General features: G+C 42.2%; 1 protein-coding gene, 2 long non-coding RNA genes and 1 pseudogene across 3 annotated transcripts; all 4 read left to right on the forward strand.

The window, feature by feature from the left end:
* Positions 1-39,762: 39,762 nt before the first annotated feature.
* LOC120739003 lies at positions 39,763-41,157 on the forward strand (annotated as a pseudogene).
* On the forward strand, positions 41,038-47,774 carry LOC120739004 (stonustoxin subunit beta-like). Its single transcript, XM_040040620.1, has 5 exons — positions 41,038-41,153; positions 41,514-41,687; positions 44,281-44,442; positions 46,497-46,543; positions 46,680-47,774. The coding sequence occupies exons 3-5, from the start codon at positions 44,399-44,401 to the stop codon at positions 47,216-47,218; spliced, it is 630 nt and encodes a 209-aa protein (XP_039896554.1). The 5' UTR covers positions 41,038-41,153; positions 41,514-41,687; positions 44,281-44,398; the 3' UTR covers positions 47,219-47,774.
* Positions 47,775-51,993: 4,219 nt separating this feature from the next.
* On the forward strand, positions 51,994-55,865 carry LOC120739005. The gene is made up of 3 exons (XR_005697090.1): positions 51,994-52,241; positions 52,810-52,853; positions 55,729-55,865. It is a non-coding gene; the product is annotated as an uncharacterized LOC120739005 (long non-coding RNA).
* A 2,291-nt stretch (positions 55,866-58,156) lies between these two features.
* LOC120739001 lies at positions 58,157-60,350 on the forward strand. Its single transcript, XR_005697089.1, has 2 exons — positions 58,157-59,102; positions 59,156-60,350. It is a non-coding gene; the product is annotated as an uncharacterized LOC120739001 (long non-coding RNA).
* The last annotated feature ends 3,803 nt before the right edge of the window (positions 60,351-64,153 follow it).

Genomic DNA, 64,153 nt, shown 5'->3' on the forward strand with positions numbered 1-64,153 from the left:
GACCCAGATAGACTGCAGGTTATAACTTCTTACCTGAAGTTCAGTTCACCTGACACTCTCGGACCGGCGGCTGCTTCGGGTCTCTCCTCTTGCCTCCCTTTTCCTTCATCCACCTGCTGGCCTCCACCACTTGCTAATGTTATTGAATCTGTGGAAGCTCCGCGATAGCCACCACACGAAGTAACGAATAACGAGCCTATCTAAATCCCAGTAGCGAGTAACGCGTTCTTGGTTTTGGCATAATAACTAGTTACCGTGCTCGTTACCACAATAATAACGTAGTTACTGTAACGCGTTACTTAATAACGCGTTAGTCCAAACACTGTTTATTACACAATCAGAGAGAAAGAAACAGAGAGAGAGTGCAGGACAGACAGACAGGTGACAGTCTCGGGTGTATACACTGCTACAAAACAGCGCAAAAGAAGGAGGATTGTGTTATTACGAAACAAGAAGAGTTCCCAGATGGTACAGTGGACACATGTGTGACTCCTGTGATTAAAGCATCTTTCTTTCAGCTTAACGAGTGAACCGTCAGCTCGTTCAAACACACGTTAAAGTCCGTTTGGCTCGAAACCACCGAACAGAGGCAGCAATATAACATAGCTAACATTAACAGTGCAGTGAATCCTGCTTGTGCCGTGATATTCAGGACTGGAAACCGAGCAGCATCACTGACTTTCAGCTTGTTGTGTTTGTGGATATATGACTGACTTTATTTATCCATAAAATCATCACATTCTCTGTAAGATTAAAGTCAACTATTGAACGGCGTATATTTTGAAGTAAAGGCTTTAAAACCAAGTTAGTACAAACATCGCTAATGTCACATAACTTTCCCGACATGTGGCCAACAGTAATGTTTTAATGTTCTTCATTATAAAAACATTTGCGCATAAATAAGTGACATAATATTCAGTACTTACTTCTGAAAGTTTACTCTTCGGCAGCTCCGCTTCCACCGTTTTTTTCGGCAAAATTATCCACACCACCGCCGCGCTATGAAATCTGGGATATGTTGGGCTATGAAGGCTACACCGACCCATCCTTAAAATTCAGGGAAATTAAGGATGCATTTGAGGGCCGCATTTCGAGCAGCCTTTGAATTGGGACAGTCTTCGTCGCGTCGCTGTGACGTAATTGGCCTTAAAATGCGGCCTTTAAGGCTGCAGACCCTGAATTGGGATACAGCCCAAATCCGGTCATTGGTATTTCCTGGCTTGTGTAGTTACTAGGTAACAAAAGCTCGACACTGCACCTAGCGTCCTGGAGCACTTCCGTTGTGTTTTGGAATTTGCATGTGTTTTGGGGTTTGCAAGTGTTTTGGAGTTTGCATGTGTTTTGGAGTTTGTACGTGCTTTGTCTCTAGGGGCCACCGTAGATTGGAGACCAAAACAGCCAATCAAATTTTTTTTGCATCCAAGTCTGTGATTGGCTGGTTTGTTGCACAAATATAACGGTGTACAGAAAGAGTTGAGCATGCACAGGCAGAAATGTTGAGAGCGCAAGCAACACATTGCGAGCAAACGCAAGTGCAAAAACTGAGCGACAGGGGCTGCTATTGTGTGTGTGTGTATGGATAATAGCAAACACTGAAATACATTTTTTGCAGGCAGCAATGAATTTTGTTCACTCAAATTTAGCTTTTCTTCGCTCAAAATAAATTTCTCCTCAAAAACACTTGCACCTGCAATTTTATTTTACGTGGGCTCAAGTTTTTTTTACGTGTGCTCAAGTTTTTTTTACGTGCGCTCAGAATAGTGGCAAAAAATAACGCCATACCCTCCCCCCTCTTCCCAGCGCAAAGCACAAGGCTGGGGTGCAGAGTGAAGCGGAAAAAAAGTGCGAGAGAGAGGGTGAGAGAAAGGAAAAAAAAAACCCACGGCTTGTGTCGTTCACCTCAAAGATCCGGCTCTAAGAGCCGTTTCGTTCCCGACCGACACATCACTAGTAAATATTGTTTGGAGAGAGATAAAACCTGCAGCTTCAGAATCAAGTGCAAAAAGGGCATAAACACAAAGCACGGACCCGCCGAAACATCAGAATCAGTGAGCTGTCGGCTTTCAGCCCCGACCGCGTCAGTGCCGACGGGTGAGATTGAGAAAGGTGACATCTCACTGATTCTGATCCATCGGCGGGTCCGCGCTTTGTGTTTACGTCTTTGTGCAGAATACCTGCTCTCATTTACTGTTTTAGCTGTTTGGTGGTTGGTGAAATTTTGTGAGGTTTAACCTGAAATTCTGGCATTTCGGGCAAAATAAATTTATATTAAAAAATGGATTCAGGCTTTTAATGAATCGATATCACGTTATCCAAGCTGGAATCGATTTTAATCGATAAATCGATAATCAAACCCACCCCTAGAGTCCATGTTTGTACTGGCTATGACTGTTACTTATTCAGTGGGTGGTTATTGCTGTAACTGTCTGACTTTTCAGTCCATCAAGAATGTTCAAGGAACAAACATGATGATTTCATAAATTGGGCCTAAAAGGAGAACAAGCTGTGCAGGTACCTTTTTCCACACACTAGGGGAAAGGATAAAAAAAAAAAAAAATCAAAGTTAGAACCTGGACTTTCCAAAGCAGATTTAAGTCTAGCAATGATGGGAGCACCAGCTGTCAGCTACGTAGAAAGAGGATCCTGGTGTTATTTGTCTCTCAGAAACTGTTCATAATTTATGTTCAACTAATTCATGTCTCCTAAAAGGTAAACCTGTTTCTCCATCACCTGTTCAGCTCTGATGATTCAGGAAGGACATCTCCTGTTTTCATCTTCATGTTTCCCTCTCACCAGATATCCAAACCAATATCATGACCAGCAGCTTTTATGGCTGTGGCTCCAGCAAACATCAGCTGATACTAGAAAGTAATATTAAATAAATTCTAACAACAGCTTATCAAGCTTAAAGGTGCTGCTGTTGTTTAGCGCGACATCTTCTGGTTTCCTCTTTCTGGTGCAAAGTGGGTGATAAATAGACAAGAGAGATGGGACTTGTGGCAGAAAAGCCGATCAGCTGATCATTGATCAGTTTCATGATTGAAGGAGCAACAGGAGAGGGAGGGGGAGAGAAGTAGAGAAGAAGAGGCAGCTGTGCAGCGTAAAGACACAGAATAACTCAAGCTTTGTGTCTTTTTTCATTCTCGCTGAAGTACAGGACAAAAAGACAAAATCAAGGTCCCGGTGAGATGGGCGGAAAAATCCTGGATGTGGGGAATCAGGTAACGGTCGTTCTCCATGATGTTATTTAAACGCCGAAAATCCACACACGGTCGCCACCCGCCCGTCCGACTTGGGCACCATGTAAAGTGGAGAGGCCCAGGCACTGTTCGAGTGCTGCACAATGCCCAGGTGCTCCATGGCCACGAACTCCTCCCAGGCGATGGACAGTTTCGTGGGGTTGGGGCGACACATGGACGCAAACACCGGGGAGCTGACCATGGGGATATAATGCTCAACCCCATGTTTCGCTGCTGCGCTGGAGAAATAAGGAGTTGACAGCGACGGAAACTCTAACAGCAAATGCTGAAACACGTCCCTGGAGGCTACCAAATTGGCCCGGATGAGGGGGTCTGCGGCCTGGGTAAAACAGGGCAGTGAAAAGAATGACAGAGCGTCAATCAAACGTCTGTGAGCAACATTGACTAACAGCCCGTGAGCACAAAGAAAATTGTGGCCTAAAATAGGCACAGAGCTGGCAGCAACAACAAAGTTCCGCTGGAAGACCCAGCCAGGGAAACTAACAGTCACTAACCTTTCCCCTGCTGCTAAACTGTCTGCAGCAGTGGGCGGGACGAGGCTCTTCTGGGAGTCCACCAGAAAACAGCGCCCGGAGCATGAGTCTTCAATGAGGAGCAGTCTTTTCATATCGTCAGTGACCGCGGCCGCTATGGCGTGGTGGCAGCCCCGTTTCCCTGAGCTGGAAAAGAGCAGGTTGGCAGGCAGCGATGCGCTCTGGCGCCAAAACGCTGATGGTAGAAACAAAGTCTTTTCCCACAGTAGCGGTTCCAGTAGCTCCCGGTGCAGTAGAGCCCAAATTTCTTCTTCCACAGCAATATTTACAAAGCGCACACTTGACTCCCTTCACATGCTTTCCCACAGTTTCCTGAACATAAGACCAAAAAGAGCCATTAGTTTCTTACTTGCTGAGACAGAATAACATTGCCCAAGCTGGGGTTCACTGACTGCTGCCACACAATGATCAAGCATTGACTGCAGCTCAGCCACACTGTTAAATAGGACTCAGGTAATGGGCTTATCAGCAGCAGGTGCGAGTTATCATCCGCTGTATGGAGAAGAGCCATAACTATCACTTCATCATAGTTGAATTAATTTTGAACTAAATGGTTTCGATGTATTGCACATTTTGGCATGTTGTACACTATACTTGAATGCCAATTTATTTAACCAATGACTTTATTTAAATAGTAGGCTCCCACAACAGGTAAGGCAGCACAGGTTTGGCTGAAATTTAAAACTTTCAACAGAAAGAGATTGACACCATTACCATGAATGAAAGTTATTTCTTTCTATGCACTTGAGAGTGATGTGTCAGTCTTATTTTGTTTATTGGTATTTCTTGTTGGTGAATTTGGAACCAACCTCATAGAGAGCAGCTGCATGTTGTGGAGAAAGAAACGTGACAGATGTACAACAATGTATAGGATGACAACTGTTAATACCAAATAATAAGTGTCATGGTCCGCGGCCCGGCGTCCGAGGAGCTGATGGAATGCCCACGCCCACGGGCGTGGCTGTTAACTCCACACCTGCATCCTATGCCAGGCGATCATCAGGTGGACTATTTGATCCAGCCCAGCCTGCTGCTCCACGCCAGTCCGTAGTCGTCTCACAGCGGTAACGTACACCTGCGGGAAAGCAATTGTGAAAACTCATTTGTCTGAACGAGCGCTAATTCTGTCCTGTGCACTCAGATAACAGCTCGGCGTGTTTTTGGAGTCACCTGCCTGTCCACCTGCTCGTCTGGAGTTTGGATCACCTTCAGTACTCCTCACCTCGACTTTCCTCCGGCTCCCACGGCCCCGCTCTCACCGTAAGACTCAGACTCTCCCCCACGTATGCTGCTATTTCCCCACGCCCCAATAATTCTTTTCCTTTTTCTGTTGCAGCCTCCCACAGTCCCGTTTTCGGTGTTCCTGCGCGACTCATCTCCCGGTCCCCTTGTTTCTCTAGTGTCACGCGTGTTTTCCTCCTACCCTCCCGGGACACCTTCAGTTAAAATAAAATTTATTTTTCTGGTACTCCTGTGTGTGTGTTGGCTCTGCTTCTGGGTCCAGCTTGTGCACTGAACCTCGGTTCATGACAATAAGTGCAGATTACCTTGTTGAATGCAGAGTTTGCCATTGAATTAAGCACTTTGAAGGTATCTGAAGGAAAATACTAATGAGATTTGTTTTTAACTTTTTGTATTAAATTCAAGGTATTATAATGCTAATAGCATATTAGCAGCTAGCAATGTAAGCAGATGTACCACCTGTAGCTGTGCATATTACTATGTTAATGTGGCAGAGGGGCAGGGAGGAGGTGTTGCCCGTCCGATTGGGGTCTGGGATGCGAGGCTTCCCTGCTGCTGCGGAGCCGTGGGCGGTCTGCTTGTCTCCACCCCAGGAAAAAGAGTATCATCTCCTGGGTCTAAGTGCGATTTCTGCCTCTGGGGGCAGGGGTACCTGGACCTGGGGTATAGAGTATGTTTGGGGAGTGTGATTGTGTGTACAATGTCCATTTGTGTCTGTCTTTACGTTGGGTGAGTGCTGAGTATTTGTATATGTGTGCATGAGGGTGGGAATGCATGTTTGTGTCTGTGTGTGCCTGATTGTCTGTGTCTATATGTCAAGTCGGGTCTTAGACTCGATGTCTCTGGGAACATCTCAGGCCCTCAAATGTATGGAGGCCTATCTCCCCTCACCACACTCCCTGCCGGTGGCTGATGCCCTCAGGCGTCGGTGCGTTTCTGGTTCTTGGTGTCTGGGACTGGGCACTCAGGTATGTACCGGTGGCTGCTTTGCGGGGCCTGGCACCCGTGGCTCGGTCAGGCCTCTTCCGGGGGGTGGGGGGGCCCTGAGCCCTTCGGCCTCTGGGCCTGCGGCTCGGTTCACTCTGGCACAGCTGGCTGCCAGCAGAGCCCATGGGCACGCCACTGCAGCCCCCTCTGGCTTCTGCTCCGTGGCTGCTCGGTGACCCCTCATCTGGGCTCTGGGTTTCATCATTCATATGCTGAGAAAAATTTTAACTTTATTGCTATTTTCCCCAAAAAACATAGTAATAATACGTAATCTGACTGGTATGCAAAGAGTATAATTTCTGAATTTGAATTATATTTTGGTTTTCATGACCAGGACCGGTGCTAATTTAAAAAAAATCAAGTCAATGAAAGTAGAAAAATGTTTTAATATATATAAATTTTATAGCATTTTGTAAACATAAACAGGGGGTGGCCATTTTTGGCGACAAACAAGCTGAGAGGGAGTTTTTTTTGTTTTTCTGTCACTGCACAAAAAATAAAGATGCATATATAATCATTGATACTGTTAATTATTGCTATGCATCTAACCTCCATCATGGTTAAAAAATAAATCAGATGCCATGTATTATTTAGAATAAAAATAGGGATTTTATGCTTTTATCCCTTTATAAATCACAATTATGTGATCTAACTGGTATTTGAAGGGTTAAAATTCTGAATTTGAATGAAATTTTGATTTTCATGAACAGCACTGATGCCAAGTTAAAAAACTCAAGTCAATGAAAGTGGAATTTTTTTTTAATATATATTAATTTTATAGCACTTTGTAAACGTAAGCATGGGGTGGCCATTTTTGGCCCCAAACAAGCTGAGAGGGGTTTTTTATGTTTTTGCTCTCCCTGCACAAAAATAACAATGCATTATAATCAATGTTGATGTGAATCAGTTACATGTACCAGACTCTACTATTAATAATACAAGAAATTCCAGTAGCATTGCAAATATATAAAATGTGAGATTTGAGGTTGTCTTCCACCTAGTGCATCTCCCATCACTTGTGAACAAGACCCCGAGATACTTAAACTTCTTCACTTGGGACAGGAACTCGTCCCTGACCCTGAGTGGGTGCTCCACCCTTTTCCGGCTGAGGACCATGGCCTCAGACTTGGAGGTGCTGATTCTCATTCCCACCGCTTCACACTCGGCTGCGAACCGTTCCAAGGCGAGCTGGAGGCCATCACCTGATGAACCCAACAGGACCACATCATCTGCAAAAAGCAGAGATGAGATCCTGAGACCACCGAAGTGAAAGCCTTCCACATAGAAATTCTGTCCATAAAAATTATGAACAGAATCGGTGAGAAAGGGCAGCCTTGGCGAAGCCCATCACCAGTGTTGGGTAAGTTACTTTAAAAAAGTAATTAATTACTAATTACTTAGTCAATATTGTATTTAAAATACTTATCTAATTACTGTGTCAGAAAAGTAACTTAATTACTACATAAGTATTTAACTAAATACTTCTTAAAATCCATATAAACCTTGAGTGGACAAACAATAGAAATTAAACTCTTTAAATAATAAATACATTTTTTTAAAGACGGACACTCTACAGTACGCAGCGGTAGCATCTGTTCCACAATGTAGCCTGCCAGGGCTGGACTGGGACAAAAAAATCGGCCTGGGCATTTTGACTAGAGACCAGCCCACCAGGTATTATAGGAAAAATCATAAAGCCTTTGAATGAAAACAAACGCTGTTGTGACAGTGATGTACACTGTCTTGCTGGTATATATGTATCAATCTAATAAAGTTAAACCTACACCATCCTCCCTATTCTGGTATTCTAAACTGTACCCGAAAGTAGACTGCTTGGTCGAGTTAACCTCCTGAACTATCTACAACACATGGTGAAAACCTGAAATTAAGACAGAGAAGACTAGAGGTGAGACATGATCATTACTGATTACTGATGACAGATTTAGATATATTTTCATAAACCATTCATTTGCCACATCAATAAACAGCATGGCAGGGCAAAATATTTTTTCTAACATGGCAACCTTTAAAAAGTGAAAGGAGACAGAAAGACAGGTGAGAAAGAAAAACTTAATTGACTTTTTGATGGCATTTCACACACAGTACTGGTACAGTATCTAGAAAATGTGGGAAAATGCTGGCATCATATACAGTACTAAGCTACTTCTGAAGAAATTATGATGGGACCCTAAAAAAATACTATGTAAAATAATGGATTTCTATACATTTTACATTAGATGAAAACGTTTGTTGTAAGATTCAGAGCGATAAACAAACAACAGAGAAAAGCCGATCAGCTGATCCCTGATCAGTTTCATGATTGAAGTAGAAACAGGAGAGGGAGGGGGAGAGAATGAGAGAAGAAGAAACAGCTGTGCAGCGTAAACACAGAATAACTCCAGCTTTGTGTCTTTTTCATTGTAGCTGAAGTCCGGGACAAACTGTGTTCCTTTTCACCTCAATACGAAACGGGCAATATTTTCTCTGTATACGAGACGATTCAGTTTTTTACGGGACGGTTGGAAACTCTAATAACTAACCTTATAAATAAAATAAGATAAAACAAGTTCAACATCAGTAACATCAAAGCACCCGCCCAGCAGTATAGAAACTCCGTCATGCTAGCTAGTACGCAGTACGAGTTATTGTAACTGACTGTAAAAAGTCAGCATAACGAAAATAAACTCCACCTAAACTTGGTTTATATCTGACCCAGATAGACTGCAGGTCATAACTTCTTACCTGAAGTTCAGTTCACTGCCTCGGGTCTCTGCTCCTCCTGCCTTTCCGTCATCCACCTGCCAGTGTGTTGCATCTGCTGGCCTCCACCACTTGCTAATGTTACTGAATCTGTAGAAGCTCCGCAATAACCACCACCAAACAATTGAGTTATTTTTACACATCTCCCTTCATCTGGCCAATCCACCACCTTTCAGTGTTTATACCGTTACGGAAAAAAAATGAAAAAAAAAAAAACCCAATCGGCCCATAAAAACGAAAAATCACTGGCAAATGCTCGGTATGCCCAATGGCCAGTCCAGCTATGTAGCCTGCAGTCATTTTTTAAGCTCACCTTCAGACGCTTTCTGTGCTGCTGAAGTAAAATCACGTTTTGCTGCTTAGCAGGAGTTGCTGCGGTGTTATCCATCGATGATGAACAAGAATCACTCAGAAGTGTTCGTCTATGCTCTGTGTCAGGCGCTTCAGTAGATTACTCGCGCTATTAACAGCAGCCGATAGTTTTTTCTCCCCAGCACATAGCTTATATATTACTGTAATGTTCTTGTCTGCTTGTTTCAGAAAAGTGAAGAGACGGGAATATGTCCATTTCATAAAACAGGCCCTCGCTTCAGCCAAATCCGACATCTTCCGCTGTAGAATATGACTATGCAGCAAACTGGCGCGAAATGACGTGCAGCTGCACTACAGCGATGTTAAAGTGGCAGAGTTTACTTCTACGTTTAGAAGATAAATTAATGAAATTAAATAATGATATTCAGCGAGTTTAATTATTTTACAATGTAACGCAAGTACATTGTAAGTAACTGTAATTAAAATACCTAAAAATGAACAGTAATTAGTTACTCTACTTTTTTCAGTGGAAAAGTAATTTAATTACAACACCCAACACTGCCCATCACCCACCGGGAACAAGTGTGACTTAATGCCCGGCTATGCGAACCAAGCAAAATCTATCCTAGAGTGTCCTGGTGCCACGTGCACTTATGGACACTCTTATGTTCGAACATGGTGTTTGTTATGGCCAAACTGTGGTTTGCACAGAAATCCAATGACAAAGCACCGGTCAGGTTCAGATCCGGGAGGCCGTTCCTCCCAATCATGCCCCTCCAGGTCTAGCTGTCGTGCTCAGATGGGCATTGAAGTCTCCTAGTAGGACAACAGAGTCCCTGGGTGGAGCACCCTTCAGTACCCCACCCTGCAAGAAGGCTGGGACTGTGCACCGCCACTAGGCGCATAAGCGGAGATGACAGTCAGGACCTGTTACCTGACCTGACCATGACCTGATCATTCCGCCAGGACCTCTGCTCCTGGCTGCCACCTAGCTCACAGTGCACCCGACTCCTATGGTGCCTCCTGCGGGTGGTGGGCCTTCAGGAAGATGGGCCTATGTCCCTTTTTCGGACTGTGCCCGGCTGGGCCCCATGGACTAAGGCCTGGCCACCAGACGCTTGCCCTCAGGCACCCTCCCTAGGCCTGGCTTCAGGGCGAGGTCCCGGTAACCCTATCTCGGGCAGGGTACACTGTTCCTTTGATGGTTTTCTCATAAGGGTCTTCTGAAACGCTCTTTGTCTGGGCCCTCACCCAAGACCAATTTGTCATGGAAGATCCTACCAGGGGCCAAAAGCCCCCAGACAACATAGCCCCTGGGATCCCCGGGACACACAAACACAGTAAACAGAAATCTCAAACTGTCTGACAAAAACAAGAAGGTGACATATGTGGAGGAGGTTCAGCCATATCCAGATCATCTCAACAGATTTGATTACTGGCCTCAGCCGCTTTGCAGAGATGGGCCGACGGGTCGCTGTTACTGGGAGTTTGAGTGTTGCGCACTGGCTTACATATCAGTGAGTTACAGAAGAATCGAAAGGAAAGGAGATAGTAGAGACTGTACCTTTGGATTTAATGAAAAGTCCTGGAGTCTGAGCTGTTGTGATGACGGCCCTCCTTCTGTCAGTCACAATGAGAAAGTAACATTTATCATCTCTTCCTCCCCTTCCTCCTCCTCCTCCTCCTCCTCCTCCTCCTCCTCCTCTCTCTAACAGAGTAGCAGTGTATGTGGACTGTCCTGCTGGCACTCTGTCCTTCTACAGAGTCTCCTCTGGCACTCTGATCCACCTCCACACCTTCAACACCACATTCACTGAAACTCTTTATCCTGGGTTTAGAACACGGGTGGGCAACTCCAGGTCTCGCGGGCCGGTGTCCTGCAGGTTTTAGATGTGTCCTTGGTTCAACACAGCTGATTCAAATGGCTAAATTACCTCCTCAACATGTCTTAAAGTTCTCCAGAGATCTGGAAAATGAACTAATCATTTGATTCAGGTGTGTTGACCCAGGGTGATATCTAAAACCTGCAGGACACCGGCCCTCGCGGCCTGGAGTTGCCCACCCCTGGTTTACAGTCTGGCTTTCTGATGCCTCAGTGTGTCTGTGCTCGGTTGAGTGTCCTCCTGTTAGAGAAACACTCTGACTGAACAGATATTTCAGTCTGTACATGTATGTCTCTTTCACTCAGAGACACGTTTCAATTATTTTTGTTCCTGGACCATTTTCTAGTTTTATTGTGAGTTCTTTAGTATCAGAATCTTACCGAATTACATTACACTGAGACTCTCCTGTTTCATCAGAAGAGAAAATTTCTCTTTACTCTGAGTTTAGATTATGATCAACATTCACTGAAGCCCCAATGAAACCAGCATTTTCTTTAACTCTGAAAATTAAAATGATCATTTGATACTCATTGCTGGTAAAAAGATGAATTACATTCTCATTTTTATGCCAGGTTCTCATGAAATATGTAACACATTCCTTGATTTACTTTCTGTGATATAGAACTGGTTACATGTCTAACCCAGATATTACCCTTGGACTTATTTTGAGTAAATATCATCTACATAACTGTAAGTAGGAGAGCTGAACCCATTTTCCATATTTTCATCTTGTTTGTAAGTAAGCGTTTTTTGTGTTAATTAAAAGATATTTATGACAATAATTCAATTAAATTTTAGTTATATATCCCACCTGTTTTAATATTGTGTTTTATATTTGTAGTGATAAATGTTTTCAACCACACAATATAGATTTATATTCTACGGAGCCCCGCAGGGGACATGGGAGAAAAAAAAATTAAGACAGACTTTTGCGAGATCTCGCAAAACAAACTCGGGATCTCGCAAAACTTTTGCGAGCTCTCGCAAAACAAACTCGGGATCTCGCAAAAGTTTTGCGAGCTCTCGCAAAACAAACTCGGGATCTCGCAAAACTTTTGCGAGCTCTCGCAAAACAAACTCGGGATCTCGCAAAACTTTTGCGAGCTCTCACAAAACAAACTCGGGATCTCGCAAAACTTTTGCGAGCTCTCGCAAAACAAACTTGGGATCTCGCAAAAGTCTTGCGAGATCTCGCAAAAGTTTTAGCCGCATTCTTCGGACGCCGGCTCGAAGCCGACCGGGAGGTCGAGACCTACTACAGCCGGGAGGAACACCGCTTTCCCGGCACATCGTGCCTCGACCTCCCGGTGTTCCTCCCGGCTGCAGTAGGTGCTTCCCGTTAGCTCGAAGCTAACGGGAAGAATGCGGCTAAAACTTTTGCGAGATCTCGCAAAAGTTTTGCGAGATCCCGAGTTTGTTTTGCGAGATCCCGCAAAAGTTTTGCGAGTTTGTTTTTGCGAGAGCTCGCAAAACTTTTGCGAGATCCCGAGTTAGTTTTGCGAGATCTCGCAAAAGTCCGTCTTAATTTTTTTTTCTCCCATGTCCCCTCCGGGGCTCCGTAATATTCATACTATTAACACTGGACTACTGGTAATAGTATGAAAGTATCAGAATCAGAGCCCTCTAGTGGTCACTGTCAGTAACTACAACTCTCTGAAGACAATAACATTGACATTAGGGCAAATTTACTCCAGTGCTTAATGACCTCAGATGGACACAGAGAGGAAGTGCAGGTTTAAATGCACTGGAAAGCAAATGCACTGTAAACATGCATATTGAATAGTTTCTCCCCATCAATTTAAATTCAGACTTTATCAGAATCAGCAGAATCAGCATACTTTATTAATCTCAAATGAAAATATGTAAGGAAACAACTCACACAAATAAACGTCAGTATGTAATTTGATTTGCTTTGAGTTTTATTTTAATTGACTAATAAGACAAATTGACCTTTGCATTGGTTCAAAACCAAATTAAAACAAAGTAATGTCAGTCACTGTAAACATCCTACTAACATTATGCTACAGATGCATCAAAGTAATTCACTGGGTGAACCCTTCCTTCACAAAGTTTCATTTGTACTTTCCTGACCTTTGTGTCACAGAAGATCATGTCCATGTTAGACTCTATGAGAAGTTAATGGAAGCAGTCTTGTTTTTCTCTTGTTTCCCTCACTAACCTTACATAAGAGCTAACCTTAACTAACCCTGTTTGTCTTCTTTCAGGAAGACAACAGCAGTGTCACCTTAAGGCTTCCCTTTGCTGTTGTGAGTAGACTCATCCTACGGACCCAAATCCCCAAAGTGTGTTGGTGGTGAGTGAGATACCCTTCCATCCAGATGGTGTCCTGGTGAACTATTATGCAGACGGTGGCACACAAAAGCAAGAAAAAAACAATAAAAAAAACTCCACAAACCACGTGACAATATTCAGTGCACCCATTGGTCAGATGTGTCTGTGACGGGAGCAAGAAAAGTAAATACAGGAAGTAAAGTAAGGGGCAGACACTTTTTTCACACCAGCGTAACAGCATTGATGAGATAACTGACCTCTGTGGGTTTAGAGTGTAGGTAGCTGCACTGTGGAGTATCAGATGTTCTGGGGGGTTTTCATGTTAGGGACAAGGGTAAAAGTCAGGCTTTATGGTCTATGGTTAAGCTCAACTGGAGGATTGCTGCCAACCCCCCTCCTCGGCAAAAAAAACATCATCATAAAGCCAGAGCCAGTGATCTGTCTGACCTTTACATCATTATAATTGCTGACTACCTTACCAGAAGACCCCAGTATGTGAGGCTGCAGGACTGTGCCTGAGGTGCAGTAAATTCAAATAAACTCTTCTGAGTTTCTGTTTTTGCCACAACTTTCACGCCGATCTTTCAAATTTCCTTGTACTGAACAGCACACTGGGTTCATGTGCTAAACAGGAATCATTTCCTTGTTACTAAAACACATACTGAAGTACAACTTCACTAACTCAGAGTTCAGCAACTGTGGCAGTTTGTCTTCAAATAACTGTAATCTCCAGATTTCCGCTTTTGGCTCAAAATACATTTTCGACTTTATCTTAAAATGGTTGATAATTATTCTTTTTCTTAATGTGGCCCTAATACTCCTTAATAGATTTCAGTCATGAAATTCACTTAGAAATTAGCCTTAGAAATTCATCTCATGTAAACAATAACATGGCGCACAGGGTGACGTGAAAAAATGCACATACCTTTGACGTTGCGTGACGAACTCTGTATTCCTCATCCACACGTAAACAGCATTTCGAATCACCGAAAATGGAGATTTTTTTTAAAACTCAGTTTTTGCATTTTATTGAACAAAAATCACAAAGTTCAGATAATTTCATTTTTATTCTACTAATAAGGACATAGACTGGACATCAGTCTTCAGTATCTATCAACATCCTGTGGTGAAAATGCCCTTTCTATTAGTTTTAATTCAAACACAAGTAACAAGTACAACATGTGAACATCAGGAAATAAAGAAGTATATAGAAGTAAATTAAGTCCGGGGTTCAGTCAATGGGGGTTATCCAGCTGTGTGTTGTCGGTGATATACAAGCTTGACAGATAAAATATATTCATGAATACAGCTGCAGGGCCAAGAGTGCCAATATGACTTAATTACATACGTCATTTAATGATTAATTTAATGTGTCATTAATAATTTAAATTAGAAATAAATATAGATCAGGCGGGTCAAACATAAAGCATAAGATTTCATAAAATGTTCAGTTTTTGAAAACAAAATGAGCAGCATCTGACTGCATTTCAATGATACTGCAGACTGCAAAGCTAAATGCAGAATTTAGGAAATGGCTAAATTGATACCTGTTGGTGTTTTCAGCCATTTTTCTACTGACAAAACCTCCCTTATGGACATTCATACTACACAAAGTAATTAGCCAATAAACAATTAAATGGCAGAAACGTTTCTATCTTTTCATTTTTACTAAAGAAATTTTATTTTTTTCACAATTACAGCTAAAAAAAAGTTGAGAGTCTGGGTAATTTTACACATTTCTTACAATTTAAAAATGAGTTGTGCTGACAGATTTCTTTCTCTATCACAGCAGCTTTTTTCCTCATCATGTAGAAAAACAGATAAATATGTGATTTCTTTACACTGACAGAAAGGAGAGTTTCACTGGTCCAGCATGTTTAAGATCAAAGTGGGCTGTCTGCGGCTCTACTGATGTAAAATGAGTTTGAGCTTGTAGTATAATGCTACTCCTGCTGAGCCCCGCCCACCCACTTCAAGTCCTGCTCCTTTCAGGTTAAAGTGAAACTCAAACTGAAAAGCTAAACAGCTCACCTGTCTATCTGTGTTTAGTGTCAGGTGTGGAGTGGAAATTCTTCGTGCTGAACAAACTGTAAGTTCACTTTGTTTCCTCATTTAATCTTTAGTCTTTGGAAACTTTACTGTTTGTTTCTTCTCTGTAATGTCTGTACAAAATGTTCAGCTCTACTTTCAGGATAAGCTGATTTCCAACATTTCTATATTTTTTAATGTATTTACCTATTGTGAATGTAAATAGGCTTCAGTGAACAGGCTGTACAAAGAGGTTTTATGTATAATAAAGAAATGTTCTTTTATTGTACCTAAAGTTGAATCAATCCAGTACCTTACAAAACTGTTGTTATATATGTTGTAAATTCTGCTGCCCTCTTGGTCTGGTCACTCTTTAAAAAATATATTTTTAATGTCACTGAGACTTTTTACCTGGATAAATGTAATATATAGAAAAGTCACATTTCCCAAAACTGATACTGAAACTTCTACCTTGGGTCAGGAATGTTGATTGTTGCTCAGGTATGATATCAGTCATGAGGGATACATTTCACATATTACAGACCAAAAAGCTACTTCTAATAATTTAAATAAAATTACTTTTTGGCACAAAACAAGGAAAAGTTTTTGGAGATAACAACGTAAATTATTATTTAACATAGATTTATCCTCGAAACATATTCATCATGTAGTTTCTGTTTAAAAAAATACTACGACACAAACAGTTGGCTCTCCTCTAACAGAAAGTAATGTTGACTATTTATACACACACAGAGAAGTCACTTAGAGAATAGATTAAATTAAACCCAACAGAATTTATAATAAACTTGTATCTTTCTTTAAATTACACAAACCATTTAAAGATCAAATCAAATCAAATCACTTTTATTGTCACATCACATGTGCAGGTACATTGGTACAGCACATGTGAGTGAAATTCTTGTGTGCGAGCTTCACAAGCAACAGAGTTGTGCAAAATATAATAATGTAAACAAGCAAAATACAAGAATGGCTACATCTGAAACTAATAAATATATGTACAATATATAATAGTATATGCATTTCTGGATGTGTATACTAAATATTTTTCTACGTGTGTGTGTGTGTGTGTGGCAGATAAATCCATATCAGTCACAAATTTTATTTCATCACAGTAGGAGTTTCTTTGACTCTGTCCCTCGTGCTGAGCTTGAAGGAGCTGAGTCTCATTTCCTCATTCATACAGTTGATGATAAAGATTTTATCTCAGTGCTTTAAGCTTACTCGTCCACTGAATTTTGTCTTTGAAATCCAAGCATTGACATCCTAGTTAATTGCCTCCTCAAAGACCATCTTCAAGATGAGCACTGTTACCATCAATCTGTCAAAACAAACAATAAAAATCTGCGTCTGATTCCAGTTTGTCGATCTGGTGAACCACAGGTGCACCAGACTCAAACAAGCTCTCCTCCATACTGCCACTATAAAGCCTAAGGTCCCAGATAGTTCTGTCATTAGTTAGCTAACATAAACTAATGTAAGTCTGTTAAGAGCAATCAAGCAGCTTACTCAGTGATGTCACATTCTGTCCTACCACAAGATAAATTGTAAAGTTGTAAAAACTTTAAATTTAAGGTTGAAGGTTCTTTATTCGCTATGTGTGCATAAACCAGCAGTCAAGGCACGTTGCAATTCTTGTGTAGAGCAGTCAAAGTAAGACAGGAAAATAGACAGAAATAAACAAGACAGTATAACACGAATATGAATTCTAAATCATAAATTCTACCCCCTTTACAAGTGGGGCGGCAGTATATACATAAGAGTCTGTTAAGGAATATATTCTAAAACACTTCTTCAGTAAAGACTCAGAGAAGAGAAACACACAGAACTTCTTGCTAGCAAGGGCAGTCTCCAGACTGAGAGACTCGCGCTGAGAAACTGCCCCGGTCTTTATTTATACTTCAGTGAGCGTTTGTTCTTTACATTGGAATGTGGAGGTGTACGTGTGTGTGTGTGTGTGTGTGTGTGTGTGTGGGGGGGGGGGGGGGGGGTGTCAGAGTGTGGCCCCATAAACGACTTCCCTTAACCTGCTGGTCTGGAAAATCCAACAGTTCATCTATATGTAAAGAAGGCACTTAAACTAAAACAGACATAGCTACGTTAATCCTACCGTAAAACAATAAGACAAGGTACGACCTCTCTCATGCTCCCAGGATGTGGGGGTGAACACCCTAGAATGTTACAGACCTCCTAGGATGAGACATTCTTTCAATATGCCACCAACTATATACTTCTACACACAAGTGAGTACATGAGTACATGCAGAATTCTACCATATGCAAACTTATATCACTGAAAGATTATACTGACTACTAAGTACAATTTTCCATTGACATTCCCTCCTGTTGTCAGAAATTTTTAAGTGAGATATCAGTTTGTAACATCTTGTTGTACATTTTCTGTCACATCGCCATTAATCACACAAAGTCTTCATGTTCCAACAGGTCGGGGTCATCATCATCATCACTTGTCATGGCTATGTATGCAGCAACAGTAGAAAATATTATGCGGTTAATCGTGAGTTTTAGACATGGCAATATACACGTTACAAAGACACAGAATAAAAGTAAAAATATCCCAACTCCGATGAGTAGTCTTTTTAGCACCTGTAACCAGGAGCCAGTATAGAGCCAAGAAAACCAGTCACTTGTATCACTTACATAGTCCTGATTTTGGGCCTGCTGGATCTGTCTCAAAGCATTCAGGGCGTCAGTCATGTTTAATGAGTGTACATCGTCCAGTATGTAAGTGCAGCATGTGTTGTTGAAGAGGACACAAAGTCCCCTTTCTCTGCTAGTATCATAGAGTAAATGGTAAATGGTCTGTATTTGTATAGCGCTTTACTTAGTCCCAAGGACCCCAAAGCGCTTTACACTATACGCAATCATCCACCCATTCACACACACATTCACACACTGTAGTTCTTCCCTGGGAGTTGGTCCAGGAACGCATATAGTGTGGGGTATGTTGCCGTGCTGGGTAGATAAGAACAGACATAGTAGTCTGTATTTGCCGATTCTGCTTTTGTTCTGTCGTGAATATAACGGTACCAGGCATTGTTCATCCATGGATGGAAGTGGTCTTGTATCATGTCTCTTAGGTGAGAGTTGTCGTGTGTCCATCTTTTCTGCCTTTCTCCTGGTTAAGCTGTTGTTTGCGTCAGCTGGGGTCCTGTAAGGGTGAGCGTCTTAGTCAAGGTAACCAAGAGGGTCCTGGTCGCACACCTCGCACTTGGTTGCCCTAGAGTTGATCAGAGGCTGGAGGTTGAAGTGCAAGCTTACCCTACAGGGGCTCAATCAGCACTCCCCCCTCACCACTGAAACAACCAAGTGTGAGATTTCCCTAATGTGCTGTCTTGGGGGTGCTGGGGTTTCCTGGGACCTCAACCCTTTTGCAGTGGCTCTGATATATCCAGGAGGGTCTCTCCGCCATTTTGCAGGCAGTTGAAATGGTCAGAAGCACTTGAATTGGCCTCTATCAACCCCCATCACCTCACTTCAGGCCTTCATCCTGCGGTAGGAATACTTATGACTCTTCTACTGTCCATCCTCTGCAGAAAAACCCCTTTGTGGAAAGGGTGCTGGGTCCAGTTATCTTACTGCTGTTATGATCCCAGCAGTCTTCAGAGTGTCATCGTATGCACAGTATAGTGACACAGCATTAGGTGATGTTCACAGGAAACTGCTGTCATCACCACCATAGCTTCTGGTTCCTGTGCTTTCACAGAATCATGATGTCATCCTTAGATTCCCTCTGCGCTGTCGATGGAGCTTGGCACGCTCCCCTCATCCTTCAGGTGCCCGTCTGTTGTCCACAATCTCCTCTGTTGGCCTCTGGAAAGCCCCCTTGGCACAGCTCTCATTCCAACGCAGTTTCGTGGTCCTTGCTGTGGCTCCAAAGTCTGATCTCATGATGGGCCCCAACCAGCTTGACCTTTGACCTCAACCACTGCCTGGGCTGTCAGCTGTGCCTGGAATGGTTCTCGCTTCTTCACTGGGCCTCTGAAGATTTCTCAGGAGATTACTGCTGCACCTGTATTTCCTTGCTAGGAGGAAAAACTTCTATTTGGAGAGCATGTCAACAGTCATCAAACCACATTCTTTAGTTCAGTGAACTTCACTTATAGGCCATCAAAGCCTCATCTGAACATGGATGCACTGCTTGCATAGGTTTAATACCCGTTGAATGAACTGTTAATCACACAAATCGCTGCAAAAATCATATAAAACAAAATTTAATGTTAATTCCAAAATTTAATGTTAATTCATTGTTTCATATTAATCCTGGATCCCTCCTCTTGACACATGGACACTCCCATGAGTCAACTCATCAAGATCAGATTCCTGTCTTTAAAGAAAAAGATTAGCTAGATCATATCCCAGGTAACATCAGGGCATCTCCTCCCCTGGAGCAGCACCACCCTGGACCTATAGTCCTGCAATAAAAATGTTAGTGTGTTTTGCATATTAAATTTGCTTAAAAACTGACTCCGCCAGGAGCCTGCATACACACCATCATGGCCTGGAAAACAAAATCTGGAAATGAAATCAAACTTCACACTTATAAACAATTATATCATAAGAGTAATAAGCATTCAGCACTAGCAAGACAAGTGTCATGTGCAGGTTTTCTCAAATCAGTAAACTACAATTATTACCATAATTTGCCTCAGACATGGATCATCCCATGTACTCAGTCAACATTAATGTAATCAGTGACTTCCCTTAAGCAAAGTCACTCAACTCATCAATCACTATGAGCTCAATAGCCCATCTTCAACTATTCCATAAACACTGCATCCCTTATTTGTTTTTCTCATGTCACTTGTCCGCTTCTGCTGAATCTTCTACATGCATTCTTAAAGAAAACAAACATTAGCAATACACATTGACTGTGGTCAGACAGTGGTCAGACACAGGTCAAACGCAGGTCGACAGGTTCCAGAGGTGCCATAAAAAGACCATAAAGTTAGCCATCCATAGCTGTGGAAAGAATGTCATTCACATCATCAAAGTAACCTTCACATTTTCCCAACAACACAGTGTAACAGCATCACCAACTCATAACCTGTAAACACAGTTTCCTTCACACATACACCCAGAAATCCTGTAGTAGAAAAACATTAACTAGTCCTCTTATAAATCACATGATCAAATACATGAAAAACTGTAATGCTGTACAAAAGAAAATGCAAATGTTAGCGCTGCGCAGGCGTATGCATACTTTGTCACCGTTACCTCTGTAAGCAACACAAGGTAGTGAATAACATCCCTGGTAGATGCACAGACACAGAAAGTGGCATTTAAAAGGTAAAACCATCATGCTGTCATCTTTCTGCTCCTGTAACAGAAGACACATAAATTCATCCACCCTTTGTCCTGTCAAGGTGGAGGTTAACCTTGAGTCGTGGTCAAGTCTTGTCAGCTTTTACCAGTCAGTCAGTTTGTTTTTTTATTTCCATTCATTCAGTCATTCTTTCTTTGCTGATAGTGGAAACCATTGTCGCATTTAGTTTCCACTTTCAGCAAAATGACGTCATTTCAAAAGAAAAAGAATAACTTTTAGATCGGATTTCCTCGCTGAATCCTTTTTAGGGAAGCACTCTCATTTTCTAATTGTCCCAAATGAGTGGCTTTCTCCAGTGCCCATTTTAATGTGGAGAAACTCACTTGTAACGGTTTTCTCGACATGTCGTATAGCGCTTTTAATTCCCGACGTACAGATCTGCTTAAAGAAAAGAAATTGACAAACAGAAATCAGTCCTAAAATATGATTAATATTTAATTACTTGCCTTTCGATTTATTATTTATGTTGTTCAAACATAAGCCTGTTCAAAAAATGAAAAATGAAAAATAACAGAAATTATCAAACAAAACTTTGAGTGCACTGTGAAAGTATCAAAATAAAAAGGCCTTGTTAAATCATGACACAAGCTCCTCATCTCAGGAGGGTAAATCATACCATTAGCATGGTTTATCATACCATCATAGTAATTGGCAGGCTCAACTTCACAACAAAAGAAAAATCATCAGCTAGATTCACTCCAAACCAACCATCAGCTGCACAACACACAACATAATCCTAATATGTCTTATTAACTATGAATTTAGTCCCCAGGTCTGTGCTCGTCACTCATTTAAGCCACAGATCTATTTTATTCAATTTTCCTTTTTTCCCGTCATCATAAAACGTGTGACATGTTGTCATGCACTTCACAAAAGAAGTTTATTCTTATGTATTCAGAGTTGTGTATCTAGATACAGGATTCACTCGCACATCAAAACAGGAAACTCAGTGTTTTAGAGTCTCCACTCAACACACAACAAACTTCAAACATCCCATTCACTCGTGCTAGAATTCAGTCACCTTTCATTAATCTAAGAACGATCAACTAATTTGCATATCAGCTATTAACCCACTAAGATGTGTAGAATATTTAGCTGATTTAGAGTTTAGAAATGTGTTATCATAGAATGTAGAACTGTTGTAGAGACACTGACACTGCCATCAATATAATAAAGGCTGATTGTGTCGTGAATTTAGGAGTAGATTGTAGGAGACCCCTCCCCCACTTGAGCTGTGAAAGTAAAACAGAGAAGAGTTAATGCTGAGTGGAAATTTCCCAGAGGATATATGGGTGGGGGTCTCAACATTGTAACTGGATACCTGTGGTCTGGAAGGGAGAGGGGTTTTATGACCTCTAGGGAGTTACCTACACCCACAGTGTTTTAACTGTCACGCACACACATCCACACGCACACTCACTCATGTGCACACACATACACACAGGTATGCGCACACAGGCACACACGAGCACTCACATAGACACGTGGGAACGCGCACATGTAGGCATTCATGTGCTTGTGCACATAGACACAGACACAGAGTTTGCAGCACACCGTAGGGGGTTTTATGATGGGGTCCCGTCTATAAAACTGGGTTTCACAGACAAAGGGGTGAAGATTTTTGCAGAGGGACACCGGCCTCGTCTTCCCTTCTAGAAGTGCATGCTTAAATGAAGATAAATGAAGATGAATAAAGATGAAAAAAGATTTTGTGAAAATGACTACTGAGTCCGGTGCCATCTCTGGATGTTCGAGGAATAAAAGAACCGGGGTAAAACTGATTTCGCAACAGATGACAGGACAACAGAAATGCATGTTCAAAATGTTATCACAAAAATAGAGTTTCCCTCATACAGTAAATTACTTGTGCTGCATCAATCAAGCAGGAAGCATCTCCCAATTTACTATATCAACAACTAAATTTATTGTCTGATCACTGGTTGGTCAAACCAGAATCTTTTTTCCCACAAAGTTAAACTGTTGTCCTCCAACCTAGAGAGTCAATTTTTTGCATTGGATAAATTCAGCATTTGATAACAAGTGTCTGCTAAATTTACACTATTTTAACACTGATGAGAGATAACAAGCTAATTTTCATTGCATGTGTGTTTGTATTATTAGGCAGGTTTAATGCATGTCTGTGGAGCTGCATATCCAGCAGAGCATGTTCTTAAAGCTGCCTTTCCTACACACTTCTCTGCTATTATTTGATCATTTTGTAACTGATGTGCTATGAGTCCACTGATCTTTGCATCACACTAAGTGACTTGGACAAGATGATAAACAGACTCACATGCTTAAGATGTTGTCTAATCTTCATAAGCTCTCTTGTGTTTGGAAGTGTTAGTAGGGTTAATGCATGTTCTGCTTGTGTGTGTGATTTTGTATGTTTCTTTTTTGCAGTGTTTCAGACTCCTTCTCAATTTTCCAACTTAAGCAGTCAGTTTTGTTTTTCCCAGGTTTGCTAACCCAAAAATTTTGATTTCCCACATTTAACACCAGCACTCCTCTGTGTTCTACTTACTCACTCTGTGTCCTCTCACTCTGTTGTCCTCTCCCACTTCAACAGTCCAATAGCAGGCAGTTCTCCTTCAGCTTTGTCCTGTGTTCCACTGTCTCTTCTTGCCATTTTCTCCAAAGGTGGCAAATGTCAAACTCCAACAGTCTCCTCAGTTCTCCTCAAAAGTTTTCTTCACATGCACAGTGAAGTTGCAGCTTGTTGGAAACACAGTGCCATTCATCCAATCAGACAGGATGATGGGTTTGCTCTTCTTCTCTGATGCTGTTTGTCCACACTGCTGCTGCTTGCTGGGACTCTTTGCTCAGGACTTTGCTGCTGTCTCTTTATCTGCCATGTTATTGCTCTTTGGAGCTGCATTCCTTGTCTTCAGGGAGGAGTGAGAGCTCGCTTGTGAGTTTGAGAGACACATGGTGCTGTAAATAAGTTAGCCAAAAACTTGGCCTGCATGTTTCCAGTGATGTTAAACTATGACTTTCTTCCGACCGCTGCATGTGGAAAATTGATTCAGGCCTGCTTTGCACCTGAAAGTGACAAACTAAGACATTTTCATTATTATCATCACTGCTTAATCAACACACATCTCTCTCTCTGTTTTTGTGAACAGTCCTTTCTTAAAAGCAGAAAATGAGATTGTAGTTGTTCTTGGCTGATCAACACAAAACCTTTTTCCTATGATTATTTTTCATCTACAATGTAAATTTTGTCTCTTTTTCACTCTTTTTTTTTCTTTTAAATAGCTGGTGACCTGCAGAATCACCGCTCTCACAATCAAAGGCAATTACTTTTACACAGCGCACAGAAGCACTGTGACATCAGACATATTCACTCACTTTTTCATCTGCGTAAATAAATCATTTGGCCAGTGGCATGTGCCATGGTGATCCATAAATATGATCACAAGTTTATTTAATTATTTTTCAACCCATCAAAACAAATAAACAAAAACATAATGCTGATGCTATGAACACTCTACACACGAATCAAGGTGCAGAAAAACTGCTCACGGAAACGCTTCACACTCCAGTTATCACAGTTATCATAGTTCTGTTTCCCTCTCTTTGAGGAGTTCTCAGACAGCTCTCGATCTGATGTTGTGTAGCTTGCTCATCAGCTCAGAAGAGACCGCAACGCAACCTCACAGTGGTCGCGTGCTTTGCCCCACACAGTGGCAAAGACTTGCACTTTCATATTCAATTCAGCTTCTCCATCATGTACCTTTAGATGTTTCATACAGGGTTCAACATATTAGTTGTTTTCACAGGTGTGCTCTATATCTCAACCATGGCTCATAATAAGACGACAGTCTTTCAAACAGGTCAAATGCCTCTATGCACATCATTAGTTTAAATATTTACCTATTTCACTCCATGGCATATGTACTTAATTTGAGCAACCCTAAACTTAATGCAGGTTACTTTCAACAATTATCCACCTCACATCATAACTGACTGAGGTGCCTCTTCATATTAATATTATTTCATCATTAATGCTATTATTTTTATATAACAGCAATGGTATATTACAATATGTTATTTATATTTTACTTTGTATCCACCAAAAGTTGTGGGTGATCTGCAGTTTCACCCTTTCTCAAGCTGGAGACATTTTCCTTTTCACACACTTTCCTTGGCTGAACAATGACACAACCTTAATATACCTTATGCATCTCTCTATTTCATTTAATATGTGTTTGTATGAATTATGGTCTGTTTCCAACCCTTTTTTTTTAACCACTTTAAACTACTGTGATCTCTAATTTTCACTGGGTGAGGGATTATTACGTTCTTCCTAGTCTGAACTGCTCTCTTCACCTGAGCTGCTATCCTATTCTGAGTTACTGTCTTCTTTGTTTCTTATAGTCACGTACAAAATGTCCCTCTTTTCCACACCTCCAGCATGTAGTGTTAAAGCCACTGTTTGGTGTGTGTGTAGCTCTGCCTCTACCTCTTGCTCTTCCACTATGCATTCCTCTCTCTTTCTTTTGGATTAGTCCTGCTCCGGCTTACTGTTTTTCTAGACATTTCTCATCAGGTGTCAATTTTACTTGTTTATCCCCCATTTTCAAAGATTTTGCTGGGCCGTCGCTGGCACGCTTGACTTCAGAGTGGTTTACTGATACGGCCTTTGACTTCACCCTAACGGTGAAGCAGTATCAGTTTTATGAGATGAAACTCAACCGTTCTCCTTTGTCACCAGTACGTGAGCCTCAGCAAAGAAAACAAAAATGGAAGTAGTTCAGCAGCGTATTGTGCTGTAAAATCAACTTACTTCCAGACACATACACACACAGTGTTACGGCCGAGACCGTTTTGGACGAGTGACAGGACTCAAACGCAGGACGCCGAACAGCTTGTAAGTAGATTTTAAAATAAAGTTTAATGTTTCCACAAATATTCATAAACAAAAAGGTGAGAGTAGACAAGTACGATGTTCCACCACTAAAACTAAGTAATGATCTAGTCAGGGTCAAAGAGGACAGCTATTCCAGGGATTGGACTGGAAAACAAGTCACATTTGATCCAGGAAAAGGTCAGGGTCACTGTAACAGAGTGCAGATGTTCAGATACGGATAAGGAGACATATGAATATGTTGCTGGTTCAGAATCCTCCTTCGTACTGCGTACTTGCCAAAAGAGGTCGGAGATGACGTAGAGGGGTGAGTAGTCCGGGTGTGAAATCCAAAAAACTCCTGGCGTGGAGGCAGAGAGGCAGGTAGGTAATTTGGATTATAGCCTGTGGGACTGCCAGATGGTCTAGCATCCAAGTAGGTGCTCTTCGACAGGGGTTGACAGTTGGGTGTAATGATGTTAGCAGAGAATCTGGCGAAGAGAGATTGAGTACGCTGGCCTTATGAGTCCCCGGCTGAATTACCCAAAGGTGTAAGCGATCAGCAAAAACACTGAGGCCCCTCCCCGGGGTGGAGACGCCGGCTCGGAGGGAGACACACTGGCACACACCCGGACTATGACAGTACCCCCCCCTCAAGGGACGCCACCTGGCGGCCGACCAGCACCCGCCCCACGACGAGACCTAAGAAAATCAGAAACCATCACAGGGTCAAGCATCAAAGAACGAGGAACCCAAGAACGCTCCTCCGGACCATAACCCACCCAGTCCACCAAAAACTGCAGCCCCCTACCCCGCCGCCGCACACCCAGAATGCGCCGGACAGAGAACGCAGGGTGCCCGTCAATGAGCCGGGCGGGAGGCGGGGGCACCGGAGGCGGGCACAGACGACTAGACACCACCGGTTTCACCTGAGAAACGTGAAAGACCGGGTGAATCCGCAAGGCAGCAGGCAAACGGAGCCTGACAGCCGTGGGGCTGAGGACCCTGTCCACAGAATAGGGGCCGATGTAACGAGGAGACAACTTGCGGGAGGATGCCCTGAGAGGGATGTCCTTCGCGGCGAGCCACACCTTCTGTCCCGGTGAATAAACGGGCGCAGGAGACCGGCGACGGTCGGCACAGCAACGTTGGCGAGCCACAGCACGCAACAGCGCCTCCCGCGTACGAGACCAGACCCGACGGCAGCGCTGCAGATGATGCTGGACCGAGGGGACAGCAAGATCAGCCTCCTCCTCCGGAAACAGGGGCGGCTGATAACCCAAAGAGGCCTCGAACGGTGACAACCCAGTAGCAGATGAAACCAAGGAGTTGTGGGCATATTCCACCCACGGCAGATAGGAGGCCCAAGTCGCAGGGTCATGACAGGTCACACAGCGGAGCGCGGCCTCAAGCTCCTGATTTAAACGTTCCGTCTGGCCATTCGTCTGAGGATGGTAACCAGAGCTCAGACAAGGCCTGGCCCCCAAAGCAGCGCAAAAAGAACCCCAAACTTGAGACGAGAACTGCGGACCCCTGTCCGAAACTAACTCCACAGGAATGCCATGAAGCCGAAAAACATGGTCCAACAACAACGTAGACGTCTCAGCCGCAGTGGGCAACTTCTCCAAAGCCACGAAATGGGCAGCCTTAGAAAACCGATCCACGACCGAGAGGATAGTGGTCTTCCCAGCTGAAACCGGGAGTCCCGTAACAAAATCCAGGGCGATGTGGGACCAAGGGCGATGAGGCGTAGATAACGGCTGCAACAGCCCAGCAGGACGGTGAGTGCGCGACTTACACCTGGCACACACCGGGCACGCAGCCACATAGTCACGAACATCTTTGTCCAGAGTGGCCCACCAAAAATGTCTCTTAACCAAGAAAGCTGTCCGACCCCTGCCCGGGTGACACGCAAACCGCGAAGCGTGCACCCATTCCAGTACCTTGGAGCGAGCGGCCGCGGGAACAAAACGCCAGTTGGCCGGTCCCGTGCCCGGATCCGGTTCCGTCCGGAGGCCCCGGTTGATGGCATCCTCCACCTCCCAGGTAACAGCTCCCACCGTACAGCCGGCCGGAAGAATGGTGGGAAACTCCGCCGGACCCGTGTCAGAGCCAAACTGCCGAGAGAGGGCATCCGGTTTGGTGTTGCTGGAACCCGGGCGATAGGAAATGGAAAAGTTAAAACGTGCAAAAAACAGCGACCAACGAGCTTGACGTGCATTCAACCTCTTCGCACCGCGTAGGTACGTCAAGTTCTTATGATCCGTCCACACTAGGAACGGTAGCGCCGCGCCTTCCAGATGATGACGCCACTCCTCCAAAGCCAACTTAACGGCAAGCAGTTCCCGGTCCCCTACATCATAGTTCCGTTCCGCCGGTGAAAGCCGCCGAGAGAAAAAGGCGCACGGCCGCAGCTTAAAAGAGGGGCCGGTACGTTGTGAAAGCACAGCCCCCACCCCCACATCAGAAGCATCCACCTCCACAATAAAAGCCTTAGATGGGTCGGGTTGAGCGAGGATGGGCGCAGTAGAAAACAGATGTTTCAGTTTCGTGAACGCGCTGTCTGCTTCGGCGGACCAGCCGAACGGAAGCTTCGTAGAGGTAAGGCGCGTAAGCGGAGCCGCCACCAAACTGTAGTTCCTTATGAACCGACGATAGAAATTGGCAAATCCCAAAAACCCCTGGAGTTGCTTGCGAGTAGAAGGCACAGGCCAGTCCGTGACCGCCTTCACCTTAGCCGGATCCGTCTTCACCTGCCCCCCTGCCAAAATGTATCCCAGGAAAGAGACCGATGGCAAATGAAACTCACATTTCTCAGCCTTGGCATACAGTCTGTTTTCCAAGAGGCGTTGAAGGACAGCTCGGACATGTGAACGATGCTCAGCCAGCCAGAGTCGTAGAAAAAATAAGAATGTCATCCAAATAGACGAACACAAAACGGTCAAGGAAATCCCGTAGGACATCATTAATCAGGGCCTGAAACACCGCTGGAGCGTTCGTTAAACCGAAAGGCATGACGAGATACTCAAAATGGCCCAGGGGGGTGTTAAATGCGGTCTTCCACTCGTCTCCCTGACGGATTCGCACCAAATGATAAGCATTGCGAAGATCCAACTTAGTGAACACCGTGGCACCCTGTAGTGAGTCAACAGCGGAGCTAATGAGTGGCAAGGGATACTTATTTTTAATAGTGACGTCATTCAAGCCCCTAAAATCAATACATGGTCGAAGGGACCCATCCTTTTTGTCTACAAAAAAAACCCCAGCTGCCACGGGGGACGAAGACGGACGGATTAACCCAGCCGCTAGTGAATCCCTAATATACTCCTCCATCGCAGCACGTTCTGGCTTAGAGATACTATATAATCGGCTCTTGGGCAGGGACGCCCCGGGGAGCAAATCAATCGCGCAGTCATAAGGACGATGGGGCGGTAGGGATTGCGCTTTGATCTTACTGAATACTTCCCGCAAATCATGATACTCAGGTGGCACTCCCGAGAGATCGGGGACATATTCGTCAGTCCCCGTAGCCTCCCCCGGGCCGGGAAAACGTGCGGAAGTCAGACAATTGGAGTGGCAAAAAGGGCTCCAGCTGATAACCCTTTGCCCCTCCCAATCCAAGTGCGGATTGTGCAAGCACAGCCAGGGATAACCCAAAGTGAGCGGAGTATCAGGCGAATTGAGGACAAAAAAGGTGAGTTTCTCCCTATGATTTCCCGAAGTGCACAGTGACACTGGACCAGTGTGAAAAGAAATCTTAGTGAAAACCTGGTTATTAATCGCTCTAACAGGAATGGGCGGCTCAAGGCGCACGAGCGGAACGCCTAATCGTTCAGCGAGATCGAGACTGATTAAGTTCTGTTCAGAACCAGAATCTAATAAGGCTGTACACGAATGAGTAATCTGTAGCATCTCCAAGGTGACAGGGAGTTGAAAACGAGGTTTCTGATCAGAATTTGAACCGCCCACCCGTATCCCCGATTCTACCGGCGGGCGACACCTTTTCCCTCCTTCGGGCATGCAGCAATCAAGTGTTCCAGCGAGCCACAGTAAAAACAGGCATGAGCCCGACGCCGTCGCTCCCTCTCCTCCGGTGTCAACCGTGACCGGCCAATCTGCATCGGCTCCGGCTCGGGATTAGTGACGTAAGCCGGGGCGACGAACTCATGCGAGTCCACAGTCGGAGGTGGCGACGGTGACGTACCCGGAAACGAGCGCGGTAAACGGCGCTGGGATTTGTAGTTCCTGTCCCTCTCCCTGTCACGCAACCTGTTGTCAATGCGAAGGGAGAGGGACGCCAGTTCCTCAAAAGATTTTGGCTCATCACGGGAGGCAAGCTGGTCTTTCATACCCTCGTTCAATGCCCGGAAAAATACCCCACGCAGAGTGTCGTCAGGCCAACCGGTTTCAGCGGCGGCAGTACGAAAATCAATCAAAAAATCGGCAACCCTCTGACGGCCCTGGCGAAGATCCAGCAGCCTCTGCGCAGAACTACCCTCAGAAATGGGATGCGCAAACGTTTTCTGGAATTCCCCCAAAAACACCTCATAAGAACAGGTAACCAAAGGATTCTTCGATAGATACGCCTCCGCCCATTTAAGCGCACGATTACGCAGTTTACCCACCAAATAAGATATCTTATTAGAATCTGCAACAAATGTGCGCGGAGAACGACCGAAAACAAGGTCGACCTGAAGCAGAAAACCGCTACAACTCCCTGGATCCCCTGAAAATGGTTCGGGCTCTGGGGACGTAGCATCACGAAAAGCTGATGTAGGTGGAGATGCAACGGCAACAGATTGTGGCAGAGGAGCTGGTGTACCGGAGTCTTGGCCCGCGGAGCCTGAAGCGGAACCAGCAGCAGTTGAAATATCCGCTCGTAGAGTCTGGAGAGACTCCAGTATTTTACTTTGGCCATCTCTAAGAGTCTGCTGCTGGGCTAACAGGAACTGAATAGATTGTTCATGACTTCCTAATATCGCCCCCTGCCTCTGAATGGCTGACCGTTCCGCGTCCGCTGAGTCCATAACTGCTGTCCAGATTCTACTGTTACGGCCGAGACCGTTTTGGACGAGTGACAGGACTCAAACGCAGGACGCCGAACAGCTCGTAAGTAGATTTTAAAATAAAGTTTAATGTTTCCACAAATATTCATAAACAAAAAGGTGAGAGTAGACAAGTACGATGTTCCACCACTAAAACTAAGTAATGATCTAGTCAGGGTCAAAGAGGACAGCTATTCCAGGGATTGGACTGGAAAACAAGTCACATTTGATCCAGGAAAAGGTCAGGGTCACTGTAACAGAGTGCAGATGTTCAGATACGGATAAGGAGACATATGAATATGTTGCTGGTTCAGAATCCTCCTTCGTACTGCGTACTTGCCAAAAGAGGTCGGAGATGACGTAGAGGGGTGAGTAGTCCGGGTGTGAAATCCAAAAAACTCCTGGCGTGGAGGCAGAGAGGCAGGTAGGTAATTTGGATTATAGCCTGTGGGACTGCCAGATGGTCTAGCATCCAAGTAGGTGCTCTTCGACAGGGGTTGACAGTTGGGTGTAATGATGTTAGCAGAGAATCTGGCGAAGAGAGATTGAGTACGCTGGCCTTATGAGTCCCCGGCTGAATTACCCACAGGTGTAAGCGATCAGCAAAAACACTGAGGCCCCTCCCCGGGGTGGAGACGCCGGCTCGGAGGGAGACACACTGGCACACACCCGGACTATGACACACAGACATTTGCGCGCTAATTTGTCACAAGATAATTTCAGCTACCTCTAAAACTAGTCAAAACACAGTTCCTTTTGGCGAACTTAAACCTAATTTGTTACGTTACTTTAAACCTTTGCGGCCGTTTTATACTTGTTTTTATTTACTTAAACATATTTTAATTTGTCACGAAGTAATTTCAGCTACCTCTAAAACTGGTCGAAACACAGTTCTTTTTGGCGAACTTAAACCTAATTTGTCACGAGATAATTTTGGCTACCTCTAAAACTAGTCAAAACACAGTTCCTTTTGGCGAACTTAGACCTTTTTTTATCACATTTCTTTAAACTTTTGCGGCCGTCTTATATACCAAAATAGTGTTTCTCACTCTCCGACTTCTCACTGGTGATTCAGATCATCGGACTGAATCCCACCGCCGTGGACCAGATTAAAAACACTGGCCCAGACCCGAATTTACGTCCTGGGGCTCTCTCCTCGTCCAAGAGGGCTGTGCACAGGCTTTGGTGCTGGCTCCCCACGTCGTCAGGAATCAGTGCTGGATCCTGGAACAGAGTCACAGATAACAATTCTGATATTTTCTGCTCCGGCTCGGAGGACCAAATAATGTTAAGGAATATATTCTAAAACACTTCTTCAGTAAAGACTCAGAGAAGAGAAACACACAGAACTTCTTGCTAGCAAGGGCAGTCTCCAGACTGAGAGACTCGCGCTGAGAAACTGCCCCGGTCTTTATTTATACTTCAGTGAGCGTTTGTTCCTTACATTGGAATGTGGAGGTGTACGTGTGTGTGTGTGTGGGGGGGGGGGGGGGGGGGGGTGTCAGAGTGTGGCCCCATAAACGACTTCCCTTAACCTGCTGGTCTGGAAAATCCAACAGTTCATCTATATGTAAAGAAGGCACTTAAACTAAAACTGACATAGCTACGTTAATCCTACCGTAAAACAATAAGACAAGGTACGACCTCTCTCATGCTCCCAGGATGTGGGGGTGAACACCCTAGAATGTTACAGACCTCCTAGGATGAGACATTCTTTCAATATGCCACCAACTATATACTTCTACACACAAGTGAGTACATGAGTACATGCAGTATTCTACCATATGCAAACTTATATCACTGAAAGATTATACTGACTACTAAGTACAATTTTCCATTGACAGAGTCCAATTATATTGTAAATATTACACAGTTAGGACTTCTGGCAAGTAAAGTGGGGTAGTGTGGGGTTATTATTGCACATTGTTCACTGGCTTTTGTTTGCCGTCAGTCTGACTGTGGCGGGGAAGATGCTATTGAAAAACATTGTTCTGTGAGTGATGATGCTGTCCGCTTTCTGTCTTACATTGTATGTGCAGTTCTAGCGTCTGAGCAGAGAGTGAGCTGGATGGAGTGAGTCCCTGTTCCCTCTGCTCTTTCTGGCAGCGCTGTGTGTGCATTGAGTCCATAGATGGAAGTTTTTTTTTAACAGGGATTTCTTTAATTCATCAACATGGAAAAATCTGAATATTTTTAGAACAGGGCTCCATAATGTTCATTATTCTGTATATATAGTGTTTTACATCCTCTTTAAAGCATGACCCTACTTGAATACTGCAAAACAAATGCAAATGTGTTGAGAATATTGTGTGCTCACAGTCAGCTGTTTTACTGGTTGGCGGGTTCATTGAGCCACATTTGTACATAAAAAAAAAGTCTCTGCTGTTTGTCACCAGCAATCTAAGACAGATCATATGTATGTAACCATGGCTAAATTTTACTTTTCTGAGTGTGTATCTATGAATGTATGACTGAAATTATGCACAACGTGTGTGTGTGTGAGCTGTATAAAATATATGGTTGAAAATTGTAATGCTGGAGCTGTGAGGAGAAATAATGTGGCAGAAATAATCAGCTGTAGTTTATCTGTTGACTCATTTTTTGCAGGGAGACGCTGCAGACAGAGTAACAGTCCATCCTGGTCCTCCTGTTACTCACAACTTGTCGAGAGTCCTTCTGGAACATGTCTTCTTACTGAGGTCAGTACTACACTTCAGGTTTGATCTCATTCAGGTAATTTTGTTGTTAACCCTGGAATTTCTGTACTGCAAAGGCAGATTACCTCTCACCAGGCTATATTACTATTGTGGCTTATGCTGCAAACCTAAACTTCTCTGGTGTTGTTCCACATCAGAGATCAACCTTTATCAAATCTATATTTTTGAGTCTAATTAATTGGAAAACTTTACTGAGACCAACAACTGCCAGTTACTACTTTTACAGTGCACTTCCTCCTCAAAGTCAAAGGTTAATTCAACCTTTAGTTGTTTTTTTTTTTGGCTCTCTTAGAGGATTCTCAGTATGTGTGTAAATAATGTCACAGCCCTGAAAAAAAAGCTCCCACTTTTTTTTAGTTTGTTTAGTCTCATTCGTGGACTCATGTAGACTCTGCAAACATACTAATTTGATGACATAGACACACTTATGTTTCATTTAGTAGCTTCATTAAAACAGTCTATCATCTACAGACTATGTTTTCCCTCCTTTGTCACAGACTTTGAGCCATTTTTTGGCAAAGTTAGAAGAAGGTTTCATGTCTTCACATGTTTGTATGTGAACTGACATCTCAGTCTGACCAGTCAGACAGCATATTTACAAGTGAAGCGATGAAGGAGTGTCCTATGCACATACACCATTAAATGACAAGAAATCATTTGAACAGACACATAGATCAGTTTGTACGCAAACAGTAAAAAACTGTCTTTAAATAAAGGTTTTTAGTGGAACTCTTCATTTGTTTTGTCTTAATTAAAGGGAGGTTTTTCTTTTTCTTCAACTGTATTGTTTTACTGTGAATATTTACCTTTTTAATAATAATGAGTGTGAGTGATTGAACAGATTAATTGTTCATAATTTTTTTGTGTTTATTTTTGAGGAGCAAAAGAAAATTTGAAATGTCTGAAAGTCAGATTAGTGCAAAGCTTAGTCCTGTTCATGTGTATGCAGGAAAGCTGTGTACTGTGGGATTCATGAGCCTTTAGCAGGAGGAGAGTCAGAAACCATCAGTCAGAACTCGGTCCCATCAGATTCATATGTTTAATCCAGATATTGAATTTGTTGGGTTTTGTTTTCCAGAAGAAAACTGTAATCTCACCATTAAAGTCAAACACAACATTGAGCTGCTGATTCAGTCCTAAAATAAAATGGTTGGTTATAATGTGCGAGTTTATTCAAGTTATTAACTTATTGTAACAGCAGTCTGGCGAGGAAGGAGCGGCTAGCCGGTCCAGCGGGCATGTGGTGTGGAGGTTAGCCGGATAACACGGAGCCAGTCGGTTAAATCCAATAACAGACCTTTATTCGCCGTCAGCAACATTACACTTTATAAGCCAGGTCTCCTCGGCTGTACTCGTCCGAACCTACATACGCGGGGATTGGTACCGCCAGCGCCAGCTTGTCACAACAGTAAGTAAGGTGTTTTCTTGGAGCATGGAACATGAGCAGCATGGAATGGCTGCTGCTAACAACTCACACACCCACTAGGAGACCCCCATAGCTACTACAATAGTTGGGCAACCCCCCCCTAGTGGTGCTATAACCCAAAAGGTTTGTTACATTATGTATTTTATTCATCAAACATTTAATCCATGATCATTCTGGTTTAACTATAGATGAACTTATTGCTAGTGTGTAGTGTTTAACTAACATGATCATAGGTGTCAGTGTTTATGTGACGTCTGTGTGTTATCAATGCTGACATACATTGGAGAGGAATACATGGAGGAGTGATTATAGAGCAGTGATCAGATGATTAATCGATAGTCTGTGAACAGTTGGACACGCCATTCAGCTTCAAACTTCGAAATTTTATATAAAAAAAATCACAAATTAAAACATATAAACTGATAATTAATTAATAATGTAGATAATAGTTAGTAACATCCATGTTTGGTTGTCTACTTTAATACTAGCAATTACTACTAGATACACTACTAGATAGAGGGGGCTTATTAAAAGAAAATGAGTGAGTGCAAATCAGTACAGTACACAAGAATAATTAAAGTGAAGTTTTTAACTCTGCTTATCCTCTTTGAGTTATGGATCAGCTGGAATGTTTTAAAATGTTGTTCAGACGTATTGAACTGACTGAATATTAATACAATGAAGCTTCCAGTCACAGTGAATAAGGATGTGTCAGTGAATGCATTGTGTGTGCTTCATGTCTCCATGTAGTGGAGTGATAGTAGAAGTAGAGCAGCTGATGGCAGCTTCCTCTTTCTCACACTGCTGTCTGACTGCATTCAGCTGACACTGAGATGAAGCAGGAAAGAAGCAGCTGATATTTGGACAGCATACATGATGGAAAGGAGGATTTCAGTTGATGTGCACATGAATGATTTGTGTTTCCTCTGCAGGTGAAGGTAGAAAGTGTGTGTGAGCTGATGTGGATGTGAATTCAGCAGCATGGATCAGTGTGAGGACAGAGAGGAGGGAGTCCCTCCCTCTAAAAGAGCCAGAGAGAGCCAGACCAAAGCTCAGAGGTGAGATGACCATCTCTAACTGTGCATGACTCTTCTCCATATCACAGCTCAGCACTCACATCACTGCTCCATCATTATTCACAGGAATCAACCTGACCCTGATCCAAGCTGAGTGTCATTAAAGAGCGACAACTCCGAGGGTTTTATTACTGATTTTAAAGAAGGAAGATGTTATGCTGTAGAGAGGTAATCAATATATACTGTGCTTTGACAAAATACTTGTCTCCTTCTTGATTCTTTTTTTTTTTGTATTTGTCACATGTACATTTTTCAGATCACCAAACAAATATTATTTTCAGACGAAGATAGCCCGAGTAAATATAAAATGCTGTTTTTAAATAGTTATTTTATTTATTCATGGAGAAAAATATTTATCCAAACCTACTTGCTAAATGAAAAAAAGACTTGCCCCTCAGGAAATCATCTGAGCTCACACAGTGGGGCTAGGTTTCACAGCAGGTTCCCCCAAAACCTTCGCTGATTGTGACCTACACCCGTTTTTACACCTTGGCTCGTGTGATTAGGTAGAGGATCAACAGGGGGTTCATGACTCCCTCGGGGGACACTCCGCTAGGGCTTAAATCTAGGACTCTCCACCATTTGACCCTAGAACTGAAGAAGCTTCTCAGATGAGAGGTGAAATGTCTTCAAGCAACTTAAATAAGTCCAGAAGCTTTTCTTTTCAAGCTCAGCTATGTGCCCTTAAAGAGTGACCACTCAAAAGATTTTAATATTGATTTGAAACAAAGACATCTATCTGACACAGAGTAAATATGTCTCAGTATTAAAATGGGGCTGAAAAATATTTCGGAGGACAAATTGTTGAATACAATAATTTGAATTTTGGATGATTTATTATATCTGCTGTAGTTTCCTCCATCATATTCATCGTGTTTGTAATTTGTTTTCTTCTAGTTTATACAAAACAATTTTAGTTTCACAACTATTTGCAGAATTTAAAACCTAACCCTAAAATCTGCTTTGGTTTTTTTTCTCTGTCAGGATGTATCAGAAACCTCAACACAGCTGTGTGTCCTTAAAAAGTGACATGTCAAAGGATTTTAATCCCTATTTTAAAGAAAGTACTCCTGCTGCAGAAAGGTAATGTGTCACTAAATGTTCCTACTGACTTAGGTTGAACTGTTTCTTCTGAAGAAAATTTCCAACATGTTTAATGTCACAGCTCAGCTCTTTTTCCACACACTTTTATTTTCCCTCCAACAGTCTTGGAGTGATCCATCCAATGTGGGTTAGTGTCAGACCAATAGCGGTGGTTTTGTTTGTTAACTTCACCATTCACATAAAAGTTTGCCTCATCACTGAACAAAATCTTCTGTGTGAACTGAAGGTCCTGTTCCAATTTTTGTTTTGCCCATTCTGCAAATTCTGTGCGCCGATCTGGGTCATCCTCGTTGAGATGCTGCAGTAGCTGGAGTTTGTAAGGGTGCCCTTTGTGAGTAGCTAATATCCGCCGAAGGGATGTTTGACTAATGCCACTCTCCAGTGACATGCGGCGAGTGCTACGCTGTGGACTCTTGCTGAATGAAGCTAGGACAGCCACTGATGTTTCTTCATTAGTGACAGTTTTCCTGCGTCCACATTTTGGCAAATCCAACACTGAACCAGTTTCACAAAACTTAGCAAGCAGTTTGCTAACTGTAGCATGGGAGATGGGTGGTCTCGTAGGGTGTCTTGCATTGAAATCTGCTGCAATGACCCGGTTACTGCATTCACCAGATATCAACACAATTTTGATCCACTCCTCACGTGTTAACCTCTTCGACATGTCAATGGCTGTGAACAGAGAGAAACTTGTAAATAACTCATGAAAGAATAAAGTTACATTGAAACCAAGCACACCATTGTTTTTCTTGTGACATTACTAATAAGTTTGATGTGTCACATGGCCCTCTTCCTATTGAAAAAACAAAAGTTGTATCAAAGATGGCCGACTTCTAAATGGTCACCATGGTCACCACCCATCTTGAGGAGTTTGCCCCCTCACATATACTAATGTGCCACAAACAGGACTTTAATATCACCAACCATTCCCATGCTATTACGGTGTATCCATGTCAATGGCCCACCCTGTAGTTTGAAGTCCACACATTAGAAATGCATTCAAAAAGAGAAAATGGAGCAGTTCTGGTCTGTTGTTTTTTTTTTTTTTTTTGTGAGTTACGTTCACTGGAAGAACATGATGCTGGAGCGGGAATTATTATGTAGGTGTTTTTACCTGTGTACTTGATTTCTGTTGACCTTTATAAACATGTTTTTATGTACATTTATATCATATGTTATGCTACTAATATATGAACACTTGTTGATGCGCTGATTTGATTCTTCAAGATAATAATTGGTACTAATGGGTAGTTTTGAAATTCTATTTTTTTAATAGTTTTTATTTTATGACAGGTTCACAGGGTGATTGTTATGAGTTATGGCGCTTTTTCATGTTGCAAATTGTTTGAAGTTAAATCAATTTCTAATTAGTGGAAATTTGGTTCACTTTGGAAGGGTAACCCATTTTAAGTGCTAAAATGTCAAATAGATTAACTATTTCTTCCTTTAAGACAAGCATAACAGCCATTATTTTTGACTCTGAGTTGACCTCATCCACAAACACCTGTCAAAAAGGACAATGATGAAGATGGATGATAAGATCTGGGAATAATGTTCACAAAGTTCTTTATCTCGTGAGATGGACTTCACAAAAGAGTGGGGTATTGTTTTGGCTTTAAAATTTAAAAATGTAATGTAAAAATAAAAATAAACAAAATCCAAAAATAAAACTCCTCATATTTCTCATCTGATCTGATCTTCTCAAATGTCAGAGACAAGGATCTCCATTTTACGAAACACCAAGAGAAACATCAAAACATCTGTTGTGTCCTTTAGCTTGTATTTATCTCTGTGTGGAAAGTCATAATGTGAACTACTTCTTCATGATTCTTCATAGAGTGGACCATGAGAGTTCAAAGGTTCCCAGTGGTCAACCTGTCAAGCAGCATCAAGCACATTTGGACTCTGTATTTATGGTCTGTACATGTAGAACAACTGCTCTTACATCTGTTCTATTCACTGTGATCTCCATACTGTTCTTTATAGACCACTGAATTGTTAATGTATCCATGATGGATCTGAGGTTTTGTTCAATGATTTCAGTCTGGATGGATTATTCATATCGTCTTCTGTTCCAGCTGCTGGAGGACAACATCATGACTTTTGTGAAGAATGAGCTGAAGAAGATCCAGAAGACTCTAAGTTCAGGTTACCCAGAATGCTTAGGGAGCCAGAAAGAGGATGAGGGGGTCTTAGAGGATGAAGATAAAGAGGGGACCAGGAACAGCAGACAAGCATTTGCGAAAATAACGCTGCACTTCCTGAGGAAACTGAAGCAGAAGGAACTGGCTGACTTTCTGGAGAGCAGTAAGAGGATGTCTTTAAAGATTTAAGCTGCTGCATAAATGGGAAATTGAATGATATATGAAAAGATGCACCAACATAGATTCAAAATCCTATTTTGGGGGGACAAAAGATGTAGGGGTATTTACTGAATAATAATTCCATCATTAAATGTATTTATTGTGTGTTTTCAGGAATATTTGCTCCAGATCTTCAACACGAACTCAAATCTTCGCTGAAGGAGAAGTTCAAGTGTGTGTTTGAGGGGGTTGCTAAAGCAGGAAACCCAATCAATCTGAATCAGATCTACACAGAGCTCTACATCACAGAGGGAGGGACTGCAGAGGTAAATGATGAACATGAGGTCAGACAGATTGAAATAGCATCCAGGAAACCAGACAGACCAGAAACAAGAATCAAACAAGAAGACATCTTTAAAGCCTCACCTGGAAGACATGAACCAATCAGAAGAGTACTGACAAAGGGAGTGGCTGGCATTGGGAAAACAGTCTTAACACAGAAGTTCACTCTGGACTGGGCTGAAGACAAAGCCAACCAGGACATCCAGTTCATATTTCCATTCACTTTCAGAGAGCTGAATGTACTGAAAGAGAAAAAGTTCAGCTTGGTGGAACTTGTTCATCACTTCTTTGCTGAAACCAAAGAAGCAGGAATCTGCAGCTTTGAAGACGTCCAGGTTATTTTTATCCTTGATGGTCTGGATGAGTGTCGACTTCCACTGGACTTCCACAAATCTGAAATCCTAACTGACCCTACACTATCCAACTCAGTGGACGTGCTATTGATAAACCTCATCAAGGGGAATCTTCTTCCCTCTGCTCGCCTCTGGATAACCACACAACCTTCAGCAGCCCATCAGATCCCTCACTGTTGTTTTGACATGGTGACAGAGATCAGGGGGTTCAATGACTCACAGAAAGAGGAATACTTCAGGAAGAGATCTGGAAGATCAGGAAGAGATGAACAGCAGGCCAGCAGGATATTCTCCCACATCAAGTCATCGCGAAGCCTCTACATCATGTGCCACATCCCAGTCTTTTGCTGGATCACTGCAACAGTTCTGGAGGATGTGCTGAAAACCAAAGAGAAAGGACCCCTGCCCAAGAACCTGACTGAGATGTACATCCACTTCCTGGTGGTTCAGGCCAAAGTGAAAAAAGTCAAGTGTGATGGAGGATCTGAGACAGATCCACACTGGAGTCCAGAGAGCAGGAAGATGATTGAGTCTCTGGGGAAACTGGCTTTTGATCAGCTGCAGAAAGGAAACCTAATCTTCTATGAATCAGACCTGACAAAATGTGGCATCGATATCACAGCAGCCTCAGTGTACTCAGGAGTGCTCACACAGATCTTTAAAGAGGAGAGAGGACTGTACCAGGACAAGGTGTTCTGCTTTGTTCATCTAAGTGTTCAAGAGTTTCTGGCTGCTCTTCATGTCCATCTGACCTTCATCAACTCTGGAGTCAATCTGCTGGAAGAGCAACAAAAAACATCCCATCAATCTGAAACAGATAAACATTTCTACGAGACTGCTGTGGACAAAGCCTTACAGAGTCCAAATGGACACTTGGACTTGTTCCTTCGTTTCTTCCTGGGTCTTTCACTTCAGGCCAGTCAGACTCTCCTACATGGCTTGCTGACGCAGACAGGAAGTAGCTCACACACCAATAAGGAAACAGTTTAGTACATCAAGAAGATGATCAGTGAGAATCTGTCTGCAGAGAATAACATTAACCTTTTCCACTGTCTCAATGAACTGAATGATCATTCCCTTGAAGAGGAGACCCAAAAGTCCCTGAGATCAGGACATCTCTCCGCAGAAAAACTGTCTCTTGCTCACTGGTCAGCTCTGGTCTTCATTGTATTGTCATCAGAAAAAGATCTGGATGTGTTTGACCTGAAGAAATACTCTGCTTCAGAGGAGGCTCTTCTGAGGTTGCAGCCAGTGGTCAAAGCTTCCAGCAAAGCTCTGTAAGTAAATATGGGCCTATTTCTGTCTGTTCAAAATGTTTTTCTACTTAAAGTGAGTACTACACAAATATGACTAACTACCAGCTTCTCACTGGTTTAGATTTAATTATATACCACAAAATAAACAAACAAACAACCTTTATTTGTCACATACACAGTTATACAGAGTACAACATGTAGTGAAATACAGCTACATAGGTATAGCTGTGTTTTATTGGGCAAATTTGAGGCGTTTTATATCTGACAAATTTCCGACCAATTTATTTTAGTTAACCATGAACTGTAGTGCATACTTTGTTTTTGTTTTCTAGGTTCAACATTAAGTGATTTCATTTGATCACAAATATCATTGTTTTTCAGACTGGGTGGCTGTAACCTCTCACAGAGAAGCTGTGAAGCTCTGTCCTCACTTCTCAGATCCTCATCCTTTAGTCTGAGAGAGCTCGACCTGAGTAACAACAACCTGAGGGATTCATGAGTGAAGCTTTTGTCTGTTGGCTTCAAGAGTGCACACTGTAAACTGTAAACTATCAGGTCAGATTTCAGACTTTTCCACTGATTACCACTGAAAATAAGCCACTAAAACCTGTATAGAATTCTCAAGTCACTTTTGAATCAAACTTGGTTGGATTGTTAGACTCTGAGTTACTGTCTTAAAGTTTTTTTTTATATTCAAATTCTTTTATTTTTGAACTGATAAAAATTATTGATATGCATGATACTGGTTTGAACATACACCAGTTACTAGGCTATTTTAAATCCAGAGAATTACATGTCCGGATGTCTTTCTATTTTTACTCTTTTTCACTCTTTGCAATGAAGAGTCTGGAATTTTATAATATATATTTTTAAAGGTTGGTTTCGCAAAATGAGAGTTTTGGGAAAATAAGGTCACAGCAATTAAATTAAGTAAAATCAGTCTATCACAATAAAAATAAATACAATGATTTGACTTTTCTTCAATGCCATGTGTCACCACAATTTACAGGAGCTACCTAAACTTTACTTTCACACAGGTAGATTGTCTTCTTAATAGTACTGAAACCTCACAGATGGGTAACACAGGAGGATTAAACTGAGTTAAATACTGAGTGGAACCCATATTGTTACAACTCTAATGCTAACGCTGATTTGTTCCCTATAATTGCAGAGAGATCATATTTCTTCCATATTGGCTTTTTATCATCAGCTTCCTTTTATATCCAGAGAAACAACCTCTTCTCATTTACCACAGCAAAAAAAAAGGCATCCAACACATCACCAATGTTCTAAGTAAATACATTCAAAGAAATCATCCATAAAGGGCCATGAATTATGTGTGAAAATGAGAAATAGCATAGGGAAAAAGTATTGAACACACAAAGCAATGGAGGTGTAAAGAGACTTGGAGCATCATGGTAATTAGAAAGCAATTTTGCCACTCAGTGCAAATTAACATGACTTGCCTTAGTTCCAAATGATGGCTTATAAAAATGTGTCTCATTACCAAGGCATCACACAAGAAATATCTAATTTTGTGTATCACTGATGATCTCTCTCAAGACCTTCACAACGTTATTGCTGCAAAGCATACAGATGGTATAGGCTACAGAAGAATTTCTAAACTACTGAAGGTTCCAGTGAGCAGTGTTGGAGCCTTAATCCAGAAGTAAAAAGAGCATCATTTCAACATAAACTGACAATGACTAGGTGCTCACCACAAAATTTCAGGCAGAGGAGTAAAAGGAATTATCAGAAGAGTTATCCAAGATCCAACAACCACTTCTGAAGAGCTACAGAAAGACCTGGAAACAGCAGGTATAATTGTTTCAAAGAAAACTATGAGTAATGCACTCAACGACCATGGCCTGTATGCACACTGACCACTCAAGACTCCATTGCTGAAGAAACAGCATGATTCAAAGTTTGATGAAAAATATTTAGATAAGCCTTTGAAATACTACAAGAATATAGTCTGTTCAGATTGGATCAAAATTAAAATGCCATGTTTGGATGCCATAATCTACACCATGTTTGGAGATCAAAGGGAACTACATATCACACCAAAAACACCAACAGTGACCTTCGGATATGGGAACATCATAGTGTATCACTATTTTTCAGCACAGGGCACTTGCACCCTTAATATAATCAAAGGAAGGAGGTTTGGAAAAATGCAACAAGACATTCTTGATAAAAAATCAGCTGCCATCTGTCAGAATGATGAAGATGAAATGAGGGTGGATGTTTCAGCAAGACAATGATCCCAAACAGCCAAGGAAACTTTCAATTGGTTTCAAAGAAAGTAAAGTTGCTATAATGTCCCAGCCAACAACCTACCCCGAATCCAACTGCAAACTTATGGCAAGAACCAAAGCTTAGAGTTTGTGGAATGGAGCCTTCAGGATTTGAAGCCTATTTTTGATGAAGAATGGGCCAAAATCACACCTGTGATTAATTTCTGGCGAAAATGTCGCCACCAACAAAGGCTTTTAGACAGAAGATCAAATAAATTATAGTAAGTGTGTTCAACACTAGAAACATTTTCCCTGTGTCACTTCTAATTATTACACAAAACTTAATTTAAGGACATCTATGTTTTGATTTCTTTGCACGTGTGGATTGGATGGGTTGTTACGCATATCTGGTGAGAATTTCATGCCAATAGCACCTTTAGAAATATATTTACTAAGAAAATACATTATGTGTTCAATAATTATTTCACCCTCTGCATGTAGTCTTGAATAATCAATCAACATTGTAGCTTAATGACCACATTGTATCATTCAAATGGAGCACTTGACACTAAGACTGCAGACTTATGGCTTATAGAGTTTGTGTAACTAGTGTCGCAGTCTCTCTTCTATGGAACCAGCTCCAAATTTGGATTCAGAAAAAAAGACATCCTTTATACTTATAGCTTAGAGTTAGGACTGGATCAGGTGACTCTGAACCACATTTTAGTCATGCTGGACTAACTCCTTACACAATTTAATAACTTGAGACAGCTGTTGTTGTCTGTCGCATGTGGTCACTATAAATAAAGATAACTTGATTTAACGGGTGGACATGAATATGGATATAATTAAAAAAACAAACTTTTAAAATAAAGTGTTCACCGATGGATTGTTATCTTGTGTGTTTGCAGTCTTTCAGGCTGTCTGATCACAGAGGAAGGCTTTGCTTCTATAGCTTTAGCCCTGAGCTCCAACCCCTCAAATCTGAGAGAGCTGGACCTGAGCTACAATCATCCAGGAGACTCAGGAATGAAGCTGCTAAAGGACCTACACTTGAGCCTGGACACTCTCAGGTATGGAAAGAATATCTGATAGAGGAGAAAGAGCTGGAAACATTTTCTGTGTCCTTCTTTGTTTCATGGAAATGTGACATGAGCAATAACACATTGAGAAAAATCTTTCCTTATTTTACAACATAAACACGAGTCTAATTGAACAATAACAAGAGATATTTATGTAGATGGTCACCATTTATTCAACATTTGAATAGATCTCTGTATGTTTACTTATTTTCTCATTTTTTAGGGCATGTTTATCCTAGCTTAACAGAAAGACTGTAAACAGGAAAAACTTTCAGCCTGGCTTGATCAACAATAAATTATTAGTAAATCTTTATAATCAAAACTGTGGAAGTACCTAGCAACCACAGGAAAATGTTCACTGTATATTTTAAAGCATGCAAGCTCTCAAAATTTAAAAAAAAAGTTTTTATTCATAGCACTTTTAATAAACAAGAGTCAGTGTTTTCCTAAATTAGTGCACAACATAGAATAATGGTATTTAAAGCAACACAAAAATAAATTAAATAAACTCCGGAACTGAAGAAAATTGGAATTTTAAGTACTCAAAGTCCTCTATACAACATGCCACGTTCACCCAAGCATTGTCTTCTGTCTGTTAAGTGCTTATTGACTACACAAAATATTTTTTTGTGTTTACACTCAGTCTTTCAAATAAATGCAACTGAAACACAGCAGAAAATAAATCAAATCAAAGACTCAGCGGTCCTATTGCTCTATTTTCACCTGTATAGCAAGCGGATGTTTGCCCTGGTGCAGGTGTGCCGCAGTGGTCAGTGGAAGAATCCGCGAGTTTGTCTGTGAATCTACCATTCCCTGGTAGCATACACGGTGCTTGCTCGGAAGTTTAGGGGGGGTGTTTCCGCTGTAAAAAGACGTTTTCTTCCCACTCATTGAACAGCGGACGCTAATGCTTTTGTCACTTTTTACGGAATCAAACTCAAAGTAAGGTCAGTACTTCCACTCTTTAAACGCTGCACGCTCATACTCTCTCCCGCACTTGATATATTATCCATTGTTGATCTGCACACAGCTGTTGCCACGAACGTCGCACTCGCTTACGTCATTGTCATGAGACACTTTCGCAAAAAATTCACGGTTTTAGTAACGCAGTAACGCAGCGTGCTCACGGGAAAATTACAGTTATCTAATTACCGTTTTTGCAATAGTAATCCCTTACTTTACTCGTTACTTGAAAAAAGTATTCGGATTACAGTAACGCGTTACCGCCCATCTCTGGTGGTCATTATCTATCAAAAGTGGTCCAGGGAACAGTGGTGGACCAGGGACAGGGTCATAGAATAGAATAGAATAGAATAGAATAATCCTTTACTTGTCCCACAAGGGGACAATGAGCGACCAAGGTTCACTGATGCACATGTGGAGCAAAGGTTCTAACCTGTGGTCCCATTCAACGGACAAGCCACTGTAGCTTGAACTGCAAAAAACCTAAAATCTGGTATATAGAACCATTAATGGTTAGATATGGTTCTTATTTGTCAGAATACACAGTGCATCACAACTTTTGCTGTTTTGGGAAGGGGGACCAACACAATTAGGCAGCAGGTCTTAATGTCCTGTCTGATTGGTATATATCAGGTGTTACGGTAGGAGAAACGAAGACCTGATTTCAAAATTGAAAGGACCTTCTGGTGATTTCCACATCCATCCACTCCCTTCCGCTTATCCTTTACAGGGCCAGCTTTGTCCTGCCCAGTCCCCGAGACCCATAGACCCATTATTTACCTTTTTCTATTTTTACATTTCTAATATTTCTTTAATTCACTTTTCACTCTGAAAAGCACAAGGGACTCCCTGTCCCTTATGCTGCTGTAACAAGTAATCTTTCGCCAGTGTGGGATTAAATAAATTCTCTGTCTATGTGTATGTTTGTCCAGGATCAGTTGAAATCATCAGAAATGGATTGAAGTGTATGTGCCCAAATATTCCTTTATCAGTGTCTAACAGTATGTGTAAGAGAGCGATGTAATGTCCATGTGTGCATGCTGAAAGAGACTGTGCTGGTCTGACCCCCCTCCTCCTTTCAGGGTGGAGCCTGCTGGAGAAAAATGGTTGACACCAGGTCTGAGGAAGTGTAAGTGTGTTTTTAATTTGATTCATGAAAAGAAAGCAGTGCACATTCAACCATCTTCAAACTGTCACATCATTCATTCACATCTCAGATGATGGATCAATAACTGCAGCTGGATTGTGTTTGTTCTCTCCATCAGCTTCCTGTGAACTCACAATTGACACAGACACACTAAACACAAACCTCAAGCTGTCTGGCAACAACAGGAAGGTGACACACGTGGAGGAGGTTCAGTCATATCCTGATCATCCAGACAGATTTGATTACCAGTATCCTCAGCTGTTATGTAAAAATGGCCTTACTGGTCGCTGTTACTGGGAGGTCGAGTGGAAATTAGAGGTTCAAATATCACTGAGTTACAGAAGAATCGAAAGGAAAGGAGACGGTAAAGACTGTGTGTTTGGAAGGAATGATCAGTCTTGGAGCCTGTTCTGCTCTGAAGTTAAGGGTTACTCTGTTGTTCACGGTAACAGAGAAACATATCTGTACCCCCGCTCCTCCTCCTCCTCTGTCTCTAACATAGCAGTGTATGTGGATTATCCTGCTTGCACTCTGTCCTTCTACAAAGTCTCCTCTGACACTCTGATCCACCTCCACACCTTCAACACCACATTCACTGAACCTCTGTATCCTGCATTTACAGTCTGGTTTCCTGGTTCTTCAGTGTGTCTGTGCTGAGTTGAGTGTGAAGAGTGCCCTCCTGTTAGAGAAACACTCTGACTGTTGAACAGATAGTTCAGTCTGTGTATGTTTGTCTCTTTCACTCAGAAACACATTTTCAGATTCATGGACTCAATCAGTTGTTGTTTTAAACTGTTCTAAATGATTCCTTGCAATCGTCTTCCTCTTCAGTGCTTGAAAGATGGAAGCTACGATTATTCCAGGATCCACATGTTGTTTTCTGTTTTTTAAAGTTCATGGTGAATATTTGTGTGTTGTTTTTCTCTGAAGCTAAATTCATCTGAGACACTTCAGTTCATGTCAGGGGCACTTAGATGACAACAGATGAATTTACAAACTGTTCAGAGACATTTACACATTATTGTCCATTAGATACATGTTTGGGTAGCAGCCACGATTCACTGTGATTTTTACTTTTGCTGTTAGAATATGGAAATGATGGCTGGACATTAGCTTGCCTATAGTTGCTTAGATGATCCATTAGAAAACAGTTATAAGTGTAGTTCCCAACACTGTAAAATGCCGAATCATTATTTTCTACTTTATTCTAAACTAAAACTGAGTCTGACTAGCCAGCATATTACATTGAGACTCTCCAGTCTGATCAGCAGAGAAAAGAGATATCTTGTACATGGTCAAAATATAAATTTTTGTTTTCATGTTTAAAATATGATGGATTTTCAGGGAGTTTTTAGTCTTTAAAACTGCCATCTCTAACTGTGAAAGAGTGTGACTTTAAGTTGATGATTTGTCCCTCTGCAGGTAAAAAATAAACTACATTCTGATATTCATGACTGGCTCTCATTAAATATGTCACAGTTTTGGGTCATTTTGACCCATCATTTTCTGTTTCTTATGTTTTTGTGTTTTTCTATATTATGATTTATGTCTGATTCTTTAGCTATCCTGTTTTGACGAGTAGTATAAATCGATGTTTCAGTTTTGCTCTGGTCATGAGTTTAATTTGATGTTAATTCTTCTCTGTCGTCCCTGGGTTCCATGTGTTCTATTCTTTCAGTCTGCCTCTCAGTGTCAAGTCTGCGTCTTTGTGATTTGTTTCGTGTTTTCTGTTTTATTTTGATAGTCCCAGTATAATGTCAGTCCTATATAAAAATGTAAAAAAAATATAAGAAAGAGGGATAAAGAGAAACAAATGCTCCACTCAGTGTCATGGTGAGTAAATGGTAAATGGCCTGTATTTGTATAGCGCTTTACTAGTGCCTAAGGACTCCAAAGCGCTTTACACATCCACCCATTCACACACTGGTGATGGCAAGCTACATTGTAGCCACAGCCACCCTGGGGAGCACTGACAGAGGTGAGGCTGCCAGACACTGGCGCCACCGGGCCCTCTGACCACCACCAGTAGGCAATGGGCGAAGTGTCTTGCCCAATGGCACAACGACCGAGACTGTCCAAGCCAGGGCTCGAACCGGCAACCTTCCAATTACAAGGCGAACTCCCAACTCTTGAGCCACGATCGTCCCGGAGGATTTATATCAGGGCAAGAAGCAATCAGCCAAGTAAAGAGAAAAGACAGTCCATCATTACTTTAAGAACTAAAGGTCAATTAGTCTGGAAAATTGCAAAAACTTTGAATATGTCCCCAACAGCAGTCACAAGAACCATCAGGCAGCACCACAAAACTGGCTCTAATGAGCACCGCCCCTGGAAAGGAAGATTAAATTTAACAGATAGTTCAGTCTGTTGGTATCACAATCTGACCAAATGTCACAGTGACACTCTCCTGTTTCAGCAGAAGAGCAAATCTCCCTCTACTCTGAGTTCAGAATATGATGAACATTCACTGAAGCCCCAATGAAACCAGCATTTTCTTTAACTCTTGACAGTTAAAAATATCTCTTGCTACTCACTGCTGGTTAAAAGATGAACTATATTCTCATATTCATGTCAGGCTCTCATTTAATATGTAGACCGTTCCTTCATTTACTTTCTGTGATATATAACTGATTACATGTATAACCCTGATGTTAACCTTGGACTTATGTTGCGTAAATATAACCTACATTCCTGTAAGTAGGAGAGCTGAACCGGTTTTCCATGTTTTCATCTTGTTCATAAGTAAACATTTCTTGTGTTAATTAAAAATATTTGTGACATTAATTCAATTAAATTTATTTATACATCACACCTGTTTTACTATTGTGTTTTATAATTGTACTGATAATTGTTTTCAACCACACAATATAGATTTATATTCATACTAGTGCTGTCAGCGTTAACGCGGACCCGCGCACACATATACGTGCGCGTGCGCACTCACACATGCACGGGTGCACACACATTGCATTGGGACAGCCTTGTGAAATAAGGAGAAAAGGTGCTGCCGTAAAGGCCGGTGTAGAAGCCCAAGAAAATTTATGTGTCGGATAAGAGGTGACTTGCTTGACCACAGCTCACAAATGACGACTCACTTGACCACGGTGATACAGATTCTTTATATCGGATCAGTCCATCCCTACTTATAGTTTAAGCAGAACTGGACATAATTTGAGATAAAAGTAAAATTCATTTGACTGATTATAGACAGTGACAAACAGCCTACAAACAGAGTAATCAGTAACAGGGCAGAGTCTGATTACAGGGACATTACAGTGTCTCTGCTGTTTGATCCGCAGAGACACTGCTGATCAAACAGCAACATACTTGTGTAGACTCTCTCTCTACACAAGTATGTTTGACTTTAACTGTCACACAGACTCTAACATCTGATTGGCTATTGTGCACAGAAAGTTAAGGCAGGTAAATCCTATATGATCGATTCCTATGAACAGATGATGGGCAGGCTGTTTTCTTGTTTTTGTCTCAGTGTTGATGGTATACTTGCACATAAACCACTACATTAGACACTGATGTGTCACTCCATATCCTACCACCCACTGGTCAGCCAGTTGTCCACCTAAGTGGACATATAAAAAACTATTTGAAAAGTACAAGTTTAAAAAAAATTAAGTTCAAAAATCTTTTTTTCATGCCTAAAGATGAAGAAAAATACTTCAGAAAAAAAAATCTAGAGTTTGTCATAATTCATGCATGAAAGGGTTAATGTAGCCCTAATACTCCTTCGTAGAGTTCAGTCATGTAGTAACTGTGAAGTTTAACCCTAATTGGCTTGTTAGAAACTATGAAACACATTGTACAGACTTCTGGATTAGAAGATATATACAAACATCTGTCAGCACCTCCAGATTTATATCATAGTTTATAAAGGACTTGTATGTAACTGATATGTTAAGTCTGTTGATTTGATTTCAGTAATAGCCTGATTATTTCAGTATAGTGGTGTATAGTTTGTACCAGTTTGTGCTTGCATCCTTGTCTGTAACTACTGCAAAAGTCCAATAGTGTTTCTCTGAAGCTGAGGTCAGCTGGGAAGATTCAGTTGTAGTTAGTTTGCTGGAGAAGAGACAAACTATGCTATTAGAGAGGAATTGCTGAGCTAGAATCTACAAACTGTTCAGGCACATTCACACCAGTGTTAATTTTGACTGCAAATGTTAAACTAAAACTTGGTTTTAGTCATAATTCAAAATTAAAATCAAAATTTCTTTCTATAGCACATAATAATACAACAAAGTTGACCAAAGTGCTTCACAGTTGGTCAGAGCAATAGCATAAGACAGTTAAAAGGAGGGCAGGAAACAATGATATGACAATTGTTTGAAACAAAAAACTCGCCACGAAATAACATACTAGTTTGAATCAAAGGCCAGTCTAAAATAAGTTTTAAGATGCACTTTAAAAGACTGGACGAACTCAGAGGAATGAATATAAGGAGGAAGGTTGTTCCAGAGTCTGGGAGCTACGACAGCAAAGGCCCGATCACCTCTGGATTTCAGATGAGACCTTGGTTGCATCAGGAGCATTAGATTGGAAGATCTAAGTGCCTTTTTAGGAATATACAACTGAAGGAGCTCGCATAGATACCTGGGAGCCAGATTATTGAAAATTTTAAAGGTAAGCAAAAGAATTTTGAAATTGATATGATAATCAACAGGGAGCCAATGTAAGCTGGCTAAAACTGGTGTGATGTGGGAATAATTTCTAGTACAGGTTAAGAGACGTGCAGCTGCGTTTTGAACTAACTGGAGCCGGTGAATAGAGGAAGATTGGAGGCCCGAGTAGAGGGAATTACAGTAGTCTAATTTGGAAGTGATAAGAGCGTGAATGAGTTTTTCAAGGTCCTTCAAAGGGAGGTATGGCTTTGCTTTAGATATCTGACGCTGCTGGTAGAAACTGTCCCACAGAGGAGATCTGCTTTTCGAGTTTAAAAGAGCTGTCCAGGAACAGCTTTAGACATCATTCTTTTTGTTTTAGTCACCTAAATATTCATCCATCCATCCTATTCTGCTTATCCTTTTCAGGGTCTCAGGGGGGCTTGAGACTAATCAGCAGTCATAGGGCGAGAGGCAAGGAACACCCTGGACACATCACCAATCTATCGCAGGGTTAACACATTGAGACATTGACACCTCTTTGGACTGTGGGAGGAACCAGAGTACCCATAGAGAACCCACACAAACACGAGGAAAACATGCAAACTCCACACAGAAAAGCCACAGCCAGTTGGTGGATTTGAACACTGGACGTCCTTGCTGTGGCTCTGGTCCTACCCACCACACCACCATGCTGATTCAGTTGACTAAAACATAAAGTGTGAAAATTTGTTTTACCAGTGAGATGTGTCCTGCCTGCATTTCTCTTAACATTTTAATGTGTTTTAATGATAATCAGGGAGCATGACGACTAGCTAAAGGAAAAGTGCGTCTGTAAAGAGGAATGTGCTTCAGTACATGAAGCTGTAGTGAAGCAAGGAAGGACTCTTAAATTTGGGAATGGTCGGATTATAAAAACCTAGACCATGGCACTGAGGGACAACTTCTTTTCCAGAGCTGTGAACTCTGTCACCCTCCTGCATGCACAGACACATCGCATGCATTAAAACACCAAAGACATGACATGTAACTGCATAATGACAATACAAGTTGAATCATGAAAGGTGAGATCCTTTTGAATTGCTTTCACCTGGAAACAATGAAGTTTAATTAGACCAGAATAGGAATGGAAATCAGAATAAAATGATAAAGTACAGCATGTACTTGGCTGCAAATTAGTGATACACCAGCAGACTAATGATAGCTAGCTAGCTAGCTAAATAAATAGATAGATAGACAGACTCTAAATGGCTCTAAAAGCTGACATTAGCTAATGTCTAATGATCTACCCTATACTATATTAGCTAAACTGACAAACTTGCTGCTGAAGCTTCAAGGCCTCTGTGTAAGAGCACGGAAGCATCAGGACATTCAAACCTGTTTTATTGTACTCCTAAATTAAAACTAGGTTTAATTCAAAAACACGGTGTCACACTGCAGTATAAACAGATCCTTTTGGAGTGTACATTCAATAACAGGGTAGTGAGACTGATTTCTGCAAAACCTTTAACAAACATTTCTAGAATTAAATCCCATACTGGCCAGTCTCTGATTTCCCTGATTGTGAAGCTGCTCTCAAACGCATCTTTGGGTGTTTACAAAACTTTCCGTTTTCTTTTTTTTTCTTTGAAGGTTGTGGCGCAGATGATCGTTTCCGTTTAAAGCTGCGTGTGAAGGTAATGTTTTCATCACTAACATGACCTGTGTGCAGCTTACAAACAACAGACGTTAACGGACTCACAGCTAGAACTGGGAGCTCGGGCAGGGGCGGATCTAGAGAAATTTTCTTAGGGTGGCATGAGGGTGGCAAAATCAAAGCCTTTTTTCCCCCAAACACATATGCAGGTGGTTACATATGGTTAAATGATTCAAATGCAGTAAGTATACACATTTTTCATATAAATATAGTCTATAACTTAATTATTGTCTGTAGCCCACATGATTACACACTTTAATTACATAAAACATGTGAGTTTTGATTTTATGTACTGTATAGCCTGTATAATAAATAAATATGTAGCCCAATGACTATAAAATCCAGAAAGCTACACAACATGGGGCGGTTCATTTACAAACACAAGTCTAACTTAAGATTCACACTGTTAGAAAACAATCACATTCTTACCAGCTTAAATTACACAAAATGTCAGAAATCTGCTCTGTCATGAACAAAAATTTAAACCTAATTTTTCATGATTTGTTGGATTAACTCACTGAGGTCTGAAATACAACCCACCATTTTTGAATCCTTTTGAGTTTACGTTTGTATTTCACCCTCAGAATGTTTCATTTTGTTTTTTCCCCCTTGCCTTGTTTGGTATCATTCTTTTCAGCTCAACTGAATTTAGTTGTTTTTTTCACTGGCATACTGCATTATTACTACTATTACTATTAATAGTACTATTACTGATCTGAAATCACAAAAAGAACTTAAAATCCTAGTAGTATTTTTTACTGTAAAAAAAACCTGTTGAGTAAATTTTTATAACTTGAAATGCAAATATAAATTGTACATTTTGTAAACATATACAACTATTTATCTAAAAATGCAGCCAATACACCTGCCGTTTTTTTTTCTACAACCATTTAAAAATATTACTAAAACTAAAATGAGAGAACAATCAGGTGTCGCAATAAGATGCCCCACAAATGATGTGTGTCAGTAAAAAAAAGGTTTGTCCACCAAAAGACAGAACAGCACAGGGATAAACCTGCAGGCCTGACAACAGGAGGTGTATCACTCCGCTGGTTTTCTATGCAGTGACAGTGTTTACAAATGTGCCTTTGTGACATTCATTAGTGCCCTCACTGACACACAAAACAAAACGACTACACAACAGAACAACTACACAAGACAACACAACACACTAAGTAAACACTCCACACTAAACGTCACAAATCTCTGTCAATAGAAAATTGTACTTAGTAGTCAGTATAATCTTTTAATAATATAAGTTTGGACAGACATATGGTAGTGATAGGATGTGCGATCCTTAATAGTGTGCAAAGGCTTTGTGACACACACCTACACCCACACACACATATAAACATCCACATTCCAATGTAAGGAACAAACACCCACTGATGTATAAATAAAGACCAGGGCAGTCTCAGAGCTGCGAGTCCCTGAGCCCTCACTCTCGTGCGAGAGCTCAGAGCTGCCCTTCCTAAGCAACAAGTAAAACTGTGTGTTTCTCCTCTCTGATTCTCAGCTGAAGAAGTGTTTTAGAATACATCTCTTAACAATCTCCCACATCTAAAAGCTCTCTCTCTCTCTCTCTCTCTCTCACTCGCTTGCTCTGTCTCGCTGCCGTTACCGTCACTCCCACAACTCTTCCCTCTTCCTAAACAACCAAATCCCACATGTTGACTTTTTTTAATTGGTCGACATGGTGCATTTTTCCACCGACAGGAAAGAGGTGGCTTTTTCCCTTTCTTTACTGTTTTCGTGCTGTCCTTAGAAAACGCTTAAAACACACACACACACAAACGTGATGACAGTATTTAGAAAAAAGCGTGGCTGATATATATTATCATAACTCTGGATTTACTGGCCTGTAATTAAAATTTAAAAACATTGAAGTCCGAACTTTCAATGTGGGCTGAAACAGAGACTCAGGCTGCAGCTTGTTGCTATGTCAGCTTACATCAGTCATGTGATTTGGAGGTGCAGCGTGGACCACAGAGGGTTAATAACACTCACCTTCCTTCCATTTCCAGAGTGTAACACACACCCACCTGTGTAAAATCCGAAATTCCCATGGTGTTGTTCAAAATGTGCTCTGGCACAATCATAACCATCGCTTGTTACTGAAAACAAGAAAATAGCCGGTCCTGCTATGGGCTGAACCATTTAATGTTCAGCCCATAACTGGTGGAGGGGTGGAACACTATGGAATATATTAAGTTTTAGCATTTATATTCACTGTTGACTGTAACTACGTTCAAACTGTTAATGCTATCTTATTTTAATAAACAACACTGTCATATGCAAAACTGGGGTGGCACTTGGGGTGGCAAGGGATCATTTTAGGGTGGCACTTGCCACCCCATGCCACTCTTCTAGAGCCGCCCCTGAGCTTGGGACGAAGGAGGCTTACAGTAATTGTTTATCCGCAATTTAGTAGTTTACGTTTGTTTGCGCAGAGTCCCGGAAGAGCAGCATCTGTATCGTCTTTTAATTTTCATTTGCACTTTAGAGGCAAGTTACATTTGCAATTGTAAATCAAAGTTTTCAATGTTGTGTTGTGTAAATGAACTAACAGCTGTATTCTTTTATTTGTGCCTGTAATGGTGATTCATTGGCATTAAGTATATACTGTATTTGTATGACAGGATGTATGAAAACTACCATCAGCTTGTGCAAAACTGTACTATAGCTGGTACATATGGTTAAGAACAAAAATTATTCTTAATAGTTTTTTAGTAAAATATGTTATTTGGTTAATTTTTAGGGTTATTTTCAAGGAACAGTTAACTCCGAGATTTCAACTTTTGTTTTCTCTAAACTCTGGTCTGTGTTTTACCCAAGTGTCAAACTTATTATTTTAGTTTCCACACACAAGAGGATATAATCAGATGTGGATGTGAATTCAGCAGCATGGATCAGTGTGATGATAGAGAGGAGGGAGTCCCTCCCTCTAAAACCACTCTGTGTGGGGAACATGAGAGCCAGACCAAAGCTCAGAGGTGAGATGACCATCTCTAACTGTCCATGACTCTTCTCCATGTCACAGCTCAGCACTCACATCACTGCTCCATCATTATTCACAATAATCAACATGGACCTGAACCTGATCCAAGCTGAGTGTCATTAAAGAGCGACAACTCCAAGGGTTTTATTACTGATTTTAAAGAAGGAAGATGTAGAGAGGTAATCTGTATATACTGTGCTTTGACAAAATACTTGTCTCCTTGATTCTTTTTTTTTTTTTTTTTGCGTATTTGTCACATGTACATTTTTCAGATCACCAAACAAATATTATTTTCAGACGAAGGTAACCCGAGTAAATATAAAATGCTGTTTTTAAATAGTTATTTTATTTATTGATGGAGAAAAATATTTATCCAAACCTACTTGCTAAATGAAAAAAAGACTTGCCCCTCAGGAAATCATCTGAGCTCACACGGTGGGTCTAGGTTTCACAGCAGATTCACCCAAAACCTTCGCTGATTGTGACCTACACCCGTTTTCACACCTTGGCTCGTGTGATTAGGTAGAGGATCAACAGGGGGTTCATGACTCCCTCGGGGGACACTCCGCTAGGGCTTAAATCTAGGACTCTCCACCATTTGACCCTAGAACTGAAGAAGCTTCTCAGATGAGAGGTGAAATGTCTTCAAGCAACTTAAATAAGTCCAGAAGCTTTTCTTTTCAAGCTCTTTAAACTACCATGACCTGGATGGCTGAGAACCTTCTCAGACAAACATTGTAAGATTGCTGATTTGATTATGGTCTGCTCTAGTTTCATGCCAGCGTATTCTCAGGCAAGATACTGAACCCCAAATTGTTAGGGTTTGAATGTGTGTTAATTTAGATAAAAAGCACATAGGTAGAAAAAAACACATGGGTGTGAAAGTGGCATGTTGCATGAAGGGTTTTAAGTGCTTAAGTAGAGTAGAAAAATCACTAGCTCAGGATCTCTACCAGAGACTGGGAGCTTTAAGGTCCTGAGCAATATCTTAGCAGTTGCAACAACAGCACTATTCTGGACAGAGATCACAGATGCTGTTGCTGGAATCTGTTGGAGCTAATTGCTCCCACTTTTGTTTGGTCATTGCCCAGAGTGCTGTGATTACTGTTGCCTTTACCTTATAATATATACCTTATAATTATTTATACCTTATAATAATTTTTGTTACTTACTACTAGAGATGGACCGATCCGATATTACGTATCGGTATCGGTCCAATACTGACGTAAATTACTGGATCGGATATCGGAGAAAAATGAAAAAATGTAATCCGATCCATTAAATATCAAAAAAGCACCTCGCAAAACTTGCGACATGGCGTAACTCGGCTCATAACCGTAGCACATCGCAGCAGTGCGGGTCACGTGATAGAGCGGCTGTGTGTATTTGTAGCCTCGCTAGCAATCCGGCATTTCATCTCCGAGGAAGTTATCCCAGAGAGAAGTAAAGCAAGTGTGTAAGTTCATCTCTGAATGTTTGTAAAGCATTCCCGCGTTAAGCTTAACAACAGATATATGGAGTGACTGCCTCTCTCTCTCCCTCTTCTGCTGCTACTTCAATCATGAAACTGATTAATGATCAGCTGATCGGCTTTTCTGTCTCGAGTCCGTCTCTCTTGTTTTTCTTTTATTGCTCACTTCGCGCCAGAAAGAGGAAACCAGCGGCTGAACAACAGCAGCACGTTTAAGCTTGATAAGCTGTTGTTAGAATTTATTTAATATTACTTTCTACACCAGGATCCTTTTCTACGTAGCTGACGGCTGGTAACTGTGCAGGGGCGAATCTAGCAAAGTTTCGCCAGGGGGGCCGATAGGGCATGAACAGGGAGAAGGGGGCACAAAGACATACTTTTCTTTCTTATTCTCATTTAAAATATCTAGCTTTTAATAAATAATTATCCGAATCTTACACCCAAAGTTTTAATCTGATGTAAAATGTATAGAAGTCCATTACGGTATATAGTAACTATTAAGTCTAATATACCCTAGTAAGCTATAGTACTTTTTCCTTTGGGAAGGTACCATCTGTGCAGTCTGCAATTTTGTTGAAGAAAGGTGTTGAATCTATTTAATTATTCTTGGAAAATAATTGATTTCTGTGCATTTTTTTTCACACTGCATCAAATTAAGGTTGATTACGTCGATTAAGCATCATGATTTATATGTATGTATACAGTGGGGCAAAAAAGTATTTAGTCAGCCACCGATTGTGCAAGTTCCCCCACTTAAAATGATGACAGAGGTCAGTAATTTGTACCAGAGGTACACTTCAACTGTGAGAGTGTTGAGACTAGTAGTTAAACATATGCCATTTTATGACCAGTAGTCAATGTAGTAAATTAGGTTAACAGCTGTAGGCCATATATTATCCTTTAGTTCTGATGGTGTGCTATGTATGTAGTTTAGTCTTTATTATACTCTTGAATAAAAGAAACATAATCATTTTGTAGTTCATTAGATAAAGTGTGCATTACTCTGTATCCTTGATCGGCTGTGAATGTCTTACACTGTTTTCTTGAAATGTTTTATTGCTGAATCATGTGAAGAAGGTTGTAAGCAGGGGACTAGGTGTCTGGGCAGAAGAGATAAAACCACATTCCTTACCCCCCTTCCTACTTCACACAGAAAGACAGGGAGGCAAGGTCAGGAGCCAGGCTCGCTAAGAATTAGAAAAACATGTGAAGATGCAGCTTTTATGACAAGGAGGGGGGCTGTTACTAGCTATAAAAGTCTGTGAATATTGCTACCATTTAGAGACATGCTGCTGACCCTCTGCAGGCATCTCTCCCGTCCGGACGCTGTAATGCTCTGATTGTTGAATTGTATGGAAATAAATGATTGTTGATTGAGCATTTATACACCGAGTATTGTCCTTCCTTCAGCCCAAAGATTCAAATAATTGGGAGATTTCAACAACTTGGTGCCGTGACCCGGATCTTTGGTGTGCTGAGGAGGTGCAGATTTGGCCTTTGGTGAGATCGTGGGACGAGGCGAACGGAAGACCGGTCTAACAACAAAAAGGTAAGCACAGCCTGTTGTATTATACCAAATGTGCATATTGGGCTTTCCAAATTAATCTGTTCGCTGAGTCACATGTATTTTCATAGTAAATTTGTCGGTGTCTGGTTTTTGGCGCGAGATACTAACAACATAAGTTGAGGCTGAATTCCAGTGTGTTAAATAAACTGCTTCTACCGAGAAACTAATAAGACACTACGTTGAGCTAGTTGCAGTAAACTGCTTCTACCGAGAAACTAATAATACACTACGTTGAGCTAGTTGCAGCCCACTTTACCTTCCACATTTAACTTTGTCTAAGACTGGCTTCTGTAGCAATAATACATTAGAATATCTTCTGGAGACGTGGCCATAAGTTCAGTACATTGAAGTCGAGGTTTTGAAGTTTGTTTATGGTGTCGGTGAGTCATCGTTGATGCAGCCATGAAATAGAAGTTCATTTAAGGAAAAGCAGATGCTGGCTCACGGTGCGGTTGAACGCTGGCAACGCGAAAGCGCAACACGTCCGTAGGTTTGGTTTATGATACGGCCGTGTTCCGGTGGTGCGGCTGTGAGTGCAGCACTGAGGGGTTGCTGGTTTCAGCACATTGAATAGAGGTTTGAAGTGGTTTGTGGTGTCGGTTTTTGCCTCGAGGGCTGCGGTCATAAAATAAAGTAAAATTTTACTTGCCAAGAAGTACATAGAGCAAAACCTGGTTTATGGTGTCGGGTATAACTTCAGGGGACGCAGGCATCACTTTTATGATGCGATTTTGCCCCGTTGTGGCGGTCATAAACGCAGAGAAAGGGGTATTTTGATCTATGGTTGTTGTGCATCAAAAGAATTCTAACAGTTGAGCTCAGAGGTTTCTGTGCAAATTTCTGCTGATGAAGAGCGCTCTCTGTGGGTCTCACTGTTTTGTGTGTGTAAAGGCGTGCTCTGAGTGAGTATGTGTGAAGCTGCGAAGCGCGCTCTGGGTGTTGTTTTGAGTGTGAGTGAGGCGCGCTCTGAGTGTGTTTTTTGTGAGTGTGAAGCGTGAACACAGTGACAGTGACGGTTGATGTGTTTGAATAGGAGGACATTAGAGCAAAGACACATTTTAGGATCAAAGGTTGATGTCTAGTGTACCTGTGGAAACTAATTTTGTTCATGGTTTGGCAACCCCCCTGTCTGTAGACGTGCAGGCAGGTTAAGTGCCGAGGTGGCGACTTGGGAACTTAGGACTCCCGCTTAGCTACGGAATAACACTGGAACGGCCGCGTAACCACGGGTTCACATTTATTCCGGACTAGAACAAGACACATTTTGCGAACAAAGGTTGAGTCTAGATTAGTAAAGAAATAAAAAAGGTTGAATTCCTCGTTTCAGTGGTTGAAATTGTTGTGTGCCTGTCCCCTGACGAGTGTGAAATTAAATAAAGAGGGGATTTGGAGCCACATAGAGATAGACGGGCATAATTGGGTGTATTACTCTGTGGTGTAAGCATTTAAAAAAAAAAAAAAAGGGAGAGAGAGTGTAGGAGGTGTGGTGGTGTGAATATGTCGGGTCTTAAATCTGACATAGAAAGAGGAGAAATGCAGGGTGAGTGGAAAACTTTTGAAGAGCAGGTGAAGGAGTTGTTGCGGGTGCTGAAGGTCATGCGACCTGCAGACGTGCCAGAGAAAAAATCAAAGGTTGCAGCTGTGACAACAAAAATTAAGGAGTTGTGTGATAATGAAGGAGTGAGAGGAGAATCAAGAGGGTCGTTGGCAAAAGTGCTTCTGGGAATAGCACAGAAGCTCCAGAAAAAAGAACATGAGCTTAGTAAACAGTTAGAGGAGGTCTCATTTTGGGGGAAGCGAAGGGTCAGACAGGAGTTGAAGGAGGTGCAGGAGGAGGGAGCCCGCGTAACGAGGTGGGCTGTGACATGCCAGGGGGTGGAGCATTGGATGAGGGAGCGAAAGGAGGAGCCTGAGAAGCTGATGCTGCCGGCTTCTCCGGTGAAGTCATCGCTCACTGGCTTTCCCCCTCCCTATCAGGCCCCCGCCCCCCTTTACCCTGTGCTGAGGGTGGAGCAGGGCTGTCTCTCTGATGAGAATGGCCAAGTCTTAGAAGTTACAGGAGGCTATGTAGATTGTGATATATCTAAAGAGCCCAAACGACCCACTCCAGCCCCCAAGAGTGCAAGAATAAAGCAAAGCTCCACTTTTGTTAATGAGGAGGGAGCCTGTGGCGGAGTACAGTCACCGCCCATGAAACAGTCTCCCCAGCAGGAAGAGAGTGAAGAAGATCGGGCTGTGCGGCTGGTTGAAACAGCTATAATGACTTTAGAGCAACGTTATCAAATTTCTGATGATGAGGCAGGAAGTGGAGCAGTCGTTGCATCACAGGTTGAGAGAGGTGAGGTGTGCGGGCCTGATGGGGACGCATACGAGGGCTGGTTATCCGGCACACTGGATGATAATACGCCAGTGAGTGTCTGGGAAAAGCAGAAATTAGATGCAGGGCCGGAGCTAGGAGGGGCCTTTCACAATAGAGTAGCTAGAGAAAAAACAGGAAGAGGCAGAGTAGTCAAGCCCAAACCTGCAAACAAACCACACCCCATGATGCGCCGGAGCCAGGAAGATAGGGACACTTTGTCTCTGCCGGGGACATTCCCCCTGGTGGTGACCGCTGGGGGTCACATGAAATACAAGCCATACGGGGTGGGAGATGTAACTGCATTGATTGAGTTATTACCTCCTATTACAGACGGAGGTGCGGGGTGGTTGAGAGAGTTTGACAGAGCAACAACAGGTGTTCAATTGGCCCTGGGTGATTTCAGAGCTGTGGTTGCCAGATGTGTCAAAGGCACAGCACTGGATGACATAGAAAAGATAGCAGGTACAGCATTGATGGGTGATAGCACCCCGTTTTGCCGGGTTGTGAATGAAATATCACATGCATTACGTGAAAAATATCCCACCCCGAATGCTGCTAAGATTTTGAAGTTGTTGTGGAAGCCTGATCAAACTCCAAGGGAGTACATAGAACAGGCTAAAGCTACGTGGGCCCTTAGCACTGGCCAGCATCCCGGTAGAGAGGGGATGCAACAATTGTGGTTTAGAGAAGCTGTGTTAAAAGGTGTGCCCGAACCGGTCAGAGTGGCCATGACAGATAATCCTGACATGGAGGGGGCGGAGTCTCACGTGTGGGAGAAACATCTGGTGCATCGCCTGCAGAAAGCTCATGATGAGGTTATGGCTAAAAGTGAGGATACAGATAACATGAAAGAGCAATTGTTGAAATTACAGCTGGGTGAAGCGAGGGTAAAAGCAAATGAAAAGAAAAAGGATGAAAAAATAGCTAAAATAATGGTGGCTCAAGGTTACCAGCAAATGGGGACAGATGTTGATCCTAATGTATTGCCAGTAGACACACAGGGACCTGCGCGAGGCACAAATTGGGGTGGCCGTGGGGTCGGTAGAGGAAATTGGGGTTCACGTGGTGGTCAACGGGGAGGAGGCGGCGGCATGGGCAGACAAAGGGGTGCGCTTAGAGGAGGTCCATATGTGCCAGGGACTGTGTGTTACAACTGTGGTCAGACTGGACATTGGGTTCGAGAGTGCCCAGAACCACCTCAGCAGTACAACATGCCACGTCCGGCCACAAGGGGGCGCGGGCGTTGGACGGCCCCCAACTCACAGATGGCTCCTCCAGGGCAGTATTCAGTGGAATACTGGCAGCAGGAACAATACTGACACACCCCACAGAGAGGCCTGGGCATAGGGGGAGGGGCAGACCCCCTGGTGCCACTGAGGGTTCAAGGACGTAACCTGCCCTTTTTAGTGGACACAGGAGCGACGTATTCCACCATTCGTACTGCTCCTGATGACATCCCACTCACAGACACTAGAATCAGTGTTATCGGCTTCTCTGGGGTACCAATGACCCTGCCAGTGACCGTCCCTCTAAAGACTGAATTAGGACGCCAGTCCTTAACACATTCATACATGATTTCACCACAAGTTCCAGTTAATCTATTGGGCAGGGACCTGCTCATTAAGCTTGGAGCCACGATCATGTGTGGAGCTGATGGATTAACAGTGACTTTGAAAGATGGCACACAGCTGTCCTGTTTGCAATCAGGAGTGAGGGGACAGTGGCTGTTATCTGAGGATTGTGAACGCACAGCGCAGATTTACTGGGCGCGACTGACCACATCAGATGGAATTCTGGCACAGTACCAACTCTGGCGTCCCTGGATAATGTCCATGTCTGTGTACTCCCCCTTGCGCGACCCCTACCACGTGACCTTGTTTTACGATCGCGAGCACACTGAGTGGTTTGAGGAAATATTTAATGAGTGTCTAGATGAGACAACTTGGGAGCTTAACTCTCAGGACATTTATGTTGGTCCAGCTGGAGTGGCAGCGTTTGTTCCACTCCCTGAAGATAAAATGAGTTGGTATAGAATGGGGGATGAAGCGGTTCCCCATGTGTCTTTGGCAGTACATGAGGGTCATCAAGCAAAAGATTTAGGCCCAATGGTGAGAACAGCCACAAGGGCCACAGATTGGCACCAAACACAACTCACGGATGTCTCATACTCACCCAGTTGTAAAACATATCGAATTTCTGTGACCGCCACTGATCAGAGTGTGTTAGAACACAAACTTTTAAAACGAACACATGGCAGGGAGAAATCTGATCACGAGGAAGCTGTTAAAGGCTTAACAGAACTCCCAGACACTCTGTGGTCTAAAGGTCCCACTGATGTGGGTTTAACATTTTGTTCACCCGTCACATTTGAGTTAAAGGATGACACCCCTATTTGGCGTTCACAATACAGACACAGTCCAGAGGCAGATAATGGGATTGCAGAAACAATTTCAGGGCTCCTGCAGGTGGGTGTGCTGGAGTCGTCTTCCTCTGCATGGAATACTCCAATCCTCCCAGTTGAAAAATCAGGCACGGGCAAGTATCGCATGGCACATGACCTTAGGGCAATAAACGCTGTCCTTAAGACACCAACAGGACCTGTACCAACCCCTACACAGCTTCTGACTAATTTATCTCCAGATCAGCGGTGGTTCACATGCATAGATTTGGCAAATGCTTTCTTTTGTCTCCCTCTGCATCCATCTTTGAGAGATATTTTTTCATTTACTTACAGGGGCCAGCAGCTGCGTTACACACGGCTGCCGCAGGGCTTTGCCCTTTCACCTGGGATTTTCAATCAGGTACTTAAAAATGCTCTTTCTCCATGTGTATTACCTGAAGGATGCACACTGATCCAATATGTGGACGATTTGCTGATTGCCGCT

This window comes from Simochromis diagramma, unplaced genomic scaffold (genome assembly GCF_900408965.1).
Source record: "Simochromis diagramma unplaced genomic scaffold, fSimDia1.1 OVJJ01000394.1, whole genome shotgun sequence".
NCBI classification, from domain to species: Eukaryota; Metazoa; Chordata; class Actinopteri; order Cichliformes; family Cichlidae; genus Simochromis; species Simochromis diagramma.

Excerpts from the sequence above, each read along its gene's own strand:
- LOC120739004 (XM_040040620.1), top strand. The coding sequence starts at position 44,399 with ATGAAGCTGCTAAAGGACCTACACTTGAGCCTGGACACTCTCAG. Across the intron at positions 44,443-46,496 it reads TTGAGCCTGGACACTCTCAG|GGTGGAGCCTGCTGGAGAAA; the intron begins GTATGGAAAGAA and ends TCCTCCTTTCAG. Across the intron at positions 46,544-46,679 it reads GACACCAGGTCTGAGGAAGT|CTTCCTGTGAACTCACAATT; the intron begins GTAAGTGTGTTT and ends TCTCTCCATCAG.